We start from the raw sequence: 69,733 nt of genomic DNA on the forward strand, positions 1-69,733 counted from the left end.
GCTGGCTGCTGGGTGCCGGCCCAGATGAGAGACGTTCCCCGGTTCGTTCTAATTAAATGGAGGTTCTGGCCCGGCTCCCAGGAGGGCACAGCCCGGCAAAGTGATGACGTCTCTAACCTCGCCTGCCTGTCCCCCTTTCAAATTAAAGGAGTTCTAAAGTCCAATTGCGGCGGGGAACCCGTTGTTTCTTTAAACCAGAGAATCTGACTCTGCTCAAGGGTTATTTGCAATTGCCTCCAGCCTCCCCTGAGCTAAAAAATTATATGCTTTCTCTCTTTGCTAAATTACCATATCCTCAGATTGGTGCTGAGGGGGTCCCCGCCGGAAAACCAAAGTGTCAACCCTTTTTGCAAACTCTGAGCCTGTAATTGGTTTGGAAATACCAAGTGAATATCTAAAAAGGCTTCAAGGGGATTAATGTCAAATAACACGTCCCCTTGATGGCGTGGGGAGCTGTCGTGTGGGCATAGGTGGTGGCAGGTTGTTAATTTCAGCCCGCGGTGCAGAAACATCATTAGGATTCAGATTTGGGAACCCCGCGTCCCGAGCCCCAAACCAGCCTGCAGGGCTGAAGGGTGCTGTGGGTCTCTTCCTGCTATACCCTCCCCCTTCCTCTCCCTTCCTCCGGACAGGCTGGAACAGCGCCAGGGCCGGCCACACCTGCACCTGCCCCTGAGCGGCCTGGGCTGCAGCGTCCTCTGCCCAAAGAGTGTCTGAACGGTGTCTGTGACCAATCTGAAGACCAGTTTCTCCTCCTCTCCCACCTTGAACGGGGTCCGAGCATCCTGGGAAAGAACGGGTACTGGCACCTTGGCCAACTCATCGACTATTCCCGCCCCCCTCCCATCATCCAAGCAAAGACCTAGAGTACCCTAGATTCTTCCTAACTGCCTCGTTCTGAGACACCCCATGATCCCGCAGGCTGGGTGCTCTGTTTCCCTGTGCAAAGTAATAAATCCAATTTGTCCAACCACGGGCGCACTCCCGGTGGTCTTCGCGGGAAGCCCCTGACCCTGGCCACGTTCCAAGTGTTCAGTAGCCGCACGCGGCCAGCGGCTACCATATTGGACTGGCCGGACGTAGAACAGTTCCATCATTGTGGAAAGTTCTATTGGGCAGCACTGTTCTACGTGACCTGATTCCCCAATTTTGGCTGTGCTGTTAACCAGCTGTGTGAATGTGGGCACATCGCACAACCCCCCCTGAGCTTTGGTTTCCTCGTCTGTAAAAAGGCAGTAACATTCGTTGCCGTAGGAGTCCATGAGATATCACTCGGTAGGTACCCGACATCGGGCCCCGTGTGGTGCTTAAAAAAATATGCCCACAGAAGGGCGCCTGGGGGGCTCAGTCAATGAAGCAGCCAACTCTTGATTTCGGCTCAGGTCATGATCTCACAGATCGCGAGTTCGAGCCTCTCATCGGGATCCGTGCACTGACCGTGCGGAGTCTGCTTGGGAGTCTCTCTCTCTGCCTCTCTCTCTCTGCCCCTGCCCCTTCCCTGCTTGATCCCCCCTCTCTCAAAATAAATAAATAAACTTAAAAAAAAATATGTCCGCAGAGGCTTTGACTTTTTTTTCCCTTCTAGAGAAGCGTGAAAAAAAAGCGACTCTTCTCTCAAACGTACCTGAACTTAGGGACTCGTTTCTTTCTAATGGCTAGAATGTGGCCGACGTAACCGTGTGTCGCTCACAGACCCAGGTCATGACGGGATGGTGGCCTCTTCCTCGCCCCCCTCTTGGATCCCTCCAAGAGCCATGTGGTGAGGGCAGCGGGCGGCCTTACGGAGAGGCCTGCGTGCCAAGACGCTGAGGCCTCGCCCAACAGCTGTGTGAGCAAGCAACCTAGGGGTTCCTTCTGCCCCAGTGAGACCTTGAGTTACTGCGGCCGCGGCCGACAGCTTGACCACAACCTCCCACGAGGCCCCCGGGGCCACGACGGCCCAACTAAGCCGCTTTCAGATTTCTGAACTTGAGAAACTCATAGAACAAATGCTCGTTATCGTGAGCCACCAGGTTTCAAGGTCATTTGTTACGAAGCAGCCCTTGGGTCCAGCCCACCGCGGAGGCCCCTTCCAGCCCCAGAGGGCTTTTCCGGCAGGACTGGAGGGTCACCCTGTGTCCACACTTCAGCCCCGAATGCGCGGCAGGCCGCCCAGGGGGCTGAGGGTGGTTTCTGATTTTACAAGGAGGGGAGTCACCAAGTGGGAACAGGAAGCGGAGGTCCAGGAATCCCGCTCTTTGGTGCCAGCCCTTCCTCAGCTCTGCCCTCCCGGAACCTCACCTGTCCCAGCCTGGGCCTCAGGCCTCATCACCTTGGTGGCCTCCCTGCTTCCTGGGAGGCAGGCAGATGGGTGATTGGAGACTGAACGCCACCCCCTCCCCCACCCTCCCACCGCCACCACTCAGGGACCTCAAGGGCTCAGAACCAGCAGACGTCCCAGACCCCCGGCCTGCACCGCTCGGTGAGGACCCCAGAGAGAGCAAGAGGGCGCGTCCAAGGGCAAGAAGACGAGATGGGGTCAGCACGGCCCCCTGCCACATGTTCCTTGGGGAGTCGTGGTGCGTAAGTCCCAGACCGGAGTGTGCACGGCCCGGGTCCTCCCTCCGAGTCCCACGGCCAGGGAGGGAGGGTGATGTCACCAGCGAGCACTTAACGAACGGGCCTGAAATGCCCCCAAGCCTGGCTCCCAGACCTCCCCGCGCCCGGGAGGGAGTGAGGAGAGGAAAACCCAGGACCCGGGCAAACGAATCAATTGAAGGTTGAACTCAGCACTCAGAGGAAGAGGCGGGTCCTCCCGGGTGAGCGCACAGTCTAGAAGCGGCCACCGTATTCCTCCAGGCCCCTCACGTCAGCGCCGGGTGGCTATGCAAAGCAGGGGGCCCCTCTCTTTCGAGTGCCTGAGAGTAAACCGTCTACACCCGGGTTAACAATATATATTTATGAGATGTCGCCAGCTGCTCCCACACTTCACATGTGTTTGTTAATGAGACGTGACCCGGGGGTCAGGTTATTATGTAAATAACTCTGAGGAGGGGGGTGGAGGCGGCGTCCCGCCACCCCCCAAGAGTATGCAGCTTTCGGGAGGCCCTAATGAGTGCTGGGTCTTGTCACTCGTCCCGTGCTCAGGCCTCAGTTTACCGATCAGAGGGCTGGAAAGGACGGGTCTTTCCCTGTGTGGGCTCAAATGGGCCACTCCTCCCCCCATGCCCACATGACCAGAGAAAATTCGAATTCTCCTGCCTCCTCCCTGCCCACGGCACCTGCTCCTGGAGCCCCCGCAGACAGGACCTCCCGGCGGTTTGCCGTCTGTGGTGTGGAGACCACAAACCACCCCCACCGACCAGGCCCTGAACCAGCCTCGCGCCCCTGGTTCGGAAACCAGAAACCGTCAGCCTCGGCCTCCCTAGCAAAGGAGAAAAGGGTTAGCCAAGGAGCCTCCCAGAGTCCCGAGTGGGAGGCTGATCACAGACTGGCGGACAGAGGTGAGCAGGGGAACCCGGGAATGCTCCCAGCCCCCACGGGACGCTGGGCCCGGGGGTGCACTGCGGGCCCCCGACACCCACAGCCCTCCCCGCGCAGCCGGCCTCTTTGCAGGACGGCCCTGCAGCCAGCAGCCGCGGAGCGACGCCAGGCCATCGGGGGACGCCAACTGTGTGCACCTGCCCGGAGACGCAGGAGCTGGGCGTCCAGGAGCAGCGGGGAGGGTGGGCCGGCGGGCCCGCGGAAGGTTCCCGGCTCCTCCTGGGGGGCTGGTACTTTTCCAGTCTTCAGGCCGGAGGCAGCCGGTCCTGAGCATGGTGAACACGGCCTGTCCAAAGCTCACGCGGGCTCCGAGGGGCACAGTGCCACCACCGGGGTGTCTCTACAAGATCCCGCATCTCCCTGGACTTCCCTGGGTAAATAAAAGCTGAATAGAAATCATGTGCCCGCGCCACTCTCCGGCTGTGTCTTTGACTAGAGGGGGCACGCCAAAGTGGTTGATTAAAAATAAATAATCTTCGGCCGTTCTAGGTCCTCCAAACGGAAAGGCAGGGCTCCCCTCCTTCGGCACCAGCCGAGATGAAGCAGCCCGGCCCGTGGGAGCTCCTGGGGGCCGGTGTGAGCTGGTTAGGGCTGCTTTTATGGCCGATCTATGATTTACACCCGCACGCAGGCACGTAGCAGAGGGAGACGTTTTTAACCGTTAATTGTCACGCATATACGGCCCTTGAGTGTCGGAGAAATGTCTCTTCCGAGGAAGGCGGGTGTGCCAGTCTTTTCTGTCGGGAGCAGGGAGGGTGGGAAGCAGGACACAGGGTGGACAAGGGGACAGGGGCACAGACGAGCCCAGCTTGGCCTCCCTCTGTCCCTTCTTGGTCGTGGTGACGAGTGCCAACGCTGGCGGCCGCCTCTGTTGCCCACCTCCCCCACTGCACCCTCCTCGAACAGGAAGACCCGTCTACTTCTCTCTCCAAAGCCGAGGGGCGACACCTTCCGTGCAAGCTGGCCTCAGAGCAGGTGCACGGCTTGCTCGCCGACGGATGGGAGGCACCCCAAGGAAGCAGCTTCCTCCGTACGAGCATGTTATGTCATCGTGACAACGCGATGATGCAATGACACTAACGGCCGACGTGGGTGGCTCCCTTACCGCACCAAGCGCTTGCCATGCAATGCCCCCATTTAGCCCTGGCAGTCGTCCCCGAGGCAGGCTCTGAGGGTGCGGCCACCGGAGCCTTGAGGAGGCAAGGGGAACAGAGATGAAAGGCTCTGCCTGGAACCCTACCGCCAACGGGCGGGAGAAGGGCTTTCGGAGTCCCGCCTGTGCCTGGCACGAAGCCAGCCGGAAATTCCAAGAAAGGAGGAATGGTCCCCCCGGCCGAGGGTTCCCCGTGCATCCCACAGACACCCCAGAAACGCTCCTTGAACGAGATGTCCGGCGCGCGCTCGGCACACAGGCGACGTCGGCTTGAATCTTGCTTTCAAGTTCCGGCTGATGCGTTCTCTACTGCCTTGTCTCTCGTTCGTGAGCGGGTCTGTTCCTTCCCGACAACAAGCCGTGTGAGCCGGGACAGGTCCCCTCACCTTCTAGGTCGCACGCAGCCTCTCTGTCCGTAAGACAGAGGGGTCGGATGATGCGGAGGGAAGAAGGCAGACACACGAGGCCACGTACCGTTTGAGTCCGTGGATATGACGTGGCCAGAACAGGCCAGTCCACTGGGACAGAATGCTGATGAGTGTTGGCAGGGCTGGGGAGGGGGAAGGGAGAGTCACTAATGAGGATATGGCAGGTCTCCCTTTGGGATGACGGAAGTGCTTGCAAACTAGCAGAGGTGATGGTTGTACCACGTTGGGAATGCGCTAAATGTCACTGAATGGTATACTCTAAAATGGTTAGTTTGGGGGCACCTGGGTGGCTCAGTCGGCTGAGCCGCCGACCCGACTTGGGCTCAGGTCACGATCTCGCGGTTCGTGAGTTCGAGCCCCACGTCGGGCTCTGTGCTGACAGCTCGGAGCCTGGAACCTGTTTCGGATTCCGTGTCTCCCTCTCTCTCTGCCCCTCCCCTGCTCATGCTCTGTCTCCCTCTCGCTCTCAAAACGAAATAAACATTTAAAAAACATTTTTTTAATGTTTAGTTTGGTGTTATGTGAATTTTATTTCCATTAAGAAAAGAGAAGGGGATTTGGGTGGGATGCCATCACCCCTCCTCCCCCCCCCTCCCAGGGATAATGTGCTATTGTTCTATGTGGTCCCATCACCGCCTCCTCCCCCCCAGACACCTCTACAAACCACGGTGACACCCTATTGGAACAGCTCGGTTCATCATAGCACGTCGATTACTGGCAAAGTCAGAAACCCCACGACTCAAGGTAAAGGTGGTTCAGGAAGAGGGCACTCTCCAGCACATCAGAGTAGGGTGACAACAGTGATGGGGCCACCTCCATAGATGGCGACCTGATGCGTGCTGGCTGGGCTGAGAGGTGGGTGGCCAGGACCTGCGTTCGGGGGGTGCGGGTGGGGGTAACTCATTCTGTGCAGCTGGAGGGACAGGGGCCTCAGGCAGGGGACAGGGACAAGGGACAAGGCCACAGCAGACATTCAGACTGGCCAGAGCCTGGGGAGGCAGATCGGAAACACCCCAAATATTCTGGTTCTCCCTATCACACCCTGGGGTGCTCTGGAAAAGCATGACATTTTCCTTAAAAGGTGAGGGCTCCATCCCGAGGTTTCCCTAATTCCCCTCAATGACCCATTCGCGTATTCGGGAAACGATTGTTGGGTCTACATTTATACAGTGTCATGTGTCCGGGGACCTTTTTTGGGGAACGCGTGGTAATTTTCTCCTGGGACCCAGACCTTCGGGTGCAAGGAATGTTCTCCACCAAGCCCCGATTTCCCTTTAAAACCATTCAGTAGATGTGTGTGTGGGCGGGGGGGTATGGTCTGTGCTTCTAGAGTGGGGAAGGGAGCCCACTCACCCCCTGGGAAGGTTAGGGGCCTGCCCGGACCGGAGGCTCCTCTCCATGGGCAAACCCAGAGGTAAGGTGGCCCTCGCTCTGCCCACCTCCCAGGGGCGATGCCCCCCTGCGGTGTCCCCCACACCTGCCCCCACCTGGCTGCAGAGGGGGCTGCACTGTGGGCTTTGAAGCGTCCGTTGTCCTTTTCTGCCATGATGCCAATGACACACGCAGTGGTAAGGAGTTTTGACCTTACGGAAGAGCACGGAGAACAACGTTAAGACCCGCTCCCGGCTCACCCTTGAGCACTTTGGGGGGCATCTTTACACACAGATGCCGGGCCGGCTTCATCGGTTTTGAACCCTGCGTTTCCACTTTGCACTGGGCGCCTACATGAGGGAGCCAGTCCCGGGTACGGGTCGCTAAGAGCAGACTCGAGGTCATACGGTGTTCATACTGTTTCAATGGGTCGTCTGTTACCGTGGACTGAATGTCGCGTCCTCCGTGGGAACCGAAGCCTCAGCGCGATGGTGCCGGGAGGCAGGGCCTTTGGGAGGTGAGAGGTCACGAGGGTGGGGCCTTCGTCAGTGGGGTTTGTGCTCTTGTAAAAATGACTCTGCCTTGTGAAGACACAGCGAGAAGACAGAGGACGGCCGTCTGTGAGCCAGGAAGGGAGACGGACACCCAGCCCGAAAGCACCTTAATCTTGGACTTCAAGGCTCCAGAACCGTGAGAAACAAATTTCTGTAGCTCACGGCCACGCTGTCTGTGGCACCTCGTGATGGCAGCCCGAACAGACTAAGACGTCTGTGCATGTATTTAAAACAGAACTTCTTGAGTGATACACATATGGTTGAAAAACAATCAAAAGGTATTGAAAATCTACCCCAGGGCAGTGTGGGTATCTGGCATAGGGCACGCAAGTGGGTGAATGAATGAATGAATGAATGAATCATTCACTGCAGGGGGAGGGCGGGTGGTGGTCTGTGAGATCATCAAGGCCCAGGTTTCTCAAACTGTGTTCCGGGAGCTCAGGGTGGGTGTCGGGTGGGGTGGGAGCTGGGTGTGCTGCGGGGGTCGTGGTGGGGGGAGGTGCCAGTCTCCCCATCAGGACAGCTGCGAGTCTATTGTACGGAGTGGCGTTTCGAGCAAGATCTGATTTGATTAAAAGGTTCCACTGCAGACAAACAACCACAACAGGCTCATGGGCCAGCCTAGGCTTTTGTAAATAAAGTTTTATTGGAACGCGTCACTCCCGTTCATGCCCAGACGGCCCACGGCTGCTCTCACCATGCCAGCCGAGGAGAGAGGTCGCCACAGAGAATTTCTGGCTGCCAAAGCCTGAGCTATTTTACTACCTGCCTCTTGACAGAAGAAGTTTGTACAACCCCTGAGCTAGTCTAATCCTCTCATTCTGTAGGTGAGCAGGCTGTGCCCCAGAGAAGGGTTCAAAGTCACCAATTAAGGTAACAGGGGACCTGGGAGTAAAACTAGTCCGGGGAGCTCCTATGCGTAGAGACTTCCAGTCGCCACCTTCCTCCACTCCCCCTCCCCCGACCGTGGCTTTTTTTCTTTTTGTTTTTTTAGTGTTTCTTTACGTTGAGGGAGAGCGCGTGAGCAGGGGAGGGGCAGAAAGAGAGGGACAGAGAATCTACACTGCGCAGAGCCCAACGCGAGCCTCGAACTCACAAACTGCGAGACCACGACCTGAGCTTGAATCAAGAGCCGGACGCTTGATGCACTGAGCCACCCAGGCGCCCCTGGACCTGTTTTCTACGTGTTTGAAAAAAGTCTACAAGTTTGCAACTCCGGTTCATTGTATCCTCCGTGGCGAGCCGAGGCAAGAACAGGGTGCCGTCTTCCACGGGTCTGAGGAAGGTGCAGGAGAGAGGAAGGGGTGAGGTTGGACGACTGGTAAATCATCAGCCAGCCTTCCCGCCTTCCAGTTCGCACGGAAACAGCCGCTGCCTCTGGGGCTCGGCCATCGGACCTGCGGGCCCCTCAGGAAACACAGGCGAACAGGGGCTCAAGCACCACAACTAACAAGCAGAGTGTGGATTTGCTGACGATGAAGAAACTTCCCGAGAAGTAAAACGACACCAAGAAGGAACCCACGTTTGCCCAACGACACAGACGATCAGCGTAGGTGGAATGCGTAAGAGCATCAACACCAGCTGGGCACGACAATTACATGTGCAAAGGGAACCTGTCAGCAAAGAATGGAAAACGGATAAAAGCTCTGCCGTGGTTTTAAGGAGGGCCGTGGGTTTCCAAAGTCCACGGGTGTTTGTGCGCTGACGCCTGGGCAGACCGTGAGAAGCGGTGGGGTGTCCTGATGGCTCTGTCCCAGCGGGCGAGCAAATAGCTCGGCTTCGGGAAAAGCGGTGTGAACAGAGGGACCTGTGTGGTTTGGGATCAGTTACAAAACCTCTCGCAGCATCGCTTTGCTCCTTGGTAGTGTACGTTTACCTCAAAGTGTGGGTTGGGGGGGGGGCGCGAGGAATTGTCTTGGGCATCTGGCTGGAAGGAACGGAAAACTCCAGGTTAAAGGGGGTGCTCTTACCAGCAATGATCACGATAGGAAGCTTTTTCTAACCCACCGTGAGGGAGCACGTCTTCCCGCCGCCCATCCGTTGCTGACATCGACCACCTTCCATTACTGGCGGGGCTCCCTGCCTGCGGGGACATATCCTGCACCAAAGGGAAACCACCCTGGTCCCCTCAGTGCTGTGCTGAGAGATTAGAAAGATGCCCCTCAGCTTTTCCGCTGAGTCCACATTGGCCTTGGGAGGGGGCCTCTGCCTCTTTCCAAGGCTATTCCCTCCTCCAGAAATGCCTTTCCCACCTCCTGTCTGGCCAAAAGCAGCACAAACTTCAAAACCCAGCACAGATGTCGTCTGCCCTGTGAGGTCTTCTTTGCTGCCCGCCATCAGGGGGATGGACTGGACTCTTTGCCCCATGGCCACCCACCTGCTGCATATAGGCCCTGTGCATCACAACTGTGGGGGTAAGAATGCAGGCCCTGTGAAGACAGGGATCCTTGTTTACCATCATTATCACCATGCAACCCAGGACAGCCTTGACACATGACCAGTGCCCAGTAAATGTGGGATGGGTAGATGGGTGGATGGGTGGATGGATGGATGGATGAATGGTGGATAAAGTGGTGGATGGATGGGTAGATGGATGGATGGGCAGATGGATGGGTGGATAGGTGAATGGATGAATGAATGGATGGATGGATGGATGAAATGATGGATGGATGAATGAAGTGATGAATGGATGGATGGATGGATGGATGGATGGATGGAATGATGGATGGGTGAATGAAGTGATGGATGGACAGATGGATGAAGTGATGGATGGATGGATGGATGGAGTGTTGGATGGATGAAGTGATAGATGGATGGATGGATGGATGGATGAAGTGTTGGATGGATGGAGTGATGGATGGATGGATGGATGGATGGATGGATGGATAGATGGATGAATGAAGTGTTGGATGGATGGAGAAAGGGATGGATGGAGTGATGGATGGATGGATGGGTGGGTGGATGGATGGGCTGGTGGATGGGTGGGTAGATGGATGGGTGGATGGATGGGCGGGTGGATGGATGGGCAGATGGATGGGTGGATAGGTGAATGGATGGGTGGGTGGGTGGATGGATGGATGGATGGATGGATGGAGTGCTGGATAGGTTGGTGGATAGAGTGATGGATGGGTGGGGTGATAATGGATGGGTAGGTGGATGGATGGGTGGGTGACAGCACCCAGTAGAGAGAGTTAGTTCCTAGCTTTGGCAGCCCAGTGTTAGGAAATTGGAGTAGGTCATCCCAACCCAAGGTAGCCCAGAGAACATTCGGGGGCCTCTCCCTCCAAGCCTCTCTGTCCCATGCAATCATCTCCACTCCCCTGGAGACCACGAGTGATGACTTAGCAACAGCCCAGAGGAAGCATGTCTCTTCAGGCTACAACTTTCAGAATTTCCTCCTGTCATCAGAGCCTACAAACAAAACGGTAGCTACGCCCGGCAACCTCAAACGATCAAAGGCAGAAAGAGAAAAGCGAAAGCAGATTACCCTGGAAGAAGCATGGCCTGTGAAATTAAAAGCAGAAAGACTGGAGCCTGCACCCCCCGCCCCCCGCCCCCCGCCCCCACAACCACCCACCAGCCACTGGACTTTCAGAGCAGGGGTTGTGGACCGCTAGGCTGAGGAAGGAGAAGCCAGCCCACAAAAGGCTTTGTTTGGCCCACGCTGTGCTTTTTCATTTTAAAATCTGGTGCCGACATCTAAAATCAAATGTTAGCACCTAAACATCTAGTTCATGTGTCCGGCTCCTCTAGAGAAACCAGAGACTTCAGGCTGCCCCCGTGACAGCAATTATCTGGAGCTGAGCAGTGGCCGCCTGTGGACGGTGGCACCGACTCCAGGCCCGCCGACCCGCGCCTGCCTGGACCCCGGGGGTGAGCGGGACCGTGCAGCGTTTCTGTTCACGCAGGACTCTGCTTCCCCCAAAGAGCACGATCCCCAAAAGGTCCGGGTTTGGGAGGACTCATCCTGGCCTTTCACAGGTTGGAGCCACCACGATCGCTCTTCCTTCTGGCTCTCCCATCCACGCATCTGAATTTTCCGGGCCACCCCAGACCGGGCTCAGCATGCTAATTCCAGAATCGCTGTGATTTGTCCAAAAACAGGAGGCCCCTGGGAGCGACCGGGGTTCCTCCCAGAACTCTTCTCAGCCTCCAGTGTCGGCTGATGTTGAGTCAAGGGCCATAGGGGGGCCGAGTTGTGCCTCTTGTCTTTTAGGAACAGAAGGGAAGCCGAGGGGGCCTCGTCTAGACGCTACCCACCCCAGCAGGCGGACTGAGGTCTCCGTTGTCCCTCCAACACTCGGCTACCTTCCCTGCAGGTCAACAGCCACCAACCTGGGACTCTGTCGGTGGAAGGCAGATTGCCAGGCAGAGGGGGATAGAGAGACCAGGAGGGCTATTTGCACACGGATAATGCGGTGGGGTTTGTGTGCCGGGAGGAGTGCCGGCGAGGGCTGTTTGTTCTGGGAATGGTTAATCCTTGTTCAAATTTATATCCTGAATCTTTAATGCAACTGTGTCAGTGAAGCGTTGGCCGCATCGCTCCGTACAGCTGGGCCCGACTTGCCGGGTATTTGACACGCTCGAGGGCTGAAGGGCACCGGGGTGTATTGTGATCCCCACCCCGCGCACTCACACTTCCAGGAACCCCTGGCACCTCCAGCTTCCAGGAAGGCTGGCTCAGGGAGAGGAACGGAGCACAGCTGTGCACGGCCGCATTTTGTCACGGGCGATGCTGACCAGGCTCTGTCTCCCATGCACGGGGGTAAAGAAACCGTGCTGTTATACGGCTCTGGGCGGGAACCTTGTCTGGTTCGGTTTACAAATATTTCCTTCTTTTTAAGTAAGTTCTGGTAGGGGCGCCTGGGAGGCTCAGGCGGTTGAGCGCCCGACTTCGGCTCAGGTCATGATCTCACGGTTCGTGGGTTCGAGCCCCGCGTCGGGCTCTGTGCTGACGGCTCGGAGCCTGGAGCTGCTTCGGATTCTGTGTCTCTCTCTCTCTCTCTCTGCCCCTCCCCTGCCCGTGCTCTCTCTCTCTCTCTCTCTCTCTCTGTCTCAAAAATAAATCAACATTAGCAGCCTGGAGGAGAAGAGTGAGCTCCGTGCAGAGGCGGGAGAAACGGAGGAAAAAGGCGGGCATAGAAAGAGGCCCAGAAAGAACCTTCACGGGCCCCATTCCCACCCCAGTGTGTTCTGGTAAGTGTTTAACCAGCTCTCCGGGGAGGGGGGGGATCCCTCATTTGTGGCGTTTGTCAATTCTCATGGTGTAAATGCTCCCACTTTGGCCCAGGCCAAGCCGCCGATGGGAAGTCACGAACCTGTGCAAGAAAGCTCCAGCACGTCACCAAGACAGCTTGTGTGCTACTCTGCGTTTTTACTCTCTGTGCTGAGCCGCAAACACAAAACACAGGACACGTGGAAGGAAAAGGCAGGGTCTTTAACCAGAGGAGGCACAAACAAAGGGCCAACATCTACGTCTGCTCCCGAAAAGGCGAGAGAGCCGGCCAGAGGCCAGCGCGAAAGGCGAAAGTACCTGGGAGCCCCTAGACATCCCAGCCCAAGGCAGCAGGGCCGAGGGGACCTTGCAGAGCCCGGCCAAGGCTGCTCGCGTCCCCGGGGCGCGGGTGCAGATGAACCCAAGGCAGAGGGATCCGCTCCGGGAGGAGGAATCCCAAGCTGGTTCCAGGCCGGAACGATGGCCGAGGCTCAGGTTCCTCGTGCGTATAACGGGGTGATTGTTCCACCCCCTCCAGAGGGCTGTCACGGGAACCGCATGAGTTTATGCACTGAAGGCTTGGCACGGCGCCTCACGCACAGGACGTGTGCACTCAACTGTCACCTGATGATAAGGACGCGTGGGACGTGCAGGGACAGCGGCCGGGGGCGGGGGGAGGGCGGTTAACTGGAAAGGAAAGCGTGGCTCCGGTGGATGAGACGTGTCTGTAAGTAACCCCACCACCCAGTCCGGAGAAGCGGGAGAGAGACCTCCAGCCATGGGCATCATCAGCTCCGTGCTTGGAGAGTTCAACCATTCCCGCCCGCCGCCCAGAAGGGCAGGGAGGGAATCAGGGATCTTTCCGGAACCTGCAAATTGGGGGGGGGGGGGGGACAGGACATCTGAGACTCTCAGGCCCACAGCACGGGTGGGAAGGGACAAGGACAGCTAGAGTAACCAAACGAAAGAACAAAAACATGAGCAGGGAGAACAGCACCGGTTTTCGGCCGGTAGCCCAGAACGGGGGCTGCAGCCCTGGGCGAGTCCTGACCACTCACTGGACCACACGTTCCCAGCCTGAGGGCCTCGGAAAACAGCAGTGTTCGTTAGATTAACAGGCGTCCACCCAAGGGGGTCCTGTGGTGACACCAGCCTGCCTCCTGGTACAGCTTCGCCCCTGGCTGCCCCAGCTTGCCGAGTCCCAGACGAGTGACAGGGCTACTTGGACTGCTAGTTCTTACTAGAGCCTTAAGGGCTGCTAGCGAATTCATGTATTAATTCACTTCCCAGCTCTTACTCTCACATTTTAAGCATTGTCTCTCCAAGGCCTTGCCAGGAAGAACGAGGAACAGGCAAGGTCAGTGGTCATATTGTCCACTCAGGAGGCTGATGCTCCCCCCACCTTTCCTCCCTTTTCTGGGACTGAGGAGTCCCTGGGAAATCAGGTCCATGATCGAGTTGGCAGTGTGGGGAGAGTTTGTAGCAGGGGGATCGGAGCTGGAGGCAGAGGAGCGCATGGTGACCGCCAGGCTCGCGAAGCTGGACGACGCTGGGCTGGCCAGAATCATCATGAACACAGCACGGGGGGTCCCCAGGTCGGTGGGCGGGTGTCCTCTCACTCCCCGGAGACTAGGCAGCGGTTCTGGGGGTTCTTAGCTCTTTGATGGCCTTTCCTGGCCTGACCCTCATCTGTCCGCTCACTGCGGGCCCCAAACAGAGGCCCGGGGAGATCTCTTTCTTGCCCTCGACGCAGACCCCGAAGGGCTGAGGACAGCGCTCCCGCCTCGTGTCTTCAGATGATCCAAGGAGAGAGGGCCCTCCTCCAGCCCATCCGGGGCCCCGCGGCCTCCAGACCTGCCACCAGCTCTCAGCTTCCTCATCCCGCAGAGACCGGCCTTCAGCAAGTGTAGAATTAGCCCGCCCAGGCATCTTGTTAACATGATTCAGTGCTAAATGATCTGATTAAATGGGGCTTCCTATGGCCCAGCTGGAGGTGATAAGCTCCAGCAAGGAATTTGTTTTACCTCAAACTGGGATGTTTAACCCCAGGAAGAAAAAAACAAAAAAACACATCCCTGTTCTTCCCTTCATCTCTCTGGTGCATGATGATGGGCTGAGCGGACGGGCCGTTTGCAGGGACGGTTTAGATGGGGCCAGATTCTGTGTCGGGAAATAGCATCTCCTGTGGCCACTTGAGAGACAGTAAAATGTAAGGGAGGCAGGGGCTGAGGCTCTTTCCTTGTGCGGGGGGCTTGGGGGGGGGGTCGCTTCCAGCGTCAGGCACACAGGTAGCAGTAAGGGACCAGCCTGTCTCAGCCATGCACACACAAACCCCCACCGTGCTCCCTAGGGAGGCGTTGACCACAAGTCAGTCCTGGTCCACAGGCCAGCCTATGTCTACGCCGTCTCTGCTGTCCCAGAGATGTGCCAGAGTGTTCCGTGTTTGGGGGGCAACAGAGGGGGCCTCGAGATCGAGGATTTTGTCCCTCGCCACGGGATCTGGGTTTGACTCTGGCCCTGCTATTTACTAGCTGTGTGGCCTTGGGCACGTGACTTGATCTCTCTGAGCCCTAGGGTCCCGGTCTGTAATCATACAACCTTCCTCACCATGTGATTCTGAGAATTGAACGAGACGCCCAGCACAGAGGTTGGCATTCGGCAGGGCTCAGGAGACAGGAAAGATGCAGGAAGTTATTACACTGTATGTTAACTAACTAGAATTTAAATAAAAACGTTTTAAAAAAAAGGGGAGGGGGGGAGTGCAAAAGAGAAGTCGTTCTGGGTGGTCTCCCTGCCTGTGACCCAGCCGCCCCGTCCCAACACGTACACTGGGGACACCTTGCGCATGGAGATCTGGAGACAGACACAAAAATATTTATAGCGACTTCTGGCAAAACACCGGGAGGAGGGGCCAAATGTGCCCTGGCAGAAGAACGGATAAATAAATAGCTATATATTAGCCAGGGGAGGATCAAATAGCTTTAACAACGCGTGGACTCCCGCCACGTACACGATCTGAGCGATTCCCTTGCAAGAGAATATTGAACACGGAGTTTACCTAAACCAAGATCCCGACCAAAGCATGCAACATGCAGTCTATCTTTTTTAAGAAAACCAGAAAGAATAAATGAATAAATGAATGAGTGAATGGATGAATGAATGAATAAAGGAGGGGGACGCCTGGGTGGCTCAGTCGGTTAAGCATCTGACTTCGGCTCGGGTCACGGTCTCACATTTGGTGAGTTCGAGCCCCGCGTGAGGCTCTGTGCTGACAGCTCAGGCCGTGGAGCCTGCTTCGGATTCTGTGTCTCCCTCTCTCTCTCCCTTTCCCCTGCTTGTATTCTCTCCCTCTCTCCCTCTCTCTCTCTCTCAAGAATAAACATTTAAAAAAAAGGACAAAGGGAAAAAAATGAATTTCACAGTGCTGATGAATGTGTTTCTAAGGATAAAGCTCTTTGCAAAGGCCAGGGATGATAAACACAGAATTCGGGGCTGCCCCTGGAGGAAGAGGGGGCAGGGGAGTCCGGGGTGGGTTGGCTATGCTCTCGCTCTGCAGTTCTGGGGCTTTGCAGGTGCTTGTTCCATTGTATGCTCACCACCCACACGTATGTGACCCAGACTCTTTTCCATGTCTTAAGATGATTTTTGTTAAGGGGCGCCTGGGAGGCTCAGTCAGGTAAGCATCCAAATCTCGGTTTCGGTTCGGGTCACGATCTTGCAGTTTACAAGTCTGAGCCCCTCGTCGGGCTCTGCGCTGGCAGCGTGGAGCCTACTCGGGATTCTCTCTCTCCCTCTCTCTCCCCGTCTCTCCCTCTCTCTCTCTCAAAATAAATAAATAACACTCGTAAGAAGTCTTAAAAAGATGATTTTTGTTAAGATAAGGGGCAAAGACCTTTTGGAAAGCACTCCTGGCTGGCAGATGAGGGGACGGGGAAGGAGCGCACAAAGCACGGCCACTTTGGGAAGCAGTTCGGTGACTTCTTAAAAGTGTAATATACACTTGCTGGGTGACCTGGCGATTCCAGTCCCCGGCATTTACCCAAGAGAAAGGACCACATATGTTCATACAGAGACTCATAGGCCAACAGTATGGCAGCTTTACTCATCGCAGCCCCAAATTGGAACCAGCCCAGCTGTCCGTCAACAGGTGGAGGGGAAAAACAGACTGAGGTCTCTCCGTTCAGGGGGATCCTACCCAGCAATAAAAAGGCACGAGCCGCGAACACGCAAGCAATGGCCGACGGATGGATGGCCAACCCGTTACGCTCAGTGAACATAGCCGGACTCGAGGGGCTGCATACTGTAAGTTTCCGTTTACAGAAGATTCTAGAAAAGGCGAGCTGTGAAAGGAGAGATGGCAGGGTGGTGTTGTCGGGGTGTCTGGGGGATGGGGGAGGGAGTAGAGTCCTTTTATCTGGATCCTGAGCCCAGGATGATCCTGGCTGACACTCGAGCCCATCCTAATCTGTCCCAGGTGTCCTCGGCTTTGCTCCACCAGGAGACCGCAGGGCTTTTCCTTCCAGCTGGAGCTACCCGTCTACCTGATGTAGCCCCCACGCCCACACTCCTCCTCCCGGGTCCTCCAGGAGACGTCACTACCCAGCCCCCAACCCCCAGCCCACCTGGCCGCAGGTGCATCTGCAGTCCCCACAGACAGCAGCCTTGAGTCCAAGCCTGCTTAGACCTCAGACCCCTTCCCTACCTCGGAATGTCCATCTGTCTCCCTGTGACTCACCCCCACCCTGTGCCCGGGGGCACAGAGTCCCGCCTAGTGCTTGTAAGACCTCTCAGGGGCCACAGACTGGTCGTTCAAGGGCAGCCCTCTGCTGGGCTCCTGCCACCTGACCGCACCTGTCTCTGTCTCCTAGTAGAGCCCTCCAGAGGCTGCCTGTGCCCATCCTTACCTCCCCCACAGCTTCCTACCAGGACGTCCTGACCCCACCCCCACCCCAGCGGGGAGCCTGGCCCCAGCCTGGCATCAACCCGTCCTCGCCCCCCTCTCCCTCTGCTGCAGCAAGGTCTGCTCCAACCACCGTGTCTCGTAATCCTCCTGGCCTTGCCCTCAGGCCTCCTGTGACCTGTGGACCCCGCACCCTTCCCCAGACTGGCCCTTCTCTGGCATCCGGGCTTGTACGGAAGGGTCTGGAGTCAGATGCACAGACCTCAGAGCCTGCCCACGTCACCCGTGAGCTCTTGGAGCTCGGTTTCCAAGCTTGGAAAACAGGAGCGAGGACGGATGCCCCAAGAGCCATCACAAAGAGCACCCTGCTGAGGTTATTTTGATGTCCGGGTGGCAGGCGCGCCCCAGGCCCCCACACCAGAACGCGCGTGGCCCCAGGGCGCTGCCGCTGGCCTCACCTCTTCCTGTACAAAGTCACGGTCTGGCTCATCCAGTGCCGCCGGGGCCGCCCGGGTATCTGCGGGGCCAGGGGTCACCTGGGTGGTGGGGGAGGAAGCAGGCCTCTGCGAGAGGTTTGGGGGCCTCACAAGGCTGGGGTGGGGGCTGCGTAAGCACACTCTGCTGTCTGTGAAGCACACACTGGCTGTAGCTCCGCCCCCCCCCTTTGCTGCCCGGAACAGCACGTCGCGATGGGTGAGGCTTTAACGAAAGCAGTCAGGCATCTGTAACAGTGGCTATCTCCCAAATTAGGAGATATTTAGCAATTATTCCCGGGGAATGTGCCCCGGGTAGGTGAATCCCTGTTTGTAACAACTGTGGGGCGGGGGAGGGGGTCTTTGCACCTGAGAGGGAGTTTCCCAGCATCCTCTAGGCTATGATGGTCAATGACAGGGCATTCGTTCCCTGGAGACCGGGAGGCGGCTTCTGCCTGGGCTTTCTTCCCAGGCGAGCAAAGGTTTGGTGACCCTTGGGCCCTGGCCAGGTGGTAGAGCACCAGAAGGTACCAGAGAGGGCACCTTTGGGCTCAGAACCCAGAGATCCGGGTGCGAGTCCTGCCTTTACAACACGTGCTGGCTCTGGGACGTTTTAGCAAGTCCCTGCCTCTCTGCCCCATCGGGGTCTGTGAAATGGAATGAAGACATCACAGGTTCCTGGGAAGAAGAGAAGACAAGAGATGAGGTAAAAGGAGCAAATACTTTGTAATCTCTCAGGCTCCAGACCCGTGAAACACGGCCATAACGTGATCGTACCGGCACATTCCAGAACATTCCTATTTACAGTCCAGCCCCTTCCCTGGTGCAGGGCTTTTGCACATTAGCATCGATCGTCTGGGCTGCCAACACTGAGGATGGCCGGGTGTTCAAAAACGAACAAATAGGCCTCCCAGGAACTCCAAGCAAAGGTCGGCACTGTGGTTCTGGCCGTCCGTGGCCAAGAGGGTGCAATCCTGGCCAAGTCATTAACCACGTGGGCCTCCGGCTTCCTCGCTGGAAACACGGCGATCGTAATCACCGGCCAGTTTACAGTCCAGAGAAGGCGGAAGGATGGAATGTGGTAGGACCAGGGCACCATGAGCCTAAAACTTACCAGCATTTCACACGGAAAGGTCCCAGGACAGAGTCTGGCCCCCGGCAGCCACCAGCCCCAGGCCCCTCCGTCCCTAAGCGGCCAGGAGATCATCTGGACAGACAGCTGCACTTTCCCAAGATCCCGCAGCCCTGTGTGTTCATGTGCTTAAGACCCAGGCCTCTTATCTTCCGGGGCTTGTATCAACGTCCACACTTTGGCTGTTATTATCGCTGGCAATTTTTTCTCTAAAATTTATTAAAGATATACCATAGGCCAGGCACTATTCTAGGCACCCCTCAGCCATCGTCATATCGATTCCTCGCAGTAGCCCTACAAAATCCATTGTTTATTGTAACCGATGTTGTTGTTTTTCCTATTTAACAGATGAGGAAATAGGCACAGAGAGGTTGAGAGATCTCTCCAAGGCCACACAGCTCTATGGCCCCAGGTCTGTGTCCCCACAGAGCATGTGGCTCTGACCATTGCACCACACTGCCTCCTACCCCGCAAACCCTCGTGGCCACTCTGACGGCTCGGCACATCCGGCCACCCTGGCTGGAGGGGGGCGGGACACCGGATACGTCGGGGGGGGGAGGGGGGTCACTGCTGATCTAGCCTCTCCAGAGTTCAGGATCTGCCCTTCCTCCCCTGCCTCTTTGCCATCCGCCCTGCCACCCCGGCTCCATTTTCCTGCCACTACACAGCCACGTCGCCCTGGCATCTGCCCCTCCTCTCTCGAGGTCCTGTTTCCACGAGAAGGGTGCAAAGGGGCCAACTCTGGCTGGTGACAGGAATGCGTTATCGCCACCTCTCAGATCACTTCTCTGTCCACCGGGGGGTCCTAAGCCCCTATGCTGCACCAGGCGCCGTTCTGGGAGCCCGAGGTATAGCCGGAAAGAAGCTGGTGGGGCCCACCTTCAGGGAGCTGGTGTTCCGGAAGGGTGCTCGGTCCCCCACGGCCCGAGGCAGACCCTGGCTGTCCGTGGCTGCCAGACACGCGGTCCAAGAGACAGGACGGAGGGAGAGCCGGGACCCGGCGGTGCCCACCTGCCCCTCCAGCAGGACCAGGGCGCAGGAGAGGGTCAGCCCCACGGGGGGGAGGAGGAGGTGAGCCGAGCAAGCAGCAGTGGGAGGACGAGTGAGGCCCGTAGCTTGGCGACGTGGCTGCTGCGTAGTGCGGGGCTGGCCGGGATGGCCCTGGGCCCCGGGGAGCCCCCTAGGCCGGTGGCCATGGCCTCCACCGGGCAGCCTGGGTGATGGGATGGACCAGCCCCCCCCCCCACATGTGGGCCGCGCTCCCCACTCTGCCGGCAGGAGGCAGAGGACCGGCGGCAGAGGCGGGGGTGGATTCCTGCCTGGCGACAGCCGCCAAGACTCGGTGCCAGAAGCGGCCCCTCCCCCGCGGTCTCAGTGCCGGGCTTTGCAAACGCAGGAAACTGCCAGCTTGGGCTCCACGCTCCCGCCAAGAAGAGTTGGCTCGTCGCGTGGGACGGTGCGAGCGAGCGGCGGTGTGCGTGGCTGACCCGCCGGGGAGCGGCACCCTGAGTCCGGCCGGGAGACGCCCGCTCACCAGTGCCCACGGTGGGGGGTGGGGAGGAACCGACCCCCGAGGGCCCATGGCCTGCTGGTCCCGTGGATCCGCGGCCTGGAAGGCTGGCGGGAGCGTCACCGTTTCCGTCCGGCCCCAGCCTGCCGATTCCGCCTGCAGGAGCCCATCCACGGGGCTCTGCTCAAGACCCTCCCCAGGAAAGACCCCTCCCCTCCGTGCAGGGCCCCCAGGAAGGGGCCCACCCTTGGCCGTCCAGGGCCGGAGCCTCAGTGTCCAGGAGCTCCCCCTCCCCACCACCAGCAGAGGAAGCTTTCATTCCCCCCCACCCGCAGACGGCCTGCGGACACGGATAAAACTCTCCTCTGTCCCCAGTTTTTCTCCCAAGTAGTTTTTGGTCCACGGACACTAGACAGCCTCAAAGCAAGAACCCAGCACTGGATGAGGGAGGGGTCTGGGGACAGACGAGCATCAAAAATCACGTTCTGGGGGCTCCTGGGTGGCTCAGTCGGATAAGCGTCCGACTTTGGCTCGGGTCACGATCTCACGGTCCGTGGGTTCCAGCCCCGCGTCGGGCTCTGTGCTGACAGCTCGGAGCCTGGAATCTGCTTCCCATTCTGGGTCTCCCTCTCTCTCTGCCCCTCCTCTGCTCATGCTCTCTCTCTCTCTCTGAAAGATAAATAAACATTAAAAAAAAAAATCACATTCCCCTTCAGAAGGTGCAGGCAGGCACGGCGGGCTTGCTCTGGGCGGTGGGGTGGGTCAGATGCGTCCCTTCCAGGACCTGATTTATCACCGAAGCAGGACTGCTCGCATTCCAGCCAGCAATGGGTTTAGAAAAAGCCCGATCGTGCCTCCACCCTCGGCCCACAGCACGTCCCCATCCTGGAGATGCATCCAGCCCAGAGGACCACAGGGAACCCCCCCCCAACCCAGGATGGGGACATCTGGCGCATGGGGGATGTTGTCACCTGGAGGGGCCTGCGCCCCGCTGCCAATGTGATTTCCAAGCTAGAAATTGGGATGCATCAGGCGTCGATGGGTTTGATCTGATGTGAAAAGCGCTGCAAAGACGTTGCCGCCAAGCCGTGGGTTCGGGAAACCGCACGTGGAAATGAGCACAGCCGCGTGAAATCCGCTCTGGAGCCCACTTCTCGGGGGTCCCCGGGGGCCCACGGAGGGGCCTGGGTGGCACAGGATGCCAGGGACAGAGCCCGCACCGAGGCTCCTCACCCTGGACTCCGCGTAGCCCCCTGCCTGTGTCTGCCTTTGCGGCCAGACCGCCCCGGGAGCCTCGCCCGTGGGTCAGCACGCCCCTTGTCCCCCCCGATGGGACATGGCAGGCGTCCCTGCCGTTCGGGAGGTCCCCGAGAGCAGGCCCTGCCTCAGGCTTCTCTGTGTCTTTCTCTGCACTTGGCAGGGGAGGGGGGCCACCCAGTCGGTGGTCCAGTGAGGGCTGGGCACCTTGAAAATGGAAAAGGGCTCACTCTCCGTGGTTACCACAAAGACAAAGACAGGGAGAGAGTAAGAAGGCGGTGTCTCCACCCTGCCCTTTCTAACAGCCTCGCCGCCCTGCCCTCCTCTCCCCTCCTCAGAGTTACAAAGACAGAGCCCAGTGATGCATCCTGGTAGGAGGAGAGGACCCTCAGCCCCGTCCTCCTGGAGAGAGAGATATTTGGCTCAGCAGGGGTCTCAGGGAACACCCCTCCCACTCGCGCCCACCCTCGGTCACAGACCAGCCCTCTCTGTGCCCAGGGCTCCTTCAGACCTCTCAGATCCAGCCAGGGAGGCTTGGGGCTGATTATCTCTGAACCAGGGATGCTCCAATTGGGTGGGTGCAGCCGCATGGGCCCCAGGCTCCAAGGTTAACGTGCTGGGGGCCCAGGGGGCCTCACCCACACTGCCCGTACTCCTATGGGTCCCAGGTTAGCTCTGACCCTGACTTGGAAAGCATTTCGAAACGTGACCCTCTGCCAGCTCCCCCGAACGCAGGTGGAGAGGAGGAGGGAGCAGAGGGCCCCCCAGGGACCTCACGCACCTGCAGCCAGCACCCCAGCCCCCTTGTCCCCTCCGCCGCCCCCCTCCTCTGCGCTCCAGGATCCGCGGGGGCACAAGCTGTGCGGACCCCTGCCCCCAAGCCCTGGCTCCCGGCCCCTCCCCCGCTCTCCCCGGAGCTCTCTGCCTCGCTGACTTCAAATGATAGCAGCACAAGCTAGCACAAGCTGGGGGGGGGGGGTTCTCTCTCTTTTAGTCAAAATCAATGACAATGACAGAGTTATAAGGCGAGCCGTGGGGAGGAAGAAGAAACGCCTGGTGTCAAAATTGATCCAGGAGGCACTTAGAGGAGCCTATTAGGATTTCAGTCGCCTTAGGGTGTGCTGCTCGGCACAGAGGGGCGTGATGTCAGCGAAACCTCAAGCAGGCAGGCAGCCTTCTTCCACGGCGCACCTGTCATTAATGTGGAAGGCGGAACATCGCAGCTATTAGTCTGGGGCGGGGGGGACACGGTGGCGATGTCTCAGTCACACGAGGGGGACGGGAAAGCTCCACCAGGAGACGTAAAAACGCCGTCTTGGGGAGGGGAGAAGGGGAAGCCCCGAGTGGGCAGCTGGGGCGTTGCTGGGTGTCTCGGGGCCGCCGAGAACCAAATCTGTGCCACACTCAGGGGCTGATCCTCGCTGGTACGGGGGGGTCCAGACAGACCCAGGCTGAAGCCAGGATGGCCAGCTGCTGCCAGAGGGGGTCTCGCTGTCGTCCTCCTGTTGTCCTCCCTGGCAGGAGGCCAGCACGCCAGGCGAGGCAGCGCCCGGGGCTCGCCACGCTCCTCCCCCTGAGCTGCACTGGCTCCCGTGCTCCCCAAAGAGAGGAAGGCAGCGGAGGATGAGGGTGTTGCTGGGGCCCCCACTGTCTGTTGGGGAGAAGATCGGGGTAGCTCAGGTCGTAGAGCCTTGACGGTGATGACCCCAAGGGACGCAGAGGATGCCTGCGTCACGGAGCTGGCTGTCACGGTGAGTGGAATCAGGGACAGAAGCACGGGCACCGGGCACCGGTGTGGTGGAGTGGGGAGGAGGGCGGGGGAGTGCGGATGAGTTTGTTGTCCTCAAAGCAAACACCCGAACACAGCACCTTCCTCCCCAGCACCCACCACACCCACCTTCATCGGGAGCCCTGTGGGCACCTTCTCCTGACGCTGGTCACCATGACCATAATGGTTCCGTGATGGTACGAGGCAGTGCCTCCGGCATCAGGGTGTTTGGGGTGGGCCCCACCCTTGAGGGGCACATGTCTGCAGTGTGCCCAGCACCCTCCAGGCTTTGCTGGGCGGCCTCGCCGAACCCACATCGCCAGCCGGGTGGGGGGAGGAGCTTTCTGGTCCCCAAGTCACCGATACCGGCGAAGCCCGGTGCAGACAAGGTCAAGAAACCTCCCGGGGATCACAGAGCTCGAAGCAAGTGGCAAGGTTGGAGTTTGAACCCGGTGCCTTACGGTTTCCCTCCCTTCCACCCCCGCCCCCCAACAAAATCTAACTCTGCGTGACTCACCCCACAAGTTTGTGTCGTGAGTCTCCCTCCGGAAGCGAAGCGCAAGGAGACCCGGGAAGGCTGGGACGGCCTCGGTGTGGGATCGCGTGTGGCTAATATTCCCGTTAAATAAATACATTTTGCTAATTGGATTACTCAGACAGTATAATATACTACTGGATTTCCAACACGATGCTAATAAATTGTGTGAAGAACTTAATCATGTTAGCATCCCGAAAGCTTGTAAGAGATGAAATTAGAGAATCAGGCAAAGTTGACATCCAGGGCTTTGGTGAGGCTTTCACGCCCGCGGAGTTTCCAGGAGCTTCCCTGCGCAGGTGCCCTGGGTGCCGAGAGGGGGGAGGGGAGAATGGGCACTCGGCCAGAACGTGAGAGCCGCTGTACCCCCTGGTCCTGGGATGGATTCCGGGGGCTGGAGGTGGTGGAGGGAGGGGAGGAAGGTTCCTTGGTGGATAAAGGCCGCCCCCACCCCCCTTGCATCAGCCCTCACACTCTGCCTTCACCCACCAGAAGTCCATGGTGAGGGCAGGGCAGGGCCAGGGGCTGTGGTTCCCCTTAAGGGTCCACACAAATGGACGACAGCACCCAGAGCCCGGCAGCCACCTCCCTGCCCTCTGCGTGTCCTTTCCGCGGAGACTTGTCTCTTCCAGATGCCTTTCTAAATTCATTTTTTTTTTCAACGTTTATTTATTTTTGGGACAGAGAGAGACAGAGCATGAACGGGGGAGGGGCAGAGAGAGAGGGAGACACAGAATCGGAAACAGGCTCCAGGCTCTGAGCCATCAGCCCAGAGCCCGACGCGGGGCTCGAACTCACGGACCGCGAGATCGTGACCTGGCTGAAGTCGGACGCTTAACCGACTGCGCCACCCAGGCGCCCCATCCAGATGCCTTTCAAGATGTTTCCACCCCCAGAGACCCCGGGCCGCGGCAGCCACGGAGAGGTTGTGACAAGGGGCCTTCGGTTTTGAGCCAGGTGGCTGAGACTAGACCCTCTCCTCTGCGTTGACCCCCCTCCCGGGGGCTCCAGAGAGAGATGCGCCCTCTTTCCCTCTCCCATCCGGAAACAGGGTAGTCGGTGTTGAATTAACATTGGTAACAGACTTGCCCGGTGGAGACCAGAATCTGAGCGCCCTTGACCTCTGCATCGCTGACCTGACCCCGCCCCCTCCTCCGTCCACCAGGAGGGGCTGAGGCAGGGGACTTCTGCTGGAGACACAACAAAATCTGCCATCCCACCGAGCGCACAAAGGTCAAAGGACGAGGCAGACCCTCCAGGGACACGTGGGTGGCTCAGTAGGCGAAGCGTCCGACTCTTGATCTCAGGGTGGTGAGTTCAAGTCCGGGGTCCAGCTCCCCACTGGGCATGAAGCCTCCCCGAAAAAAAAAAAGGCAGATCCATCGCACACGCGTGCACACACTCAGGCGCGCGTGTTCACGCGATTGTGGGCATACACGGGCCTGAAAGCAGCCCACACAGAGGGCCATCTCTTTGATGACCAGAACCTCATTAGAATAATAACCGGTTTCCATGGCGGCCCTCGTGGGTAGTACGGCAAATGTCTCCCTAACTCTTCGGGCCCCAGAGCAACAGTTTCCACGATTCTAATTAGCAGAGCAAAATCCAGTTAAGCAGGGAGAATGAAAGGACCCTCCTCTTGCTTGATTAGCCAAAAAACAGTCTCTGCAGCAGGCAGTTCCAGAAGTCCAAAGAAGGCCACGATGAGGGATGCCCGCCCCACGCGGCGAGGAGCGCCCGCCTGCCTCCACACCCTCCCCACGGCGCCCCTCGCCCAAGCAACCCACTTCCCACTCCCACGCATGCCCGCAGCCACACGCGTCTCACCCACGAGCTCACAGACCCACCCACCCATCCATTCGTGCAACAAGGCTCAGCCCATGCACCGGGCCCTCTGCTCTGCGCCCCACCCCGCGTAAGTCTTGCTTGGTTTATTCAACACACGCGTGACCCTGGCCTTCCGTGCGCCTCTGCTAACCGGTGAGGGTGTAAGACCGGAACGAGGCAGCCCCGTCTTCAAGAACGTGACGTCCAGGATGCAGCGGCCACGTCCTAGGAGGCAGAGCCCGCGAATGGTTCGGAGGGTGCCCGTCTCTTCTGTGGGGCAGGTGGGCACCACGCGTACGTAGGCGCCGGGAGATAAAGTCCCCGCAGGAGAGACATGAGGGGGACACTCGGCAGGACGGGGGCATCGAGTCAGGGACGACGCGGCAGGAGGTGGGGCTGAGCCTTTGCGGCCGGCCGGAAGGAACCGGGGAGGACACCACGGTCCTCTCCAGGTGAGGGTGGCGGGCAGAGACCGGGACCCAGGTCCAGACGGGAAGTGAGGGGCAGAGAACCTGACTACCTGGACAGGAGGAGGGAAGGGTGGCTCGGGAGGGGAGAGGAGGACCGCAGTGACAGGATGGCTTGAGGCCACCTGACGGGGCAGCCCTGGGAAGAAACAGCGTCTCACATAACTCGCGCGTGTGGGTCACGGCCTCCTGCACCGCTTGTCTATTCAGAGCTATGCCCCCGTCTGTGCCAGCTACGGGGGGTGGGGGGTGGGTGGGAAAGAGGCACACACAACCCCCACCGCTGGCAGACAGACGCAAAGGCACACGCACCGGGATTCATGGGAACCGGGATGAGAAACCCAACGCCACGAGCTGAGTGACCTCCCCCATCTCCGCCTGGGGAACAGGTGTCCGGGCTGAAAGGCAGCCTTAGCCACCGGTTCTGAGGTTCCACCGCCAAACCCCCTCCCCGTCTGGCCCAAGTCTGTGCGCGTCCTCACAAGTGGATCTTACGGGGTGTCCAGGGGAAGCGGGGACAACCAGGCATCGTCTCCCCCCTCCCAAGAGCCCGTGAACCCCGCACGCGGATCCCCCTGCACTCCTCTGCCCCTTTGCCGCGCAGCTCGGCGCTGTTCCTGGTCACCCGGTCCTGGCGGGGTGCGGACAGGCTTTGTCTCTGGACCTTCAGAGGGCGTGGTCTCACTCGGTGCTCCTACCTGGAGAACAGAGCTCACCGGGAGCAAGTCACACAATTCGCTCCCAAAGCCAAGGTTGGAACTTGACGTGTTCCTGGGCCCTTCGCGTCCTACGCCTTTCTCAGCACCTAACACGAGGCTCTCGGGTGCACGCCGAATGAATCAGTGAGTGAATGAATGAATGAATGAATGAACCAAGCAGTCCCCTACCTCCCCCCTCCTCCTGGGTGTAAGGCGTACTCAGCGCTTTCTCATTAATAAGCATTTCCGGGGGCGCCTGGGTGGCTCAGTTGGTTGAGCGTCTGACTCTTGGTTTCGGCTCAGGTCGTGGTCTCACGGTTCGTGGGTTCGAGCCCCACATCGGGCTCTGTGCTGACAGTGCGGAGCCTGCTTGGGATTCTCTCTCTCTGCCCCTCCTCTCCCACTCTCTCTCTTTCAAAAATAATAATAATAATAATAATAAGCATTTCCAGGTCCATCATCACATTTGCACCTTACGAGCACGGTGATGTGTTTCCAGTCTAGAACAAGGACATGTAAAATCCTAGTTTCCTTGGACTCCTTCATGCTTCCTTCTTCCTGGTCACTTCTGTGTCTCTCCTTTGAAATTTCCATTCTTGACGTGACCTTCTGATGATGTCTTTGTGGAGCGGGCAAGGCCGAGGGAACCACAAAGCCATTCAAATGCCACCTCCTTCTCCACCTGCAGTCCAGCTCTTGGATGGCAGGGTAGGACCGGGGAGGGACAGGGAGAGGGAGCCTGCCCGCTCAGCGGGGTCTCTTGGTCTCCACTCTGCCCAAGCCTGGGCGGCTCAGCCAGGGCAGAAGGAACCCAGGGGGAAGTGGAGAGGGGTCTCGGCGACAGAGATACCAGGCAGTGATGTTATTTGCTGCGACAGGAGGTAAGATAATAATGGAGAGATTTCCGCCCCAGGCTCCAGGTTGGAATCTACGATCACCAAGAAGGGAGAGGAAAGGAAGGGAGGCAGACGGGTCTGGGAGGAGGGGAGCGTTCCCGGGACTGTGTAAAGCTCCGAGAGCGGAGAAATCCAGGGTGGCCAGAGTAGAGGACAAGAGCCCGAGGCAGTGGAGAGCCGGCAGGGGCCGAGACAACAGCCGGCTTCGACGCGCTCACCAGCGCCGACGCTTGAACCGCCGGGAATTTTGTGCACTGGTGGTTAAACCCAGCCGTTTTAAAAAATTTTAAGTATATAGGGGCGCCTGGGTGTCCCAGTCGGTGAAGTGTCCGGCTCTTGACTTCAGCTCAGGTCATGATCTCACAGTTCGTGCCTTCGAGCCCCACCTCGGGCTCTGTGCTGACAGCTGTGAGCCTGCTTGGGATTCTCTCTGTCTCTCACTCTCCCTCTCTCTGTCTCTCTGTCTCTGCCCCTCCTCCGCTCATGCTTCCTCTCAAAATAAATAAACACACGTTAACAAATTTAATCACATAAACTTACAATTAAATAAAATGTGTTGAAAACAATGGTCATAAAAACTCCAAACTCTCCCACTTACTAATTATTTGGCTACATTTTTATGTGTAGCTACGCCCTAATGTTTCTTTTTTCTTATTCGCATTTCTTGCATCGGTACGGTGGAAATATTAAATAATGGTGAGCACCACACCTTTCTTTCCACTCCACGCTCAGTGACGTCATGCCCTCAGTTCGAAATTGGTTGCGAGGAGAAGATGTTCACCGCGGAAACTGGCAAACTCTGCAAGGATGTTCACCGCGGAAACTGGCAAACTCCGCAAGTCAGGGCTTGATGTACGCGGTGTTCCTGATTGTCTAGACTCGAGAAAGCAGTCGAGAGAACGTTGATCAGACGATTCAACTTTAAACGGGTTTATTGCCATCACGTTGTGAACGTCACCAAAAAAAGATTGTCCGGGGCGGGGGGGGGGGGGGCGGTGCGGTTGGACCGTAAGTACAGATATAAGGAACTCGGCAAAAATCAGCACAAAGCATCCCGAGCATCACTTGACTGGATGGAATTTGCAACAAGGAATATCGCAGAGCTTATTATCGTCTGTAAATTTGTGCCTCGCACAAACTTAGGATTCTTCTCAGTAAAACTTGTCGTAAACACGTTCACACACGCGCACACACACATGCATACACACTGGTTTTTCGGAGAACAGGTTGTCAGGCGTTCGTCAGCACACTGCGGTCCGGGAACCGCGTTAGGTGTAGAGGGTTTGCGCTAGATTAAGAGGCTATCGCTGAAGGGGCACCTGGGTGGCTCAGTCGGTGAGCCTGCTTTAAAAAAAGAAAAAATTATCCATTTTTTGAGAGAGCGAGCGTGAACAGGGGAGGGGCAGAGAGAGAGGGAGGCACAGAATCCGAAGCAACTCCAGGCTCCGAGCTGTCAGCACGGAGCCCGACGCGGGGCTCGAACCCACGAACCGCGAGATCGTGACCTGAGCCGAAGTCGGACGCTCAGCTGACGGAGCCCCCCAGGAGCCCCCAGAATGTGATTTTTAATGCTCTTCTGTCCCCAGACCCCGCCGTCTTCCGCAGCGGCCGATGTTCGGAAGAAGCTTCTTTGCCCGGTGGCGACTCGAAGGCCGCGGGGCCTCGCGCCCTGTGCCCACCGCCACAGCGAGAGGCCGGCAGCCAATTCAGCGCATTGTCCGAAGCCCCTGCGTGGTGCCACTGCCATGCTCCTTCGAGCCTTTCAGCAGAGAATCCGCGCCCTCGGCCCCTCTGAAGTGCGAGAGACGGATGGCTGATCCGCCGAGGAATTGCGCTCTACAAGGTTAAGCGTGTTTGCCCAAGAAATACGGATAATGCTCTCATCGTGTGTGACCTTTACTGTATGTGGAACACTGTCCGTGACAAAAATGCCATCTTTTAAATGGTTTTCACACCAGGGTATCCGGCCATTAATCATGGTGCGTGCGAGTGCCCGTGGCTACCTAGGAAATCCTGGAGCCCGCCTCCGATGCCGGGCCTTCGCTCCATTATCGCGGCCACGGCCCCGTGGCGTCCTGGGCCGCGAGGACTCCCCGAGGGCGTGTTCTCCACGTCCCCGGTGGCAGCGACTTCGGGCCCCCAGAGCTGGCGAAGACCTCGTTCTTGGTGCCTCTGCTGAGGCTGTGTGTCGAGCGTCAATGGCATCCCTGATGCTCCCTCTTCCTCCCTCTCCTGCTGGAAGCCTGGGTATTGTTCAGAGCTTGGGGTGGGAGGGGGGCTGGCCGGCTCCTGCCTCCCCCCTGCATGCCTAATTGGAGGAAGGGCCAGCTACAGAATTCAGGATATTCGCTTCCACAAAGACATTCTCTGATGTCAGCCGGGAACATCTGCGCGGTCCAATTAGGTAGCCACCAGCCACACGTGGCTCGCAAGCCCTCGGAACAAAGCTTCTCCTAATGACGGGGGCTGTGATGGGACACACGGGCCGATTTCAAAGCCTGGTACCAATAACACATGCAAAATATGTTCTTAGGGCGTTTGCAAGCTGATTCCACGTCGACGTGCCAATGTTTCAGATACGTTGGGTGAAATAAAGCATAGTATCAGATTTAATTTCACCTCTTTCTTTTTGCGTGTCGAACGTGGCTGCTCGAACGTTTAAAACCCCAGACGTGGCTCGCGTTCTACTGCTGTCAGGCGCGCAGCTATAGGCCAAACCCAGGCTCCAGGCAGAGACCTGGCCTGGGTGTGGGGAAGACAGATGGGGAACAGAAGAGAGGGCCAGCCCCCCGCCGCCCCGCTGAGTTCTCCTTTGGAAGGGACCGGAGATGACCTCGGCAGGGAGCAGACAGTGGGTTTCCACCCCAAGCAACCAGCAGCGCCCCCCCCCCCCCGGGAGATGTTCAGCTCTCCCCTGCCTGGCATTTTGATGCATACACCTGTCCTGGGCCAGTTCTTAAAATGACCAGGAGACGAACACTCAGCTGCTGGACGACCGAGACGAGGAGCTTCCTGACGCGTCCTGGATGTTTCCCAGGCCACATCCAAGTATAACCCAGTTTCCATCAAGGTCCAGAAAAGTACTTGGGTTCCCCGCCCTGTGACCATGACAGCGTTTCTCCACCAGGGTCACGCTGGGGCCGACTCACGCCCAAACGGAGGGGAAGCGCCTTCCAGGGCTGAGGGCTGCTGGGCTTGCCCGTGGTGGGGGGCCTGCTGTCCGCTCTCTCCGAGGGATTTGCCTGGCAGGCTTTTTGGAGCGTCCCCGATTGCCAGACTCTCTGCGCGCTGAGGGTGCAGACACGGAGATGCCCACCCTGCCCCAGCAGGGCATGTTAACTGGTCGTTGCAAACACGGGGGTCCGTGACGGGAGGCCCATGAGCTACGTGGGGGTATTTAGCCCCACCTGAGGATCTTTGAAAAGACCAATTACAAGCGCACAGGAAGGTAGGGGCGGGAAGGACATTCTGGGCCAGGGCGTTCTGGGAGCCCATCTCGGAGGAATGTGGCAAAGTTAACTGTGGGGAGTACGAGCACACACTCCTGTGGGGACCCCGGGAAGTTTGGCTTCAGTGGACTAGAACGGTCAAGGCAGGGAGTGACAGGAGACAAAGCTGGAAGAGACGGGGGTTGGGACGCAGCGGCAGGGGGACCTTGAACGCCACACCCAGGGATCCACCTTTCCCCTGGAGGCAACACTGAGGGGCTCCGAGCTGGGGCAGAGGAGGCCAGATTTAGAATTTTCCATGAACTGTTCTGGTGGCAGGCGCTTGGAGTTGAATTAACACCAAAGGGACAACGTAGGTGCCTGAACTCGGACACTGGAGTTAGGAATTAGGAATAGAGAAGAGGCAAAGGTCCAAGAAATATTTAAAAGATGTAATTGATGTAAAAAAATAAAATAAAATAAAAAGGGTCGGGGGGGGGCGCCTGGGTGGCTCAGTCGGTTAAGCGTCTGACTTCGGCTCGGGTCATGATCTCACCGTTTGTGGGTTCGAGCCCCGCGTCGGGCTCTGTGCGGACGGCTCGGATTCTGTGGAGCCGGCTTCGGATTCTGTGTCTCCTTCTCTCTCTGCCCTTCCCCCACTTGTACTCTGTCTCTCTCTGTCTCTCAAAAATAAATAAACGTAAAAAAAAATTTTTTTTCCCAAGATGTAATTGGTCAGACTTGATGTCAGATTCAAAGTGGGGGTCAAAGGAGCCCACCTTGGGGGCGTCTGGTTTCCAAACAAGAGAAAAGCAGAGTCAAGCCTCCAATAAAACCCGGAGGCAGAAACCACGTCCGCCAATGATGTGTCCCGGGCTCGAACCGCCTCGCAGCCACCCACCGGCCGCCTGCTGACCTCTGGCCGGCGGTCAGGCGGCCCAGGGCACAGGGGTGACTCTGGGGCTGCCCACAGCAGCAGGTCAAACCCAGCTAAGTACCCAAATAAAGATGTGATTTTAATGATGATTGAGTTGAAGCACCTCATTAATTTCATGTGCGGGGTGGGGACCGCCGGATCGCGCTTCCCGAAACTCACTGTTTGCCTGGCCCCAAGACATCCCCGTGCGACGTCTGGTTGGGTCTAATTTAAGTATGTAAATTTAATGGTTCAGTAAGTAAAATGCCTTTATTGTTTGGAATGGTTTGTGCTATAATTTATGGGCTCGGCTGGTTCATTTGATGGGTCTCTCTGATGGAGAAGGTGATGGCCCAGGAGCAGCTATTATTACAAAGAACTCAGGGCAAGTGCGGAGAAAAATTCAGCCCCGCAGTCCGGAACGTCATAGACCCAGCCTGCTGGAGCAGACCGGTGGCCAGCCAGGCACCAGCACGGGCACTCTGGCCCGGGGGAGGCCAGCTGCGAACAGCCAGGGCGGGTGCGGCCTTGGACCCTCCGGAGGGTCAGCGGGCAGGAGCCTGGATTCCCGGGTTTTAAGAGGCATCCGAAGCGGGACCTCTCGGAACGGGCAAGAGTCTACACATTTTAGAGTCCCTCCACGCACCTCCTGACCCGACCCTACATGCGATTTCTCTCCTCCTCCAAACACACACCGCACCCCTTGCCTGCTGGCCAGGGGGCAATGGTGAGGGGTGGGGGCCGGCAGGGCTGAGAGATGACGGGCTGGTGGGCAGAGCAGGGGGCAGCCCCAGGGCGGAGGTCAGCCGGAGCACCAGGAGCACCTGTTTCTCTGTCTCCCTGGGAAAGATGCCAACACATAGCGATGGGACGACGGGGTCTGGGAGGCAGGGGCTCCGAGGATTTAGGCGGGAAGCCAGCGCAGGTAGAAACTTGATCTTCCTTCTCTTTGCCCAAGATAATTAGGGAGTTGGCCCGAGCACTCCCCAGCCCGACGGCAAGGAAAGGGTGAGCAGGGGACTTCGGGCCAACGTGGGCCGCCCATCAGTTCCTCCATCCTCCCTGCCCTCGGACCTCTTTCCACCTCTCCGCCCCGCCCCCGTCCTCTTGGAGAACCCCACCCCCCAAGAAGCCAGTACTGAGAACGGGGTCCAGAGAAAACCACTTGTTCCTCTGCTTCCATTGTGTTGCTCTGGTCCTGGGTAAACTGAGTTCTCACGGGAAGAAAATCTGGTAAAAACGGGAGTCAGGGGAGCCTGCTAAGAGGGTAAGTTCTGGAAGCCCTGTTAAAGAAGATTTGATCTTTAGGGTGTGAGGCTCTGAGGACGCGGCTCACGACACGTGACAGTGGGTCGCACCTCCCGAAGGAAGGGTGGATTGTGAGAGGGGCCGAGAACGAGTGGCTCCAGCTGGCAGCTGCCCATTCCAGAAGAGGCTACTGAGGACCCTGCTGAACTGAGCACCCCCCGCCCCTTCTCTCTTCCAGGTCCTGGTTCTCTCCCTCATCAGGTTTCATCCCACCCTCTCCCTCGAGATGGTCCCTATCAGGGTAGGGATAAATAACCATGGCCACCTCTCAATTTTCCACGGCTGATTATCCACTTTGTGGATTATCTAAAGCCAATTTTTTGCTTCTAGACCAGCATTATCGCACCCACCGGCCCTCCCCGCCCCACCTGAGGGGGAAATGCTCAAAGGGGAAGTCTGCTCATCAGCGACTCAGCCTCGGAAAAAAAAAAAAAAAAAAAAAAAAGCATTTCGGAGAGGGACCCAAACCACAGCGGCGGAACATGGGTGCTGTCCCCACGAGATAAACACCTGGGATTTTGCCTCCCGCGCCTTGCTGATCCCCGTTAACAGGATAAGAACAGCGTGCTAAAATGAAGCTGCCTCCATATTGCTTCCACTTCGCTTCTCCCCGTGGGGAGACAGCCCCCCAAAACATACTAATGATTGCAAACTGCTTCTGTCTGTGTTCACAACCACGAGGACCTGCTGGTGTCCACTGCGGGACCAAGCCCGTTCAGGAGGTGGAAATCTATGGAGACAGAAAGACAGAACCCACACATTGTGGCTGGATCCCCAGGGAGGGGACTCCGAGGCCAGGAAAGGACAGCAAGTCACTTAATCAAGAGGGGAGGGCAGAGGGTAGCAGTGCGGAGCGAGGACCGGAAGGAGCTTATGGAAATACCTCATTCATACGATTGTCATGATTGTCACCGAGGGCGAACAGAGCTCCAGCAGCAAGTTCCAGGAGACAGACAGACCCGTCCTGGAGCCCGAGAGGTTATCCACCAACTCCCTGCACACCCTGGGTGGAAGGCTGCTTCCGGGGCATCAGTCCTCAGCACTTCTGGCCTACACCTCTACCTAGAAGGATCCTGACTCAGGCAGCGAGTCCGGGCATAAGAGCAAACAGAGGTCAATGTCAAGGGGCTCTGAGTGGGGCACCAACAGGGTCTGCTACACCATTTTAATAGGAAATTATTTCCCAAGGCCGCGCAGCTAATGGCAGACGGAGAGCCTTCTCCAAAGCCCAGCACCACTCCTGCCCCCCACACCATGAGGATCCCCTGCCCGGCGGTGTCCCCGGTGGGCCTGCTTCTGTGGGCTCCCCACGACACGCAGCTCCCGGGTCAGAGGGCACAGCAGCATTCCTGCTGACTCTCCCGCTGCTCCGTCACCCCTCGTGGCGCCAAGGGATGACATCACAGCACCAAGGTCGAAGGCCAGGGACATGGAGAGAGATTGACCTTGAAGATACTGGTTTTTTCCATTGACACAACGAAGGCCGGCTGGAAGAAACATCCTGGAGAACTGGGGCCCTCACACCTGCTGCCGGGGACTGAAAAGGGGGTACGGCCGCTGGCGAAACCAGTTGAAAAGAACTGAAAACGGGTGTTCACAGCAGCACCATGGACAACGGCCAAAGATAGAAAGGCCCCAAAGGTCCATCCACGAAAGAATGGATAAGCAGAGTGCGGCCAGTCCACACACTGGAGTGTTGTTTCGGCCACGGAGAAGAGCGGAGTTCTGGTCCCTGCGGCCACATGGATGGACCTTGGCTCCATTACGGGCAGTAACGGCCCCTGTTGTACGACCCCATTTGCATGAAGTGTCTAGAGTGGGAGAAATCTATGGAGACAGAAGGCAGATTCCTGGTTGCCGGGGCTGGAGGGGGACCCCTTTATCGCGGGGTTTCCTCTTCGGGGGGTGAAAACGTTTGGGACCTAGGCGGGGGTGATGGTGGCGCAACATCATGAGCGTACTAAATACCACTGCAAGGTATTTTAAATCGTCAACACGGTAATTTTGCGTAATGTGTCTTTTACCGCAATAAAAAAAAAAAAAATAGCCACCCACCCCAGAAGAAGGGAGAGGTGGCAGTGACATTATAAACATTTACTGCACGTAATTCAGAATGAGAAACCGTGATTCTTTTTCACACCCGGAACAGAGCCCGGGGACAAACCCAAACCAATAATAATAAAATAATAAGACCTAACAGCTGTGGGAATAAATACGTCTCTTTGGCTCACATGTGGATAATCGAGAGTTAACTCTTAATAAAATAAAACGCAGGAGCAGTGGGAATGAAGATTATCTCCTTAGCCAACTGCCAGAGACCATATTCATAAAATAATGAATCATAAAATTATTTCCTTCATTTTATTGTACAAGACGTAATTGTAGCTGGGCTGTTCCCCAACTTCCAGGGGAAGGTTATTGTCAATCAAGATGAAAAGTGTCATAATTTAAGTCTGTCCCAGCCTGACGGGAAGGTCCATATGGGTCTCTAAGCGCGGCGCGTGGTGGCAGGCACGTGGAGCCGTGATTGACATAGTCGCCGGCGGACCAGCTTCCTCCTGGACCTTCGGGGACCACGTGGACCGGATGGTCACTTGGACGAGTCCTGGAAAAAGATGAAAGAAAGGAGCAGTGTCCCCACCCAGCGAACCTTGGGGGGAGAGATTACAGTGACAGAACATGGGAAAATAATTGATTTCCCCTTTTCTCCCCTGCGGCTGCCTGAAGCTGGAACCTTTGGAGCAAATAATACAGCCTGGAAGTCTGGGGGTCAGTTGCATCCGGTTTTGCCATCGCTGCATTGCTGTGGTCGCGTTTTGTTTCTTGTTTTGGTTTTTTTTGTTTGTTTGTTTCGTCTGAGGTCGGGAAGTTTGTTTGGTTTTGCAAGGATGCTTACAGGGGACCAGGCGTTAAAGGGGGAACCTGTACTCAGCCGGGGCTCGAGGATGTACTGTCAGAAGGCAATGCGACTTCAGCCAGAGGCAACCCCGGGCGGGAGAGATCCTCGAAGCAGGACGTCCCCGGTACGTCCGGTGTCCCGCGTTGCAGACAGAGCCTCCCCGGAGACTCCCCCAGACATCCCCGTGCAAGACGGGGCAACCCTCCTTCGCCCCTTCCTGGATCCCTCGTGTGGAGGCTTACTCTTCTCAGAACGAACAGAACCGGTCCGGCAAGGCACGCACAAGCAAGCAGCCCGTCTCGTCCCCACTCCCTCCGGGTCCCGGGAGGCCGGCCGAGTTTCTCCCGGGAAATCAGAATATTGGGGAGGCTGCGGGAATTTCCGAGGACAACAGCAGAAGGTTGCAGAGAGCGCATGCCCACCACCCACACCCTCACACACACACACACACACACACACACACGCACGCTCTCTCCAGCCCTCTCTACTCTCGGGAGCCCCCACACACCTCATTGGCATCCAGTCCCATTAACTGCTTCTCCCGCTGTAATATTCTGGGCTGTTTCAGCAAACCTCCTTCTTTTGTTTCTGCTTCCCCGCCGTCCTTTGGAGAGAGGCCGGTGTTGATTAATATTAACGCTCTGCCCGAACCTCTTTCCTCTCCTCGGCAGAGGCATGGATCGGTTGGCATAAAGCAAGGGTGGGCATCACTAGGGAGGGTGAAAGGAGTAGATGCTGGGGACTTTGGGTGGCCGAGACTTGACATCTTTTTTTCCTCCCCCGAACCTCCTGGTCCGCCTGCCCAGACCGGGCTCCAAGCGAGCGGCTGGAGGGGCTTTGCTGCTAGGATGCCCTGCTCTGTGCCCAAAGCCACCGAATTACCTCTGAAACAATATGATGATCAGCTGGGCAGGGCAGGGGCGCCAGCCCGGGGTGGCGGCAGGCCCCGGGGTCCCCTGCCTGCTCTCCCTCCCCTCCCCCTCCACTCCTCCCCTCTCTCCTCCCTCCGCCCCACCCCTCCTTTCCTCCCCCCAGATCTGCTGTAACTGACATTTTCCATGTGACAGGTTCTGTTTTCCCTGCCTCCGGTTGCCAAGGAAACAAACGCAGAGGACCGCAGCCAGGGAGCCGTTCGCGGCCTTTTTAAGGGGCCCTGGACATAAACAGCACTTCCCATCATGGGAGCCGGGCACAGAGGTTTAAAAACACAAAACGATACAGAAGAGGGGGCTAACGTAGAAAAAAAGAAGTCGGGGGGGAAGGGTTCCTCCCCCCCCAACCACCACCGGGTTAACGGGAGAGCGAAGGATGGAAGACAGATCCCAGAGAGATGTACACTCTTCTGGACAAAACCAGCCACCTTCCCGAAAGGTCTGCAAAAAAGCAGACACCTGGCCCCCAGCCCTGACGTCTTCACTGAGACCAGAAACCTCCTCGGGACTGTGGCTCCGATGAGCTGTGGGGGCGGGGGTGGAAATCCTCGGGCTGAAAAGATGCTTTTCCGGAGGCAGGAGGGGCCATGCAGACCTAGCCTCGGAGGAAGGTGAGGGGTTCTTGCTTCTCAGGGCACCCTTGCTTCTGCATAAACGGGGGTAGAGGGGCAGACGTTTGGGAGAAAATGGCCGAAGAGCAAGGGGGCAGAGGGGAGGGCGCCCCCTCTTTCAGGAAGCCAGCTGGGATTGAGGAAGACAGAGACACCTTCTCAAAGCAGCCACTTCCCCAGCCTCGTTGTTTGTACACACGCGTGTGCGTGCGTGTGCGTGCGTGTGCGTGCGTGAGCCTAACCATGGAGGTTCGCGTGAGCGAGTCTCGGTGGACCCAGCCCTCTGCAAGCTTGGGGAGAAGACTGTTTATCTGCAGACCGCCCAAGGCAGCGCCCTCTGGTTTCCCTCCAGTGTCTCCTTCCCCGCCGCCCTCACCCCGACCCCAGCACCGGAGTGACGGTTGGCTGCTCTTCACCAGCCTGTACCTGTGTCCACGCAGAAGCCTCTGTCCCACCCACACGCCCAGTTAACCAAGTACTGGTGCACGGATAAACCGAATTTCCCTCCATGATGAATAATCGTTAGCTACTGTTTGTTCTCTGCTCGTCGCTCCTTGTTCCCACGGCATTAAACGTGTATCATTAAACATCTTTCTATCCTGTTTTTAATGATTTCAAATGCCCTCCCCTCTCTGGGTTTCAGGTCCGGACCTTTCCTCCTGGAATGCGCCCTGGTCCTCTACACTGTAGACTCAGACCGGAGCTCGCTATCTCCCACTCCCTTCCCCGGAAGTCCCTAAGTCAAAGCCTCAGGGTGGCCCATCCTCCTCCCACGTCCCCTTAGCTCGAAGGGACTGTCAGCACATCTGTCAGCTTTGGATTCTGTCTCTTGAGTGTTTCTGACCCCCTCTCCTATCGCCACCCCTCCTGCTTCTAGCATTTTCCCTGAGTTATGACGGCTGCCTCACCAGCATCCCGTCTCCTCCCTGTCCACCAAGGCCACTGCCACCCATGGGATCTCTCCTCACACGAACCTGCCCCCACCCCTGGAAATTCGTACTTGAGAGCCCCTGATGCAAAATCCTTAGCTAGGCGCTCATCACCCTTTGCCTTCTGACCTTGACTCAGCCTCCCGGATCCTTCTCCTGCCTGCGCCCTGGCCCCTCACCCTTTCACACCTCCGTTGCTCCAGCCTGGAAGTTTCCGCCTCCTTATCCTAGTTCTGCTTAGCAACGCCCACCCTCAAAATGCCACCTCCGACCAGAGTCTCACCTGCCCTCCCAGGTCAAATTGGTACCCCCTCCGTGCTGCCCTCACCTCTTCTGTAGAGCCTCCCCTGAGGTCCGGCCCAGGTTTGTTGTGTCCTCGAAGGGCTGAAGACCATTTGCGGGCTGACAATTGACCTACACCCAATAACACAAATGCTATGTGCATAGAGGTGCATATGCCTGTCCTCTCTTTGTCCCCATGATGGGCCCCTGGAGGGCGAAGACAGACCTCCTTGTAACAGAGAGGCCCCGTGGTAGCATCTTGAACAGCACCCGCACGTGGCACGGCTGTCCACGCGTAGGACAACGTCCCCGTATGACGGACGATCGTCGAGTTGAGAGGCGAGCCTCCTTGAAATGCCTCTGCTGAACATCTTCATGGTGAAATGTTGAAAACATTTTAAAGGGTTCAAAATGGATTCGGCTTTCTTCATTAACAGCAAGGAGGAGGAGGAGAATAACACGTGGTCCACAATCCCACAACCCAGATGCCCCTTTCAGATGTTTCTTGAAAAGGAGTAATTCTCCTTAAAAAGCGAATTCACAGCACGTGTTGAGAGATGGTCAGTCTCCAGACGCGGGGGAAGCGGCCCGGGATTGTTTGCAACGTGGCCCAGCGGCGGGCGAACGGACTGAAGCATACGCGAGAGGGAGCGCCGGACATGGGCAGCGGTGGCACTGGCCCGAGGGAGGGGTGTCCCCAGAGCCCGAGCCGGCTGGGGGGGCGGAAGGAGACAGCTACCAGGCAGGGAGACGGGAGCGCTCAAGTTTCTGCATCTGGAAGCCAGAAAGCTGCTAAGTGCACAGCGTAGTTGGGAAAAATCTCACTTGATCAAGACAAAGGCGGCTGAAAAGAGGCAGCCAGGCGACCCTGAGAGGTTGTGAGTGGCAGGTAAGCCAGGGAGGGCAGGAAACCCTTGCGTTGGGCAGAGGGCTCGTGAGTGTTTCAACTTCATGTTGTTATGCTATTTATAAATGTTTTTAAACCTCAGGACCGTCGCAATAGAACCGTTGTGAGATCAGGTGCAAGAGGCCGAGGGCCCGAACCAGGTCGGGGACAGGCGTGCCGATGTGAATTCGCACACCCGACAGAGGCCAGGTGCAAGGTCGACCCCCGGGACCAGGCGGCTGGGAGGATGTGGGGAGGTGGTGCTGGGACAGCCTGACCACGGTGTGGATCGCGTTGGAGGAGGCCCTCGAGGACCAGCCACCAGTTCCCGCCTCATCATCTCACGGGGATTCAGGCCGGGCCTGGCCAAGTGGCGGGCAATCGGCAACTTCTCCTGCGATGCCCAACACTGTTGAATAACAGAGCGAGTGAGTTCTGAGTCGGTGGTTTGGGGGTAACCCGGAGAGTCTCTGGGGCCCCAGCCACCCTTTCCCGGCGGTCTGCTCCTTGGGCAGAGGCTCGCTGCGGGGTCCGGCTCGGATCTGAAGCTCCCCTCCCCGGGTGTCTGTGATGGGGCATCTCAGCACAAGGTCTTTGTGTGTGCTGGGGGGTCAGGGTTGTCCCGTGGGCCTCCCGAGAATGCGAGGCATCCAGAGAGGGGTGAAACCGTCTGAGCCGATGATGCAGGGATTATGAGGGCCCACCCACCTCTCTGCATGGTTCCGACCCCCAGAAACCTCCTGCTTTCTTTCCAGGAGCAAAGGCAACTGATCTGTCACGAATGACGAGTTCATCCCAGGAGGCCGGGCCGATCCCGGGTCCAGGCGGCCGAACCCCAGGGAGAGGATTACCAGGCGTCTCATATGTGTCACCGCCTTTAATTTGCTGGAGAGCGTTCCCCCCCCCCCTTTCAGTTTACTTTGTCCTCTCGGCAACCCTGTAAGACAAGCAGGGAAAACCTGGCTTCACCCTTCCTTATGTGCATGATGTTGTCTCCACCCATTACATGGATCGTCAAATGATAATACAGGGAAACTGAGGCCCAGAAACGTTAGAGCAGCTGTCCAAGGCGCCACAGTCAGGCCAGACCCGGTGCCTTGTAACTTCTGAGTTGAGACTCTTCTTGGACAACAGCGCCTCCCGGAAGGGTCCTCAGGGATGGTCATGGCAAAGATGTCAGTGTAGACGCCGACGGTCTGGTCACAGATCTGTGCTTCGTACGCTTACAATGCATGAGGTGGGCGGGGGGCGGTGGGGGTGGGGGGTCCCAGGAACTGACTGAGGAGGACCTCAGAAGCCAAGGGCAAAAGTTCCAGCTTTTCCCAAGAGCAGGAGAGACCCGCCGTCTCTCCAGCACGGGGTGGTCGTGGTGAAGAAGCCTGTCATCAGGGTGAACTGGATGCCCGGGAGACCATGCGGCTTTTTCGGGGGCCTGAGGAGTCAACGCGAAGGAAGCCACGCTCTTTGACCTCTGCGGGTGGTACAGGCTTGCCCTGAGCCAGGCCTACGTCCACAGTGCCCCGGGCTCCAGGCCATGCCAGCCACCCACCAGGACAGGGAGCTCCACTCTGCTGCTCGGGGGAAGTCTAAGGATGCCCCCTTCTCCAGGGTGTCTCCATGCACAGAGTGTCTCCATCCCTGGGACGCCCCCATCCATGGGTGCCTTCGTCCCCGGAGAACCAGGAGACCTTCCTTCTCCTTCCTTTCCTGGATCAAAGAACACTGGCTGGCCGGCCCCAGCCCTAGGTACTGGATCCAAATTAATTGCCTTTGTTACTTTAACGGTGCAAGCGTCCCTCCAAATCTTTTCCATGTAGCAGATTTGTGTATGCTGCTAAAAATACGAACACTGACTCACAGCTTCTGAAGATGGAAGAGAGAAAGAACTCTGCGTGGCCTCTCTGCTCTTTGGAGTCAGGCCAGGGTGCCAGCCCTGGCCGAGGGCCTGAGAGCAAGCAGGAGCTCGCACACAGCTACAGAAGGGGCAGAGGGAGAGAGAGGGAGAGAGAGAGATGTCCAGACGGGACGGAGGGGTCTGGACAGGACCCAGGGCTCCGGGCTCTCAGCCACACCCTCAGGGCACAGCTCTGCAGTGGCCAAGAAACCTTTCGCAGCATTTCTTTGAGTCCTTCCTCTGCTCTGCTTTTCGGGGTGTTACCTTGTGAGAGGGGTAGATCTCAGTGCTTGTTTATGGTCTTTTGTGCCACTTCCACCACCGTCCAGCTCAGACCAGCCTTGCAGCCGCCGTGAGAGCCTCCCTGATAACGCCCGGATGCGTCTGAGGGTCCCTGATACACTGGACCCTCCGCGTGGCCCCGGTGGAGAGCGGGCTGCTGGAGAGATCCACAGGGCACCGGCCTCACCCAAGATGAGCAAGACAGGGCCGTGGCCACCCCTCCTCTCCTGACGCCCCAGCCGGCCTCGAGCCCGGCACCCTGCCCTGGGAACGCCTTGCACCCTTCCGTCTCCACTCTCGCCTCCACCCCGGGGGCCGAGACGCAGCATCTGGAAGAAATGAGACTCTGCAATTGGCAACCGGCTCAGGCAACCTGTGCTTCCTCCTCATCTAAACGAGGGCCTTAGCAGGTGCCCCCAAAGGGGATGTGAGTTAAGGGAACGCAAATACGTAAGACCGCCCGCCCGATGCCCGGCCGGAGAGGCGCGTGCGGTCACGGATTAACGCGCGCTGTTAGTTACTGTGTCCGACCCCGGCTCTGCTCTCCCAACGTGGGGCCTCACTTACCCCATCCCCGCCCCACATCTGGGTCTCTGGCCCCTCTCCTGCCTGGGCCCCTCAGGGCTCTGAGTCATGGACAGTTGGCTGAAAAGCCAACTCTGTAAGCCCTCACCCCTGGGAAACAGCAGCTGAAGAAAAGAAAGCCTTCAAGAGAATTTTCTCGGCAGCCAAGGCCCTGCGATGAATCAGGATTCTTTTCAATCCCTGACTTTATTCCAGGAGACCCCCTCGGGGTGCAGAGCCGGCAGGAGCGGGCACGCGGAGGACCCAGGGGAAAGGAGCCGGGTCTGTGCTGAGGAATAAGGTGCTACTGGGTCCCCATCGGGCTCTCAAGGGGACCTGTCCTGCTGTGTCTAGAACTGAGGGGCTAGACGTCCCTTCCCGTGCATGAGCATCCCCCGCGGAGTCTGCCTCCTCCTTCTCCCTGAGGCATCCCCCCCCAACACTTAGCCTCCTTGAAAATCGTCTACCCAACTGTGGTCGGTGTGGAGCAAGGGACAGGGAAGGAGATTTGGGGTGGGGTGGGGCCCTAAAACAAGAATGTGGCCAGAGGTGGCTGGCCACTCCTCCACCTGGGGCCAGTGCCTCCGTGCCCAGCGCCCCGGGACCCTCCAGCCCTGAACGGCCAGCCGTGACAGTGTCCGCCCTCAGGTCAGAGCCGGCTGCCAGCTGCCCCCACACCTGCCCCCTCCTCGTTCTCCCCTGCGTGCCGTATCGGCAGAGCACGGGGCAGCCGGGACGCCCGGTTCCCGGGGACTCTCAGTCGCGGCAGGCGCTTAATGACCAACTGCCCCACCATGCCTCCAAAGCACTGGAAAGTGCTGGAAGGTAGCTGTTAGCAGCAGACCACATTAAACAGCGAGCCGATCCAACTAGAGACCTGGTTGGGTGTGCTCAGTACGCCCGCCCCCAACGCTGCCACACATGCACCCCCTTTATGGGAGCTGCGCACGGCCACCTTGATCCATAGGCAGCAAATTATCCTGCAGCCGAGCCCTGTGGGGGAGAGGGGAGCGGGAAGTGGGAAGGAAAGCCCGTAATTAAACCTTTGAGTGCAAAGTGTTCTTTCCATGTTGGAGACTGATTGAACCGAAAAGGAGGAGGGTCCTACCAGAAGGTTAATTCCCAAATTGGCCACCTCTGGTTTAACTTGGGAGTTAAGTGGGACTTTTTTTTTTTTTTTTTAAGATGGTGGCCTGTTAGAATTTTATTTTTATTCTGCTGCCTGCCACAACGTTCCCTCTTCGTGCCCTCCTGGGTCAGGTTGTTGTAATAACGGCTCCAACTTGCTCCTGCCTGCCCCTGGGTGGCTGTGCCCCTGGGTGGCTCGCTCTGAGCTCAGCCGCCCGGCTGGCTTTGCCAACGAGAGATGTGACGCAGCGCCGACTTGGGAAGCGCCCGTGGCCTTTGGAACCCCGGGACCACCGAGGGAGAAGCCGAGGCTGCGAGGCCACGTGGGCCCTCTCAGCCGGGACCCTGAGCGCAGCCAGCCTGCCGCCTGCCTGACCCGCCCGGCTAATCCACAGAAAACCGAGAAGTAACAAACACAGTTCTCAGCCACCCAATCGGGGGGTCATTTATTGTCAGTCACCTAACCTGGGGGTCATTTTATTCTTTTTTTTTTAAGTTTACTTACTTATTTTGAGAGAGAGAGAGAGAGAGAGAGAGCACGAGCAGGGGAGGGGCAGAGAGAAGGGGAGAGACAGAATCCCAAGCAGGCTCCACACCGGCAGCGCGGAGCCCCACGCAGGGCTCGCTCCCCGAAACCACGAGATCGTGACCTGAGCCGAAATCAAGAGTCAGATGCCCAACCGACTGAGCCACCCAGGCGCCCCCATATATAAGATTTTTAAGTGGCCATACTCTCTGGCATAGCACTGTCCACAGTGTGCCCTCAAGTATACAAAGTTTAAGATTGTTTAGTTCAGTATTGTTTGTCACAGTAAAAGAAATTTTGAGCAACTGACCGTCTGTGCCCAAACCCAAGGCAAACCCAAGTATCCAGTGAACCAAAAGAAAAGACGCGAAAAAAAAGGTGTCCTTTTAGCAACCAGGTGTCCACGTCCCCACCGCGTCCCCTTTGGGGTCACAGCACGCTTTTCAGAAGGCATCAGGCCACCGGACATTTTATCCTGGGCCACGGGGGCCCCCACCCTCCCCCTGAGGACAACGCCCCATCGGGTTATGCTCATTCATCCTGTAGGGGCGCATTCGTACTTCCCACGGGTCGTCACTTGAATTGTATTTTCAGTCACTGCTTAAAGCCTTGTTTACAACAGCATTGATTGAAATCTAGTCCATGAAATGTAAAAGAATTTCTGTTTTTTTAAAACAATATTGCCTTGTATCAAATCATACACAAGTGTCTATCAAGGGATTCCCTTACTTAGTTACGATGCATCCGTACCGTGGAAAACGATACCGTTTTTAAAAAAGAACGAGATGGGGGCACCTGGGTGGCTCAGTCGGTTGAGCATCCGTCCGACTCTCGATTTCGGCTCAGGCAGTGATCCCAGGGTCATGGGATCGAGCCCCATATTGGGCTCCATACTGGGCGTGGAACCTGCTTGAGATTCTCTCTCTCTCTCTCTCTCTCTCTCTCTCTCTCTCTCTCTCACTACTTCTGACCCTCCCCGGCGCTCGCTCTTTCCCCATGTAAAATTAAAATTTAAAGAAATAAAGAAATAAAAGGATGTGGGGCTCAAATGACCTGAGCCGAAGTCCCATGCTTAACCGACTGAGCCACCCAGGTGCCTGAAAGTATCTTTATTTTAGTAGCCTCCACACCCGACGTGGGGCTTGAACTCGCAACCCCGAGATCGAGAGTCAGATGGTCTACGGACTGAGCCAGCCAGGTGCCCCTGGTAACCTGTTTCTTGATTTGGGTTCAGGTTACCCGGATAAGATCACTCAGTAAAAATGTATCAAGCTGTGCATTTATGATGGGTGTTATTTTCTGTCTGCTCAGTCTGTACGTACATGAGGCTTTAATAAACGATTCACGGATAGGGGCGCCTGGGTCGCTCAGGTGGTTAAGCATCCGACTCCTGGTTTCGGCTCAGGTCGTGATCTCCCGGTTCCTGAGTTCAAGCCCTGCGTGGGGCTCCGAGCTGACAGTGCAGAGCCTGCTTGGGTTTCTCTCTCCCTCTCCCTCTGCCCCTTCTCCACTCGTGCTCTCTCTCCCTCTCTCAAAATAAATAAATAAACTTCCAAATAATTAAACAAATGACCAACGTATAAAAACGAAAGCGAAAGTGCAAGGTTTACGAGACAAACGCTAGAGGAAAAGCGAATTTTAGTGCCCAACACACAGTAGGTTGCGAATCCTTTTTCAAAGCGTGAGGAACTCCCAGAGGCAAGGCTCCAGATTCCCCACTTTTCTGGCTTTTCTCTAAGCAATGACTCTTGGGTCTTCGTACAATAGACCTAAGTGTTTTCCTACCAAACAAAAGGAATACGTAATTATTATAGCAAGTTTAAGTACAGAGCCTGTTGCCCCCTGGAGAGACCCCACCCGCACTTCCGGATGCCCTCGCCTGTGCGTGCACACGCACGCACGCACGCACGCACACTCACTCATGCCCTTTCAGGCGCTTGGGGGCCCTTCCCGGTGCAAAGGGCGAACAATGAAGAACGGAGGACTGATTCTTTACCCAGCTGCCACTTTTATGGGGTCCAGGCCCCTTCGGGTGACGGAGAGAGGCGGGGAGGCACTGATGAAATCTCACAATGACACTCATTAGAAACAGCAGCCGGGAACCTCCCACTTCTGGAGGCAGCCCCCCTCCTGCCCACCTCTGCTGCAGGGGAGCAGGGGGGGCGGCGCTAGAAGTCCCCGTGTGGAGGAGGGAGGGAGGGAGGTTAAGGGAAGGTCATCTCTCTCCGTCTCTCCCTGTCTCTGTCTCTCGCGCGCGCGCTCTCTCTCTCTCAGCCCCACCCCTGCTGATGGGGTAAGGGGAGCGTCTGCGCGCAGGGCAGTTTGGGGTCACGGCCGGCCCGGCGTCTCGCCGTACCTCTGGCCTCTCTGCACCACCAGTCCCTTCTCCGGTGCCGGCCTCAGTCCCCACATCTGTGAAATGGGATGTTTACGTCATCCGCCTCCAAAGGGCGTTTTCAGAGCATCCCATGGCAGCGCTCGCGGTTTGTAAATTGTCACCGGCTGCGTTGTAAAACATCACGGTGTCGCAAAGCACGGTTTCTGTTAATGGAGAGACAGAGAGACAGACAGAGGACAGATCCCGGGCACGGTGAGTGTCGCTCAGGACGCGTTCCAGCGTGAAATGATCTCTGTGGTCCCAAGAACTGGAGGGGACAGAGAGAGGGAGGACCCAGCGTCAGGGCGGTGATGTGGGGGACGGCGTTGGGGGGGGGGGGGTGATCTCCAGGCGGCACCCCCTTCCCGCCTGGCCGGCCCAGCAGATCCAGAGCCGACCCCTCTCCTCCTGCACCCCCTCCAGACGGTTTCCAGGAAGGTCTCGGTTGCCATGGGAACACCCGTCCAATTACTCTGCCTGCAGAAAATCACTTATCAGCCAACTTGGTTGGAACACATCCCTTCTACAGAGCAAAAACCACCTCTTGGGTGTTCACCTCCCTCATAACCGGAGCTTTGAGGGAAGAAATGGAAAAGCAGGCAGGGAGATTCAGGCTTCAAGAGAGGGGGTCCTCGGGTCAGAGGCGGGTTCGGGAGGGAAGCGCGCCCCCCGCAACCCCCCCATACACCACAGGTGGCTCCCTCTCGTCTGCAGGTCGATGGACCCATTGGAGCCCCGGAAGGGGCCGAGCGATAGCAGGGCGTGGAAGGACTAAGGCTATTCCCTTCCACCCCGCCCACCCTGAGCCAGGCTCTTCTAGACACTGGGCATGCAAAGATGTCTTTGTTCTTCCCATGAGAGGCTCGGAGACGGGGTGGGGTGGAGACCAGCGAGCGGATCATTAACAGTAGGCGACGGAACGATAGGATACGTAAGAAGTAACCCAAGGAGGCCAGAGACTGAGGGAAGGCGCCTCGGAAGCTGGGTTTTGATGTACGAATAGGAGCCTGCCAAACACACCAGGGATGGAAACGGGCGCTCTGGGCGGAGGAGAAGGTGCTTACGGAGCGGGGTCGTGGGTATGAGCACCACAGGTAGGTGAGCCGTGCCCAGTGCAAAGCCCTGATGGGGAAGGGAGGGAGGGGGGCGGGGCAAGATGGGGAGGGTGCCCTTCAAGGAGGGTGCTCTTGGCCTGTGCGCGGCGGGGAGAGCTCAGTCACGCTGGGACGTGGCAGACGCAGGCGGGATGGAAAGCCGAGCGACCAGCCGGGAGGCAGGGCCACCATCAAGGGGATGTGGGGAGGCCTGAACTGATACCGGCGGCGAAAAGCACAGGGAGAGAATCGCGGGTGTGGGTCACGGGGGTGGGGTGGCGGGACCAGACCTCCGCCCAGTTCTCAGCTCTGGGACGCCCCAGTCCCGAGACAGACTTCACCAGAATGACGAAGGGCAGGCCTAGAGGAAGGAAACAAGGTCAGGAGGGGTCACGCTGAGGAGGGGCGGGGCTGGGCCGCACAACCCCAGGAGGCCGACCGGTGTCCCCAGCTCTGGAGCCAGACTGCCCAGGTTCCAGCCCGTGCTGCTGCTCAGTGGCGAGCCGTGTGGCCTTAGGCAAGTCAGCGACCGGCTCTGGGACTCAGTTTCCTCCTCTGTAAGATGACACCCACCCCGCTGAGGTCAGTGGGAAGGGCCCCAGGGGGCAAGCTGATATGCCCTCTTTGTGCCCAGGGCTCCCGGCCGGAACCCTCCACCACTTCTGCCCAGGCTTCGCCAGGCCAACGTGACCGCGTGGCCCCCTCCAGGGAAACCACCCTTCCCCCACCCCCTCCTCGGCACAACTGAGGCACAGTGGGGTGGTGAGCTGGTTTCACAAGAAAGCAACCAAAGTCGCCACCAGAAATGGGTGGAACAAGTCCTGGGGTCCCTGGGGGGCTCAGCGGGTTGAGCGTCCGACTTCGACTCAGGTCGTGATCTTGCGGTCCGTGAGTTCGAGCCCCGTGTCGGGCTCTGGGCTGACAGCTCGGAGCCCGGAGCCTGCTTTGGATTCTGTGTCTCCCTCTCTCTCTGACCCTCCCCCGTTCATGCTGTGTCTCTCTCTCTCTCAATCTCAAAATAAATAAATAAACAGTTAAAAAAATTTAACCTCAAAAAAAAAAAAAAAAAAGAAAAGAAATGGGTGGGATGAGAAACCGTACGGAAAGTGAAAATACTTTTGGGAATTCCGAGCCCCGTCCAGCCCCACACCAGGTGCACATCCTCCGGGGACATCAGGACAGCAGTGAAGTAGGAAGACGATGTCATTGACCTGAGTTGTCTCCTCCAACCCCAGGGGGATGGTGTCAGGAGGTGGGGCCTTTGGGAGGCGGTCAGGTTACGAGGGATCAGTGTCCTTATGCAGAAAGAGCCCCCATTCTGCGACCCGAGGACACAGAGAGGGGATACCGGCTATGAACCAGGCCAACCACCCTCCAGAACCGTGAGAAATTAATGTCTTTTGGCTGTAAGCACGCGGTCTGGGGTGCTCTGTTAGAGTCGCCCAGACAGGCAGGGAGGGCAGACGGGGCCGAGTCCCCTCGGCAGCTCAGCGCCTGCCATCTGACATCTGACCTCCCCCCGGTGTCTCGTACCCGGCTTCCCTCCTACAGGACTTGCTCCTTCTTCTTTTTTTTTTTTATAATGTTTATTTATTTTTGAGAGAAAGACAGAGATAGAGCTTGAGCAGGGGGAGGGGCAGAGAGAGAGAGGGAGACGCAGAGTCCGAAGCAGGCTCCAGGCTCCGAGGTGTCAGCACAGAGCCCGACGCGGGGCTCAAACCCACGACCCACGAGATCATGACCTGAGCTGAAGTCGGACGCTCAACCGACTGAGCCCCCCAGGGACCCCAGGACTTGTTCCTTCCCTAGGAATCGGCAGACTGGTGACCGTAGCAAGGAAATCCCCCCCACCACCCAAACTTCTGGCAAAACGAGCCGGCTGCTCTCCCCCGGTCACTTCCTCCCTCCCGGTCCGGGAAAAGCCCACCCTTGCTGCACCAGGACCGACCCAGCTCGGGGAAGAACAAGCCGCTTTGACAGTGGTGACCCGAAGTCTGGTTAGCGCTCTCCCGCCAAACGCAAGCCCCCGTCCCCGCACACAGGACAGCACAGCCCTGTGCGTGTCCCTGTGCCCGTTCTGGCCTTTGGGAGCTCGCACGTGGAGTGTTTGGTCCTCCCCGCCATCGCGTCTTCGTGGGCGCTCGCTGCGGGATGGCCCCCCCCCTGCCTGGCACCCCTCGCCTTATCCCTCTGGGCACACTGACCGTGCCCTAATCCCGGGCTGCCTCCTGGGTGACTTCCTGGGCACAGAGACCATGTGACTCCCAGATGTCCTGCTCTCTCCGTGTTGCGTGCTCATGCGTGCACTTGCCACTGAGTGCCTCCTGGCTCTTGGGACGGAACAGTCAGGTCTCCGTCCCCTCCTGGATCTTGGAGGACTCCGATGGAATGACCCACCAGCAGACACACGGCCTCCCTCCCAGCGGAGCCAGAATGAGGTGACTGCGCTGTGGTGAGCTCCCCGCCAGGCTCCAAGTTCCTCAAAGCCTCCGGCCCCACGCGTGTTCCTTCCCTGGTCCTCGCCCCGTGCCACGCACGGTGCCCTCACCTGCGAGATGCTCCGGAAATGCACGCTAGCAGCTAAAGGAATGAATAAACCCCCCAAATGCAATAAACTTAAAAATCTCACGTCTCAGGCGTTCTAACTCTCCCTGGCGGCCGGCGATCGTCGGCCAGGACACAAGGAACCTGGTACGTGTCTGGGTCAGAAGACCTCGAGGCCTCGGCCAAGACCCGGTAGGGCCGTCATGGCCACTGGGGTGCCAAGTGGAATAATCTGCCTGCAGAACCGGGCAGGGTGAGTCCGGGCATCAGGGGGGCAGCGGGGAGTGGGGGAGGGGCTGAGACCGCAGGACAGGTTGGGGCAGAAGGCCCAGGGTCACTCCTAAGCAGTCAGTGGTCTGGGGACCGTTTGACTGCAGCTCCATTGGGGTAGTCCCTACCCCGCCCCTCGCAAGCCCCCCCCCCCACATCTGGGACCACCCACTGAGCTGATGGACTTCCACGCCCCACCCCACCCCCCCAGGGAATTCCCAACTCCTAGACCAGCTGGGATCCTTTCTCTCTGTACCTCCCTCCTCCCAGGACAAGGACCTCACTGCTGACTCCTTGGGGCCTTCAGTCCTTGGCACCTGCTGGGGACGACCCCCCGGTCTTCCAGGGACTCAGGTGCTCCTCGAACACCCGACCTCCATTTCCCGGGCCACGCGACGGTCTTCTTCATTCCTGGAAGGGACGGAAAATCTTGAACGCTGGGGCTTTCCAGACCTGTATTTGAAAACCAGAGCTTGCACCTAAGTGACGTTAGACACGTCTACCTCCCGGGACAGAGATTTCCTGTCTATTCTGTGGAGACAATGCGACCTCGCCGCCCCCTCCCCCGGGACTGCAGGGAAGGGGCCCCGAGAGATGGCGCACAGGGAGCCCGGACCCAGAGCCCCCCACCCTCCCATCCCCCCACCCCACCTTGCTCCGAGGGTCCGTCGAGCACACCCGTGAACCAAAAACTGGAACGTGTGCTTTGACAAGGGCCTTCCGTGCCGTTGCATAGATAGACCAGCAAGTCTGGAAGCCTTAGGCTTGAACATCAAGATAGTAGGAAATTGAAATTCTGCAGACAGAGCAGACGTTGGGAGCAGGACCACAGTGGGAACCTGGACTGATTCCCCGCCCCCCCAGGACAGACACATGGACAGACGCGCCCGACCCCAGGGACACACCCTCCTGCTTCACCTGTTGCCTTGGCCACGACCTTGCCCTGTCCTTGACACGGGGAACAGCTGTGGCCTGAACATCGGTGGCTCAGCACGGAGCCGGTGCCAACAGCGGCCCTCGGAGGGAACAAGCGTCCCCTCCCGCCCCCAGGAGCAAAACAACGCAAATACCCCGGGCATGAGACCCTCGCCAGACCCGAGCAGCCCGCAGGTGCCAGGCTTCGGCTATAAACTACCCTGTTCTGATGAAGGCAGGGAAAACCTCTAGAAGGGAAAAGAGCGTTCATTTTCGAGGTGGTGTTTTAGGGCAAAGCTCTGTGGAGCCGTCCCGGCCTCTTCATGATTTTACCAAAAAGGAGGGCTGTTTTGGTCCGCCCTAAAGCACGCGCGGGGCATCCTCTCACCGAGTGCCTATTCCGCTCCAGGGAGAATGAATCTCTTCCTTTCTAGAACAATACAAAGGTGGGTAATTAGTGTGTAGTCATTAATGGGTAATTCTAGAGGCGTTGAGCAGAGTTCATAACATCATCCTGAATAAATCTGCATTTAACCGAACTCCTTTTTTTCTCTCTTCTGTGATTTTTTTTGTTGTTGTTGTTGTAGCTGTAATTATTTTAAGTGAGATTCTCCCTAATGAAAACAAAGAACACTGTATGTGGGAGAATCGGCCGCGGGTGCAGCGGGGCCCCGTTTCCTGCCTCAGCGCCCAGGCCCCCCCGGGCCCTCCGTCTCCGGTGGCTTCTGCCCTCCGTCTGACAGCAGGTGCAGGCGGGTGGGGGGGGGGTGTGCACATGTGTGTGTGTGTGTCTATTTGTCTCCGTTCCCTTATTGCCCGGATCCAGAAGGATGGGGTGGTGCACAGGAGAGATGTGATCCGTGAGCCAGGAGCTCTGGACGTTTAGTCTGACCCTACAATTAACCAGGGGAGTGACCACGGGCACCTTGTCCTCCCTGTGCCTCGGTTTCCTCACCTGTAAAATGCCAGGGCCTCTCAAGGCCTCAGCTCAGTCAGGCAATGGATGTCCTGCCGGGTCCTCGGGGACTCCCTCAGGGTTGTGACGTGCACTCAATGTGTCACAAGGGGGAGCAGGTCCTGTGTCCCCACCCTCCACAAGCCACTTTCCAGAAGCTTCCGCCAAGCATGGCACACAAACAGGGGAATACTGGCAGGTCCCGCCCTCTGGGTACTTAACATCAGGACTTGAGGGACAGAGGAGCGGCCAGGCAAAGGCTAGGGGATGACAAAGCCCACCCGGACCTGTGCGGCCGCGAGTTCTGGGTCCTCAGACTCTGCCCCGCCCCTCTCGCTCGGGCAGGAGCCTGTCCCCTGGTGAGTCCCCTCTGCGGGAGGCTCTAGATACCACAGTCTCCACGTTGCTAAACCCCCTTCTCTCGGGGCCCCAACCTCTGGGTTTCTTTCTGCCCCCAACCCCAAGCTACTCGTGGGCCCCTGATTCTTGGAAGCATCTTTCATTGGACGGGTTTTACGCTGAGCTTTCCCTAATGCTACCTGGCCCACTCAGGCCGCCTTCCCTGGCAAACACAGGACTGGAGGTGCACAAGGAGGTGTTCATTCAGGCCTGTCTGGTGGTTCCAGGCAGCAAAATGGTCCCACCGCCCAGGACTTCCCAGGCCAGACTTTTTTTTTTTTTGAAAGAGAGAGAGAGAAAGAGAATGCATGGGGGAAAGGGACAGAGGGAGAGAAAGAATCCCAAGCAGGCTCCACACTCAGCACGGAGCCCGATGCGGGGCTCGATCCCACGACCCTGGGATCACGACCCGAGCCGAAATCGAAAGTCAGACGCTCAACCCACTGAGCCACCCAGGCGCCCCTTTAGGCCAGACGTTTGAATGGTTCTTTCCGAGGGGAGTCGAGAGGTCGACGCAAAGGCCTGCGCTAAGAGCCCGGGGAGCTCAGGAAAGAAACCAGTGGTCTGGGGGCGAGGGAGCTCCAAGCGGGGTCCCAGGGACGTGGTCAGAGAGCAGCGAGCTCTAGGATTATACATGATGCATCGACTACCCTCGGATTTAGGGTTCTAGCTGTGCCAGAAACAGCGCGTAGGGCGTGCCTTCCCGGCACAAAGAGGGACGGTCCCTGGGACAAGGTCCCTCCCTTGTCAGCACGGGCCCAGCCTGCCTCTCCCCGTGTCACCCCAGGACCTTTGCTCCCAGCGGCCGGTCCCTGGGAAGGAACCGTAACTTCATGGAACGCAAACCGTGGTGTAGGCCACCCTGTGGCCGTCTGGAGGGCCAGCAGGGCTCAGGTCAGCCGAGGACTCGGGCCTGCTGGACCCTGTGTCCGGAAGGACGGGTCCAGTGCCCACCGTTGCCAGTCCCCTGCCCGCCCTCGGGGCACCGCTCTTGGGAGCCAGGCCCTCTGTCCCCGTCCCTGGCCACAAACCTTTCCTCCCTGGGGTGCTGAGTGGCTCAGGGGAGGAAAACTCCACCCTGATTTTTCATTGTTTTTACAGAAAAGTTAGTTTCTGCCAAAAGGAAAAAAAATTAAAATGGGAACAGCCTTCTTCCCCCCTGAGAATTGTTTTCTCTTCATTAAACCCTCTGGTCTGGCTTGGCCGGCCACCAACCCTGAGCCAAGGAGATTTTTCTCCTCTTTGGCTGAGGAAGCCTCCCCCCCCCGCCCCCCCGCCCCCCCCACCCACCCCCCCGCCCCTTCTGTGAAGGCCCAGGGCCCCTCCGCTTGGATTGGAGGCAAGAAAAGAGGAGGGACGAGCCGGGAGGATCTGGTGGGAGGGAAGAGAAAGAAAGGAGCGACAGGCGGGTGCCACTCCAGACCCCAGACCATCTCCACCCCCCCCCACAAGGAGGCCAGCCGCTCTGGACACACAGGTTAGGGTTCCGGTTTCGAAAACCCCATCCGTGAGCTTCTCCAGCCCCGAGGCCTCAATCCCAGAGTGTGTCCCTCTTTCCCGCCGTCTACACCCGACTCCCTCTCCTTGGAGACGTCCCCCAGCTCCCAGCTCCCAGCCCGCCACTGCGCTCACCATTAAACCCCGCTGAGCTGTGGGTGGTTTCCTCTGACTCACATGCTGGGCGAAGGGGGGTGGTGGGGAGCAGCCCTCGGGGGTGGGCCTTCTCCCGCCCCGCCTCGGAAGATCCTGGGGTAACTAGGTCTGCGTCCCCCCCACCCCAGCTGGTGGCACCCCCGCCAGGGCCCAGCCCCACCCCGGCCCTCGAAGCCGGGCCCTCTGCCCATCTGTCCCGGGCGGGCTGTGTCCGTGAGCTCGGCTCGCCGTCCCCCGCGAGGTCAGAAGAAGGGGTAGGGCAGGCACCCGGACCGACGGCGATTGAAATGACGGTTCCTCCACGCACGAGGGGAAAATCCACCTCCTCCCGTCACTTCCGGAGAACCCCAGGGAAGAGGGACAAAGGCTGGCACGGCTTTACATAAGGGCACAGGGTCGGAGATGCCCACGGTGGCCCATCCACGTCCCGGCAGCCTGTCACCGTGGCCTCACCGACCGGCTTCCCCGCACCAGCACCTGACCTCTCCCTTGGCCGTGAGCGCAGCAGAGCAGGAGGGCCGGGGGGCTAGCGCCTTCCTCCCAAGAAGGCAGCCCATGGTCAAAACCCCACGAGACGTGGCGGCGACGTGCTCCGGCTCCCCTGGGTCATCCGCCCCGGGGTCACACACCCAGTTCCACATTGTGTCCCAACAGCCCGTCATTCCCCACTGCCCTGTCGATGGGGAAAGGTGATGCCAGAGCACGCCCCTTTCCCCGGCCCCCATTCACACAAACCACACAAATAAGGGAACTGGACAGCGGTCAGTGCCCTCTCAGTCAGCAGTGCCATGGGGCTGCCTCAGAAAGCTAATAATCCTGTCTCCGGCTCCATTATTAAAGGTATTGTCCCCTGAAGAAGGGAGGTGATTATAACTCACTGTCCTCCACGCTGGCCTGACATCCTGGCCTCTTATTTAGTTTTGGGTCGGGGGGAGGTGTTTGTGCAGAGACCAAGCTAGTTTTCTGTGAACTAACCAGGAAGGGAAGGGATCTTGAATCCAAGCGCCTTGAAAAATGGTTAGGACCGCAGAAGACAAACGCAGGGACAAAAGCCGCTGAGCAAGAATTCTGAAGGACTGTGCTGCTCCAAAGAAAAGAGACTCGGGGCGCCTGGGGGGCTCAGTCGGTCCAGCGTCCAACTTCAGCTCGGGTCACGATCTCACAGTTTGTGAGTTCGAGCCCCACATCAGGGTCCGCTCTGACGGTGCGGAGCCTGCTTGGGATTTTCTCTCTCTCCCTCTCTCTCTGCCCCTTCCACGTTCTCTCTCTCTCTCTCAAAAATAAATGAATAAACTTTTTAAAGAGTTTTACAATAAAAAAAAAAAAACCTTTTTTGAAAGAAAAATAGACTCATTCTTGTGTGGCCCCGAGTGGCAAAATTAAGACGAGGGGCTGCAAGCCCCGGAAAACAGATTTTCCAGTCTTGTGTACGAGGAAACATCGTAGCAGTCCTGGCCGCCTCAAGACAGCAATGGCTGCCACCGTAAAGTACTGAACTCCCCGTCCCTGGAGGCATTCAAATTCTGGAAAACCAGTGTTGGGGGCACGACCAGCAAATTTGTCATTTGGCCCCATGGACCAGCTAACGGACTACTGCCCCTTTGATCTGACATTCGATAACATTCTTGAACATCAAAGGGGGGGGGCGTTGCACAAGATGCAGGAAGGTGGGCAGGGGGAGCAGCCTGTCTCTTATCAGCAGGTGACTGGACCGTCCCCCACAGAAGGCAGCTCACCCCACATGTCCTACTCCTCACCCTCGCTCCCTGGGGCCCCCGACTCCGCCCCACCCCGAGCAGCTTGTCAAAAAACAGCAGTCTGAAAAGTCCCGTCGGGAAAGTCTGGGAAACAGCATTTTCCGTTTGTGGCCCCGCGGAGTCGGGTCGGACGCCCCCTCGACGTGGTGCCCCCGCCCAGCTGGCCTGTTCCCGCCTCTGAGATCAGAGGACGTTTTGCTGCTCATCACTCCCCCCAGGCTGCCCGACAGAACTGCAGGCCGCGCCCCTTGTCCCTCCGATGGCGACCTCCCACTGCCCTCCTGTCCTGGGGAGGCATCTTCCCTGGTCGGGCTCTCTGAGCAAAACCCCAGGCCCATTTGGAGGATCGTGTAGGTGGTCGAGCCTCCTCGAGGACCCAGGGACTCTCCATCCTCCCCCTGAGACCCCCCCCCCCAACCCCCGCCAAGGCATTCCTGCCCAGGTGTCTAGGACCCCAGGAAAGGAAAGCCCGGTGCTCAGCGCTCCTCGAGAATGGATGCTGCTGAGGCCCGGGTGCTGTGGCAGCTCTACTGTGCACTGAGGAGGGGCCTCGGGCTCCACTGTGACCGGCCTCTTCTAGGGCAGAAGGATGGCTACCGGGGGTAAACCGAGGGAGTAGTGGAAGGGTGGTCCTGGTACCCCGTCCTCTCCTGCCGGCCCCTTCCACCCTCTTGCCGTCCAGAACAACTCTGTCCCCGAGTGTCCCCCAGAGCCCAACACCCCCATCGGCTCTCGCTCCCCCGGGGGCCACACACGCCTGCCAGTAACCCCCTTCTGCCCTCCCCCCCCCCCCATTTCTTCACACAGGTCCTGTAATTGGAGGCCCAGAGGAAGGCCAGCGGTCCCATCCCCTGCCCAGGGGTCCGTCGGGGACACTGGAGGATTTGAAACGGCCAAACGAGATCCAGGGGTGTCCTAGAATGCCTAGCACACCTTCCGGGCTATCTTCCCCTTTTTGATGTCCGCGAGAATTTTGCCATTCTGCAAGTTGGAGAAAACGCACAGTAATGCACGCGGCCTCGTCCACGGAAGGCACGTGGACTGTGTTCCCTGGAACGTGGCTGACCGCCGCCCCGCGGAGAGTGTGAATTCGCAGCAGTGGTCCCGGCCTGTGGCCGTCCGGCTCCCGGCACCAGCTGTAACACCACACCGACGTCTTCACCAACCCGTGCGTTGAATGAGCTCTTTGCTCGTACTTCTTCGGTATTCAGAGCAGTGTCGTGAGCTTGTCTTTCAGCAAAACGACCCCTTAACAGGCATGGGTCTCTCGGGGGCCCGGAGGTCAAGCTCTGTGGGCAAGATTCGGGGGGAGGGGGGCACGCAAGGGTTTCTTCTCTGGTCCTAGAAAGGAGAAGGGTACGTCGGTCCCTGTAGCCCTCATCCTGCCCCCTCCGGCTCTGCTCCAAGCGACCGCCATTTCTGCAGTTACTGAGTGACATTTAGATCTCCATGTCGCCACTGCTAAGGCCACCTCTCCCCTGAAATGACTTACAGCGCTTCCGGCACAGGTGGCCTACAGGACCGAGGCTCATCGGGGGCCAGGCCTGCGGCACGCAGTGCCACAAGGAACTGGATGCTCCCAGCAGGACCACGGACGAGACAGGAAGGTCCCAGTTGTTGCCCCAGAGCGGGTGTCGCAGGGAGATCTCGGGCCTCAGCGTTAGGACAGGGGCGGAGACTCGGCCTTTTCTCACCCCTTGCGGTCAACAGAAATGTGCCCACGGCAGCAGGAGCAAAGCCAAAGGGCGGGCGTTGGCGAGGACCAGGACGGGGACCCTCGCACGCTGCGGGGGGCGCGTCTCATGGTGTAGCCACGCCTCAAAGAGTCGCTCAAATGGTTACGCATAGAGTTAGCGCGTGGCTCACCGGGTCCAGCCTTCGGCCTCCGTCCAAGAGAAACGAAAATACTGCGTTCGAACGCAACCTCGTCCACCGATGGTCACAGCAGCGCCACGCATGACAAGGAGGCGAACTGTATCAGTGTCCCTTGGTGCCGAGCGGATGCCCAAGGCGCTCTCTCCCTACAGCAGACTACTACTTGGCCATGAACAAGAAGGAAGTGCTGACAGACAGGCCTCCCCTCGGACGCAAAGCGCGATGCCGAATGACCAAGGTCGGTAGCAAACGGCCACCCGCCGCGTGATTCCGATGATGTGAACCGTCCAGGACAGGCAAATCCACAGACACAGGAAGCTGATTCCCGGTTGCCAGGGGCGGGGGGGACGGAGATGGGGGGTGACAGCTGACGAGTACAAGCCTTCTTTCCAGGGTGATGAAAATGCTCTGAAGTCCTCCGTGGCGATGACCGCAGGGATCTGTGAATATCTCACAATCCACGGATCTGCACAATTTCGGTGGGTGGATTATACGCTGTGTTAGTTCGCTGGGGCGGCCACTCAAAGTAGGACAGACCGCGGGTGGCGGGTTGGGGGGGCCCTAACCAGACAGTTACACTCACATCCTTGAGGCGGCACGTCCGAGATCCAGGCGGGGGCAGGGTAGGTCTCTCCCAAGGACTCTCTCCCCGGCTTGCAGGGGCCACCTTCTCACCACGTCCTCACGGGGCCTCTCCTGGGACCACACGCACCCCTAATGCCTCCCAGACTCACCTCCATGAAGGACACGAGACAGGCGCCTGGGGGGCTCAGTCGGTTGAGCCCCCTCCGACTTCGGCTCAGGTCATGATCTCACGGCTCGTGGGTTCGAGCCCCGCGTCGGGCTCCATGCTGACAGCTCAGAGCCTGCAGCCTGCTTCCCATTCTGTGTCTCCCTCTCTTCTCTGCCCCTCCTCCGCTCGCACTGTCTCTCTCAAAAATAAACATTAAAAAAAAAAAGGACAGCAGACAGATGGCAGGACCCCCACCCCCACCCCCCGCCACCTTGTCTCAGCTCATTCACCTCCTCCGGACTCTGTGTCCAGACACACTCACAGCCCAAGGTGCTGGGGCTTAGGGCTCCCACATACAAACTTTGGCAGAGACATAATTCAGCCCATAATATATGATATACGACTTGTATCTCAATAAAGCCATTTCTTAAAAAATATATATATATGACAAATCCCCACAGCCTTCAGCAAAGAAGGGGATCTGACTTCTCCCAACAGAGGCCACAGGTGAACCCCCTCATTTGTCTCGATGCTGAACCAGACTGTGACTCTCTCTCTGGCCCGCTCTCAAGCAGGCACACGGGGGCACAGGCAGAGCGCACCAGGTGGGAATCTAACACACTTGGTTTCAACCCAGCTGGGGAGGTAGAGGCAGGGCTGAAGTGTCTCCAGGAGCCAAGGGGACAGGGGTCCCTCCAAACGCCCCCCACCCCGACTCAAGCCCATGGACGCGTACAGAGCTCTGCTGAGTAGGGAGGAGGGAGAGGCAGCACCAGGCAAGGGGACGCCCCTGCCCCTGCGGCCACCGGGGCACCGGAGCTGGAGGCTGGGGTGTGTGGGCAGTTCTGTCCTCTCTCCTCTCCCCTGTCCCCCTTGGGGGCTCCGCGGAGAACACCTGAATGCAGGGCAGAGCAGAGAAGAGCAGGGGCCCCAGAGGGCCGGCTCCCCACCTAGAGAAACTTGCAGCCCGCGGCCCTCCACCCTGTGCGACACGTGAGGAGGGGGCGGCCTTGAGTCAGAGCCCCTGTTGTTTCGTCGTGGATCCCCCCCCTTGGTGCTGTGTCAGCCCCACACCCCCAGATCCCTGCGTGGGGATGGACTGACGGATGTCAGCACGGGAACCCACGCCACCCGCCAGCGGCCGCTGGTGCTGTCGGGTCATTAGAGGGGGTGAGAGCCCTTCCAGGATGTGGCTCCTCTCTGGGCAAGTCCGGGCTCAGGGCCACTGCTCGTGAAGGGACCGACGTGGTGACAGCTGCTTGGGAGGGAGCCTCGGCCTGGACCACGGGAGACCAGAGATGTGGCCCATTCGCCGTGGCCACGGGGCGTCAGGGAACCGATGACATGGGAGTGCCCAGAGGTCAGCACCCGCCCGGTGCCGGGGACGACCCTACGCTTGGGGCCTCCAGAACGACAGCCAAAGGGCAGGGTGGGCAGGGGTCTGGGGGGCTGGTTCTGGGCCCTGCTAGGGCACCGCCTGCCCACCACGTGGGCACAGTCACCCCGTTCATCCGTCCATCCATCCATCCGTTCAACAAAGCCTCCAAGGCATCAAAGCCCGAGGCGCCCATCTCATCAGCAAATTGTGGCTCTCTTGCCTTCTAGATTTATCCAGAATAGGCCGCGTCTTATCTTCTCCAACCTGTCACCATGTCCCAGACACCTCGATCACTGCACTGGCCTCCCACCGAGTCCCTGCGCCTCCCCCTGCTCCCTGACACACACACACACACACACACACACACACACGCATGCACCTGTGCAGTATAGCACAGACCCTCTCCTCGACTTCCATCCTGTCCGAGTAAGAGCCAGCACGCTGACAAAGCCCGGCCTCCTTGAGGTCCCCAGCCACCCCTGGCACATTTCACTGTCTCAAGGCCGTGCCACCTGCCGTCCCCTGGGCCCGGAACCCTCTTTTCACGGACACTGAGAGCTCAGCGCACTTCTCGTCTTGTCCGCGAGATCTTCCCCGACCGCACCATCCACACGAGTCAGCCAACTTGCTATAAGGGGCCAGAAGGTAGGTAGTCCCAGCTTTACGAGACAGACGGTGTCTATGGCAACTAGTCAACTCGAAAGCAGTCGTAGACAGCACGTGAGGGAGAGTCATGGCTGTGTCCCAATAAAACTTTATTTATAAATCCAGGTGACAGCGAGCCAGATCTGGCCCCTGGCTGATCTAAAAGAACAGCTCCCATCACTCTCTAGTCTCTCCCCTCTGCTTGGCTTTGCCCGGTGGCCCTCGTCACCCTACGACGACACATGTATCTGTCTACTTTGGGTAAGCGTCTGACTCCGGCTCAGGTCACGATCTCGCGGTTCGTGAGTTTGAGCCCCGCGTCAGGCTCTGTGCGGACCGCTCGGAGCCCGGAGCCCGCTTCCGATTCTGTGTCTCCCTTTCTCTCTGCCCCTCCCCCGCTCACGCTCTGTCTCTCTGTCTCTCTCTCTCTCTCAAAAGTAAATAAACATTAAAACATTTTTTAAAAATTCACTGAAATCAACACAAAATCGTAGCTAACACATATAAATACATGCGTATATTACGTCCTTATGCACGTTTGTATTACGTGTGTTACGTACATTGTATATGTAATATATAATATGTGTGTCAGGTGGATATGTGTATATGCGTATGTACACATATCTTTAGTGCTCATTTGTCAAGCTAATAGGGAAACAGAGCCGAGGAGGCATAAAGTAGCATGCTCAAGGTCACAGGGCTGGGAGGGGCAGAGCTGGACAAACCCGGTTCCAGACCCCTTCCCGGGAAATGAAGGGTGGGACTGGCCCACGGTCTGCACTCCTGACACCACACATCACTCCCCATCTCCAGCGGCAGACGCCCTGCTCAACGACAGCCCCGTCTCCTGTGGAGTCTGCACCCACCTGGGCCTCCGGCCCGGCCCTCTAGGCGGCATTGACAACGGGTCAGCAGGTACTTGGTGCTTCTTTCCCCGGCTGACCCGGAAAAGGCCAACAGAGCAATCTGTCTCGCTCACCGCCCCCCGGGCCACCGGGCCAGGCATCCGCCTGCTCCCTGGGCTCTCCTGGCTCCTCCTGGAGCCGCTGAAAAGTCGTGAGGACTTCAGCCCGGGACGAGAAAAGAACGCTGGCGGCTTTTAAAGCAAATTTGCCGCAGAAAATGAGGTCGAAGTTTCGGTTTTAGCACCGACTCGCTACAAAGGGTGGTGAACGAAGGTGAGACGGTCTGTCGAGAAGATGGTTCGTGCCCCCTGGTTACTGTCCTCTCTGTCTTCCTCTCTGTCTCTTTACCCGCCGACCAGCCTGCGGTCCCCACCCGCACCCATGAAGGCGAACTCGAGATGCCCCCGCACCTGCTCAGTGCGGAGGGGCGGCCTCGTAGGCTGCAGGGATGCCATCCGTCGGTTTCCACACACACACGCAGGGTCCGTGATCACGGCTCTTTGGGTGGGTTCTCTCACAACAGAGGAGGCGGTGCAGGTAGGGTGGGCCAGGTCCTCAGACGGGCTCCGGGAGGCTCCAGGCTCAAACGAGAGGCTCTCCAAGCCTTATTTGGAAGGGAACTCTCCAAGTGTGTGAGCCTCATGAGTCACCCAGCAGGAACCTGCCCCTCAGAGGCCAAGCCTCCTGCTTCTTCGACGCAGAAAGCAGTGCTATCACTTAAGAAATGCGCATTGGCCAGAAACCGAACTAAGCTTAAGGCTGGAGACGAAGACGAAGAAAACACGGTTGCAGAGTCTCCAGGTCAGAAGAGGCTCCACCGGAAAGCCAGGCTGGCCTCCTTTCCAAGGTTTGGGCCACTTACCCACGGCTGCGTAACAATATCACCACCACCTAGCAGCGGAAGACAGCCCTCGGGTACTATGTCACGTCTCTGTGGGTCAAGATTCCGGCACACTGGGGCGCCTGGGAGGCTCGGTCGGTTGAGCGTCCGACTTGGGCTCAGGCCATGATCTCAGGGTCCGTGAGTTCGAGCCCCGTGTCGGGCTTTGCGCTGACAGCTCAGAGCCTGGAGCTTGCTTCGGATTCTGTGTCTCCCTCTCTCTCTGCCCCTTCCTCTCTCTCTCTCTCTCTCTCTCTTACTCTCTCTCACTCTCTCTCTCTCGAAAATAAATTAAAATGTTTTTAAAAAAATTTTTTTAAGAGTCTGGCCGAGCTTGGCTGGGTCCTCTGCTTTAATCTCACCTGCAAGCTGCCATTGAGGTCCGGGCTGTGGGCTTATCTGAGGTTCAACTGGGGAAGGATCTGTTTCAAAAATCCTGGAGTTGCCGGCAGAATTGAATTGTCCGTGGCCTGTCGGACGGAGGGACTCAGCTCCCTGCCGGCTGTCGGCCAGAGGTCATCTTCAATTCCTAGCTGGTAGCTGGCCGCGGCTTGCCTTCAACTCCTTGCTGTGTGGGCCACCCCCCCTCCCCAACAGCCATGTGCCCAACACCAGCCAGAGAGAAAGTCTCTCGGTGAGACGTAACACAGAGGTCACAACTCAGGTACCCAAACCCACCTCCCTGTGACGTTTGCTCATCGGCCAGGGCCCCCGTGATCCAGAATGACACAGAACACGTCTGCTGTGGTAGATGTGCTCCAGGTGGGCAGGTACCGTCTGGACTCTCAAAGGGCAGGGTTACCAGAGGGTTCCAGGCACATCAGAGGTGTTTAGCAAATATGCACCAGGAGAGTCGAGAACACAGATTGACTCAACAGGGGTAGTGCCTGAGACACAGGTAGGGAGCTTGCTCACCCGTAGGCCTCGGAGGACAGACCATCACCGTCTTCCCGAGGACCCTTGGGAGCATGTCACTTTTACAGGATCCCGTCCAATCCTGTCACTAGAAAAATCATTACTGGCCCAAGGCCGCACAGCCGGTGAGCGGAAGAGTCGGTCCCCGGAGCCGGGCCCCTTGTCTCCTGGCGTCCCTCTGCCTCTGCCTTCAGACATGGAGGACACAAAGCTGGCCTGGACCCTGCGTCCTGAGAGACTGCTTCCCCAGGAAGCGTCCAGACTGCTTCCCCACTTTCTGTGAGCTGTCTCGGTCCCCGGCCAGGCAGAGCAGATGCGGCCCATCACATCCTCCTAACTGGAAGCAGGCTGGCAGCGGGTCGCAGCTGTAACGGGGCTCCAGGAACCAGTGCTGCTTACCGAGCACCTGCTGTGCCTTCCAGAACCCGGTGGCCTCTTGCACCGGGAACCACATCCCAGTGCGTTCCCCGGGGCATCGGGGCCTTCCCAGAACTGACAGCCGGACCCCGCCTCCAGGCTCTGTTTGCTCCGGAGCTGCTCGGGAGGGCCCCCATTTCCCCTTCCAGCACAGGCTCTGACCCGTGGGGACACCCGGCAAGCGTTGAATGGACGATTGAGTAGACGGGGCTCAGGGGCCTGGCTGGGAATCTCCGATGGGAGGCCCCCCCGGCCCCTGCAAGGAGAGGCAGTGAGACTGAGGGGATCCCAGGAGGCTCCCGCTGGGGCCTGGGCCTCTGAGCCACCGGCTGAGGCCGTGCCTGAGGTTCTCCGGAAGCAGAGACGCCATGAGAAGCAGGACCCACGAGCCCGTCTCCTTCCTTGGACACTTCTTCACCACCCACATCGTCATTCTTCCAGCCCCTTCGGCTCTGCGGCCTCCAAAGGGGCCCCTCCCACCAGCCTTCCCTTCCCCTTCTGCGGCTGGTACTCGATGGCTCGATAAATATTACTAACGAAAGGACTAGGACGGGGGCTCAGTCAGAGAAGTGTCCGGCTCTTGATCTCAGCTCAGGTCATGAGCTCACGGTTCGTGAGTTCAATCCCTGAATAGGGTTCTGTGCTGACCGTGTGGAGCCCGCTTGGGATCCTCCTCTCTCTCTCTCTCTCTCTCTCTGCCCCTCCCCCACTTATGCACTCGCTCGCACTCTCTCTCTCTCTCAAAATAAATAAAAACTTTTTAAAAAATTGTAAAAAATAAAGTATTAGGATGATCACTGTTCCTTTCTCCTCCGCATAACAACATCCCCAAGGTCCTGCCATATAAACCAATCTGTAAACCTTCAGAAACTTTCCACGTGGTCGGCTTGAGGTCACTTTTACTCCTGACTCGGGCTCTCTGCATTCAGACTTCGCGACCATAAGCGCGTACTGAAATGATTAAGTCATAACAGCTGACATTTACTCCCGCCACGAGCTTCCCACACCCCTCCTCGGGAGGGTCCCTAGGCTGCCCCTGCCAGAGGGGTTTCGTGGGACTGCTGACACCAGACGGTCCCGGGAAACCGGGACGCTTGGTTGCCCTCCACGGAGGAGGCACTCCTGTGTTCCCCCATTCTACAGATAGAAAACTGAGGCTTAAAGAGGCATACAGCTCTGCTTCAGAACCTTTCCAGAAAACGAGCAAAGAACTTGAATAGACACCTCTGCAGAGAAAACAGGCAAATGATCAGGAGGTAGGTGAAGAGATGCTCACCATCATTAGTCATTAGTGAGTGCAAATCCAGACCCCAAGAGGGTACCACTTTGCACCCCCTGGGATGGCTGTAGCTTTTTTTTATTATTTTTTTTAACATTTATTCGCTTAAAAGAATTTTTTAACATTTTTATTTAATTTTAAGAGACAGAGAGAGACAGAGCGTGAGCAGGGGAGGGGCAGAGAGAGACAGAGACACAGAATCGGAAGCAGGCTCCAGGCTCCGAGCCGTCAGCCCAGAGCCCGATGCGGGGCTCGAGCCCACAAACGGTGAGATCAGACCCGAGCCACAGTCGGACGCTTAACCGACTGAGCCACCCAGGCGCCCCAACATTTATTCATTTTTGAGAGACAGAGTGCAAGCAGGGGTGGGGCAGAGAGAGAGGGAGCTTTTTTTTTTTTTAAGGACATAGCAAGCGGTGGGATGTGGAGAAATCGGAACCCTCATACCCTGCCGGTGGAAATGTAAAACGTTGAAGCCACCATGAAATAAAAGTTGGACGGTTCCCCAGTTAATCATAAAATCTCCATACGACTCAGGATTCCACTCGTAGGTATAGCCCCAAACTGAAAACAGATACTCAAACAAGTACTCGGGCACCCACCTTCCCAGCAGCACAACCGCCCAGAGCTGGAAACAACCCAAGGGCCCATCCGCCAAGGAATGGATAAGCCAAGTGTGGTTCATCCATCCGGTGGAATATCGCTGAGCCCTTGAAAAGGAGGGAAGCACGGACACCCGCTACGATGTGGGCGACCCCTGAGAACGTGAAGAAAGCCAGCCACGGAGACCACACACCGGATGACGCCATCCATACAAAATGCCCCGATTAGGGGGCGCCTGGGTGGCTCAGTCGGTTAAGCGGCCGACTTCGGCTCAGGTCGTGATCTCGAGGTCTGTGGGTTCGAGCCCCGCGTCGGGCTCTATGCTGATGGCTCGGACCCTGGAGCCTGCTTGGGATTCTGTGTCTCCCTCTCTCTCTGCCCCTCCCCTGCTTGCTCTCTCTCTCTCTCTCTCTCTCTCTCTCTCTGCCCCTCCCCCACTCATTCTCTCTCTCTCAAACTAATTTAAAAAAAAAAAACTTTACAGTGGTTAATTGTATATTATGGAGATCTCACTTAAAAATCAAACCCATGCCTCGGGTCACACAGTCGATGAACATCACAGCTGGCATTTAAGGGCGCTCCAGCCGCCCCGTGAGCCTGTCCCCACCTTCCCTGACCGCGGGAGCCCCTGCCGTGCTGACCAGCAGCACCCCCCCCTCAACTTTCCCTCTGGCCACATCTCCGCAGAGCCCCTCCACACGTGCACTCTTGCTCATCACCGAGGCCACCTCCTACCCCGCGTGGCTCTCCCACCAGCCGCCATCAGGCCACGGAACGCCATTAGGGGATGTTTGCCGTCTTTTCCCCCAAACCGCTGCAAAGTGCCTTTCGTGAAATTACCGAGTGAGGCCCAGCTGGCTGCCCCCGGGGGGGGGGGTGGGGACAGGACCCCCGCCAGGTCATCTCCTAAGGTCCTTCGCTGGCACCGGGTGGTCCTCCCCTGCTCCCCTCTCTTGCCCCCGAGTCATCCCCAGACCCCGCCTGGTGCTCCCCGCTTCCCTTTGCTACTCCTACCTTCGCTCAGACACAGCCAGAGGCTCTCCGGGGCTGGGGAAGCATGGCTCCCTGCCTGTGCGTGTGTGCGTATGTGTGTGTGTGTGTGCGTGTGTCAACGGAGCTGCGGTCAGATAATGATGCCGCCGTCCCCGGAAGCCGGCAGTAAGAGACTCTAACTGCGGTTCACTCAAAGCCCTCGGCAGCCGGAGAGCTGGGGACAGTGGGGATGCTGGTCCCGCCAGAGGAACCTCCTGTCTTTTCTGTTTGTAAAAACGTTAAGGAGAAACAGAGGAGGGGAGAGGATCCACAAGCCTGCCCCAAGCGGCCCCCTGGGTGAGGACGTGACGTTGAGGACGGGGTCCCTCTGACAGCCTTCTTCCTGGGGGCTGCAGGACACGTGTGTGGTGACAGCGAGGGCTAACGGGGGACGGGGGACAAGGCCACAGTTCCTGCCGCTCGGCTACGGCACGGGGAGGATGCAGAGTCCTAGGCCGGCCCCCCACCTGACGGCAAGGAAGGGTGGAGACCGCAGAGTCGGCCAGAAGAGGGAGGAAAACCATCGCCGTCCCCGGGCAGAGCCACCAGACACGTGGTAACGGGCACCCGAATGAGCACCAGGCAGGGGTATCAGGCAACCTCGGACAAGCGGCCTCCCCATCGGGCTCCGTTTCCTCCTCTGAAGACTGAAGTTCAGAAACATAGCGCCCTCTGAGGTCCTCCGTGGCTGGGATGGTCCCTGACCGTGGCCACCTTGTGGAAGCAAGGAGGCCTCTGCCCGCTTTCAGGGTGGGCTTCCCAGTGCATGCGTGCAAACCCAGAGCGGGCACCCTCAGCTGGGCTACAGACCCTCTTCTCCAAGGTTCCTAGGGAGATCGGGCATATCAGCTTTTTAAAGGAAACATTAAAATATAACATGCACAAAGAAAAGCGTGATGCTGTATGTCCAACTCCAGGAACTGTCACAAATGCGATCAACACCCAGATCAAGAAGAGAACCTTGCGGGGCGCCTGGGTGGCTCCGTCGGTTGAGCGTCCGACTTCGGCTCAGGTCACGATCTCGCAGTCTGTGGGTTCGAGCCCCGCGTCGGGCTCTGTGCTGACAGCTCGGAGCCTGGAAACCGCTTCAGGTTCTGTCTCCCACTCTCTCTGCCCCTTCCCCGCTCATGCTCTGTCTCTCTCTCTCTCTCTGTCAAAAATAAATAAACATTGGGGCGCCTGGGTGGCGCAGTCGGTTAAGCGTCCGACTTCAGCCAGGTCACGATCTCGCGGTCCGTGAGTTCGAGCCCCGCGTCGGGCTCTGGGCTGATGGCTCAGAGCCTGGAGCCTGTTTCCGATTCTGTGTCTCCCTCTCTCTCTGCCCCTCCCCCGTTCATGCTCTCTCTCTCTCTGTCCCAAAAATAAATAAATGTTGAAAAAAAATTTTTTTTAAATAAATAAATAAACATTTAAAAAAAAAAAAAGAAGAGAACATTGCCAACTCCACTCCACAGAGGCCCCCTCCTTCCCCTTCCTGTCACCACCCCCCAGCCAGACAACCACTGTCTTGACTTATATACCAGAGATGCTCTCCATATAAATGGAGTTACACAGGACGCGTTGCTTCTCACACCAACATGGCGTGTGCGCAGATTCCGGGTTCCCTGTCCGTGTGGGGCCGCTGTCCTTCCGCGTTCCTGGTACTGCCTCCCATCGTGGGAACAAGCCACGATCAGCCTGTCGTAGACTGTGAGATCATGACCTGAGCTAAAGTCTGACGCTCAACCGACTGAGCCACCCAGGCGCCCCAGGGGGGTCCGTCCTTTTCATGGTAGCCACTCTGTGTCATGTGTAATGGTGTCCCCGTGTGATTTTCATTTGTGTTTCCATGATGATTAGTGAAATTGAGCACCTTTGTATACGCTTACCATGTGTCTTTTTCACATCGATTTGTAGAAGTTCTTTATATATTCTGGCCACTAAATATAGCTGTAGATATGCTCATAGAGATAGACGCAGAGATATATACACGTAGAGATTGCCAATGTCCTCTCAGATTCTATCGAGGTGATTTTTCTCCTTTATTCTGCTAACGTAATGAGTTACACCGATCGAATCTCAGTTGTTAAATGGACTCTCCTTCCAGGGATGAAGCCCGCGTCATCGCGACGTGTTCACCCCGCCAGTGGTGGGTCTGACCTACTAGTGTTTGGTTTAAGACTCTCGGACTCATGTAGGGACGCCTGGGTGGCTCAGTCGGTTAAGCGTCCGACTTCAGCTCAGGTCACGATCATGCGGTTCGTGGGTTCGAGCCCCGAGCCCCGCGTCGGGCTCTGTGCTGACGGCTCAGAGGCTGCTTCGGATTCTGCGTCTCCCTCTCTCTCTGACCCTCCCCCACTTGCTCTCTCTCTGTCTCTCTCTCTCTCAAAAATAAATGAACATTAAAAAAAATAAATGAAGGACTCGGGCTCACGTTCACAAGAGACGTCAGCTCATAATTTCCTCTTCTGGACCTGTCCCTGTAAGGTGTGGGCACCAAGGCTGGACAGCTGCATCAGTGAGGACGTGTCCCTCCCTCTCCTTTCTCTGCCAGAGTTAGTGGGAAGCTGGTTTGCTGGGCACGTTAGTGGCTGATTTGGGGACAGACCCGCACAGCCAGGCCTGGGGACTATGTCTGGGATCCTGTGGCTGAGGCCTCACCTGCCTCCAGAGCGTGGTCTCACCTGACCAACGCCGAAATAGGCTCAAGCAGGAGGCAGGGGCTGCAGCCAGGGTCCCTCTGGGGGCTCTGCTCTGCCTTTCTGTCTGTCCCTTTTCAGCTTTTCTCCCTCTCTGCCCCCAGTGCCCCCTGCTGTCCTCCTTGCCTGTCTCTCCTG

At 57.9% G+C, this 69,733-nt stretch overlaps 4 long non-coding RNA genes across 5 annotated transcripts; 1 reads left to right on the forward strand and 3 right to left on the reverse strand.

The window, feature by feature from the left end:
- Positions 1-35,705: 35,705 nt before the first annotated feature.
- On the reverse strand, positions 35,706-37,277 carry LOC111557839. Of its 2 annotated transcripts, none has more exons than XR_002738229.2 (4): positions 37,140-37,277; positions 36,766-36,967; positions 36,500-36,626; positions 35,706-35,963 (listed from the first exon to the last, which is right to left on the reverse strand). It is a non-coding gene; the product is annotated as an uncharacterized LOC111557839 (long non-coding RNA). The 2 variants fall into 2 exon arrangements; XR_006589988.1 differs by having other exon boundaries at positions 37,066-37,203.
- Positions 37,278-37,522: 245 nt separating this feature from the next.
- Positions 37,523-38,391, forward strand: LOC109494477. The gene is made up of 2 exons (XR_002149404.3): positions 37,523-37,800; positions 38,153-38,391. It is a non-coding gene; the product is annotated as an uncharacterized LOC109494477 (long non-coding RNA).
- An 11,080-nt stretch (positions 38,392-49,471) lies between these two features.
- LOC102900882 lies at positions 49,472-51,469 on the reverse strand. Its single transcript, XR_002738236.2, has 3 exons — positions 51,228-51,469; positions 50,833-51,029; positions 49,472-50,342 (listed from the first exon to the last, which is right to left on the reverse strand). It is a non-coding gene; the product is annotated as an uncharacterized LOC102900882 (long non-coding RNA).
- A 271-nt stretch (positions 51,470-51,740) lies between these two features.
- On the reverse strand, positions 51,741-54,596 carry LOC111557851. The gene is made up of 2 exons (XR_002738237.2): positions 54,478-54,596; positions 51,741-51,921 (listed from the first exon to the last, which is right to left on the reverse strand). It is a non-coding gene; the product is annotated as an uncharacterized LOC111557851 (long non-coding RNA).
- Positions 54,597-69,733: the final 15,137 nt, after the last annotated feature.

Source organism: Felis catus, chromosome E1 (assembly GCF_018350175.1).
Source record: "Felis catus isolate Fca126 chromosome E1, F.catus_Fca126_mat1.0, whole genome shotgun sequence".
In the NCBI taxonomy this organism is placed as follows: domain Eukaryota; kingdom Metazoa; phylum Chordata; class Mammalia; order Carnivora; family Felidae; genus Felis; species Felis catus.